The following is a 72,089-nucleotide window of genomic DNA, read 5'->3' on the forward strand; positions in this document are numbered from 1 at the left end:
TAAGTTGTCCAATTTGTTGGCATATAATTTTTCATAATATTCCCTTATTATCCTTTGTATTTCTGTGACATTGGTTGTTATTTCTCCTCTGATTTTGTTTTTTTGAGTCATCTCTTTCTCTTTCCCTTGACAAATTTGGCTAAAGTTTTATAAATTTTGTTGATTTTTTAAAAAAGATTTTATTTATTTATTTGACAGACAGCGATCATAAGTAAGCAGAGAGGCAGGCAGAGAGAGAGGAGGAAGCAGGTTCCCCGCTGAGCAGAGAGCCCGATGTGGTACTCGATCCCAGGACCCTGAGATCATGACCTGAGCTGAAAGCAGAGGCTTTAACCCACTGAGCCACCCAGGTGCCCCAATTTTGTTGATTTTTTAAAGAATCACCTTCTGGTTTTGTTGATATCTTATATTGTTTTTTTAGTTTCTATTTTGTTTATTTCTGCTCTAATCTTTATTATTTCCTTTCTTCTGTTGGTTTTTGTGTTTTGTCTGTTCTTTTTCTAGCTCCTTTAGGCATAAAGTTAGATTGTTTGAGATTTTTCTTGCTTTTTGAGTTAGACCTGTATTGCTATAACATTTCCTCTTAGAACAGCATTTGCTGCTTCCCAAAGTTTTTGGACTGTTGGCTTTTCACTTTCATTCGTCTCCATGTATTTTTTTATTTCTTTGCTAATTTCTTAGTTGACCTATTCATTGTTTAGTAGCATATTATTTAACCTTCATGTATTTGTGTTCTTTCCAGATTTTTTTCTTTTGATTGGCTTCTAATTTCATAACCTTGTGGTTAGAAAAGATGTATGCAATGACTTTGACCCTCATCCCTGAGATCATGACCTGAACTGAAATCAAGACTCAGATGCTCAACTGACTGAGCCCCCAGGTGCCCCGTATTATTGGTTTTTGATTTACAATTGCCATTTGGTTTGTATATCACATCTTCTGTGTATAGCAGTTTATATTAAGTTGATAGTCACTTATGTTTAAACCCATTCTTTACTCCTCTCCTCCCCATGTTTTATATATAGGGTGTTATATTTTATATCCTTTTGTTTTGTGAGTTCCTTGACTGATTTCTACAGATATAGGTTATTTTTATTGATTTTGTGCTGCTTACTTTCCTTACTCTTGCTTATGATATTTCCTTTCCACTCAAAGAGTCCCTTTAACATTTCTTGTAGGGTTGGCTTAGTGGTAATTTTTGGGAATGTTTGGGAAATTATTTCTTCTTCTATTTTGAATGATGGTCTTACTAGATAGAGTATGTATTCTTGCCTGCAAAGGCTATCAGCTGATAGCCTTTTGTGGTTTCCCTTATATGTAACTCCTTTCTTTTCTTGTTGCTTTTAAAATTCTCTATCACTACTTTTTGCCATTTTAATTACTATGTGACATGGTGTGGACCTCCTTGGGTTGATTTTTTGGGGGGGATTTCTGTGCCTCTTGGATCTAGATTTCTGTTTCCATCCACAGAGTTGGGAATTCTTCAGCTATTATTTTTTTCTTTCTCTTTTCTTTTCTTTTTCTTTTTCTTTTTTTTAAAGATTTTATTGATTTATTTGACAGAGAGAAAGAGAGACAGTGAGAGCAGGAAGACAAGCAGGGGGTGTGGGAGAGGGAGAAGCAGGCTTTCCACTGAGCAGGGAGTCTGATGTGGGGCTTGATCCCAGGACCCTGGGATTATGACCTGAGCTGAAGGCAGACACTTAACTGAGTCACCCAGGCATCCCTATTATTTTTTTTTCAAACAAATTTTCTGTGCCCTTTTCTTTCTCTTCTTCTTCTGGGATCCTTGTAATGTGAATGTGATTATGCCTGATGGTCTAACTAAGTTCCTTAAATCTATTCTCATTTTGCATAATTTTTTTTTCTTTCACCTGCTCAGCTTGCTTACTTTCCATTACTCTCTCCTCCAGGCCACTGATTTGTTTTGCTTCATCTACTCTACTATTTATTCCATCTAGTGTATTTTTAATTTCACTTACTGTGTTCTTTGTCTCTGATTGGTTCTTTTTAATTTTACTGTTAAGGGTTTCACTGATGTCCTCCACTTTTTTTTTTTTGTGAGTGCAGTGAGTATCTTTATGATCTCTACTTTAAATTCTTTAATAGGCATATTACTTATCTCCATCGTGTTTAGGTCTTTTCCTGTGATTTTATCCTCTTCTTTCATTTGGGACATAATCCTCTGTCTCCTCATTTTGTCTAACTCTGTGTGTCTGTTTCTCTGTGTTAGGAAAGACAGCTGTGTTCAGGGCAGTGTTCAGTTCCTGTGGTGTAATTGGTCAGTCTGGACTGCCTTGGGCTTGAGGTGAGTCAGACTGGGCATTTGCCAAACATGCGGTAGCTCTATAAACTGTAGGACACTTTTCTTCTGTTGTCCCCTGAGAAGCTTTCATTGGTGGGTGAGGCCTGCAGTCAGACCAGATATCTGCCTCCAGCCCACTGCTGAGGGCTCCATCTGACTGGTGTTGGGTGATTATCTTTCCTTCACCCCAGAGCAGGAGTCACTTGGAGTGGTGCTGGCCACTGTGGGGGCTGCTTGTGCATGGCCAGTCCTGGGGCACTGCCCTCGGCTTTGACCAAGAGTGCATCAGAGAGAGTAGATTTGAGGAAGCACAGCTGGGGAGTTGTGTCAGGGCCCTTGTGCTAGCAAGCTTTGCTTGCCACCATTCCACTGTGGGCAGGGCTGTGCAACGCAGGGTCTGAGGTGGGCCATCTGGACGGGTGGATTAGTGGAAGCACTGGGCAGGGAGAATGGGCAGCAGTGCTAGCCAGTTAGGTAGCAATTTCTGCAAGTGGCTGTGTGTTCACACTGGGGGGGCAGGGGAAGGAAATTGTGCTTGCCAGTTCCTTTGTTCTTTGATGTCCCTCTGGGACACATGTTGACATTAATAAATACTCTCCTTCCTGTATAGCTTTTCAGACTCCTTCTATGCTGTATCTCCACGGGCTGTTTGTGGTGCCATCTATTTAAGGGCAGGGACTCAGTTTCCTCTGCCTACTGGCTCTTCCAGGTTTTTAAAAAAATTCCACATTTTAAGTCCTACTGGTTGTAAGGACTCATAAAATTCTGTCCCTCTGGTTTTCAAAGCCAAATGTTATAGAGATTCATCTTCGCCATGTGGGCTTCCCAGTGTGGGGGTCTGTTTTTCTCCCCTTTCCATGCCCATGGCGTCTCTCCCTCCTGTGGATAGTCCTGTGAGTCCATTTAGTTTCTGATCACTTCTCTGCCTTTCCAACCATCTTCAGTGTATTGTCTTCTCTACATTTATTTGTGGACTTTATTCTGCCAGTCTTCAGATCATTTTTGGGGTTATTTATACGTATGTGAGTGCTATCTAGTTGATGTGTGGGATGAGGTGAGCCTCGGGTCCTCCTACTGTGTCATCTTCCCCAGAAGTCCAGACTCAGATTTCCTACATAGATAATCATGTCACCTGTGAAGAGAGACAGTTTTATTTCTTCATCCCCAATCTGTATACCTTTCCTTTCCTTTTTTTTTTTTTTTATTGCATTAGTTAGGACTTCCCGTATGACATTGAAAAGGAATGATTATAGGGGACATCATTGCTTTGTGCCTGATTTTGTGAGAAAGGTTCTAGTTTCTCACTTTGATGTTAGTTTGTGGCTTTTTATTCCTCAAGTTGAAGGTTTCTCCTCTGTTCCTAGTTTACTGAGAGTTGTGTGTTTGTTTGTTTGTTTGTTTGTTTTTAAATAATGAATGGGCATATATTGAATTATGTCAAAATCTTTTCCTACATCTAATGATACAATCATGTGATTTTGCTTTTTTAGCCTGTTGATGTGATGGATTCCATGAGTCGATATTCATATGTTAAAAACTAACTTTGTATGCCTGAGTTAAATCTCACTGAGGTCATGGTGAATAATTCTTTTTTTAAATACATGTTGTACTCAATTTTCTAGTATTTTGTTGTGGATTTTTTGCAACTAGGTTTATAAGAAATATTGGTCTGTAGTTTTCATGTAAGGTGTGGGTGCTTTTGGTATTAGAGTAATGTTAGTCTCATAGAATGCATTAGGAAGTATTCCCCTTCCTCTGTCATTGGAAGAAATTGTAGAGAACGGTATAATTTCTTTGTTACATGTTTGGTAGAATTTACCAGTGAGCCTATGTGGGCCTAGTCCTCTGTTTTAGAAAGTTAATCATTATTGATTCAATTTCTTTAATAGATATAGGCCTATACAGACTATTTCCGCCTTCATTTTTTAAAAAAAGATTTTATATATTTATTTGTCAGAGTCAGAGAAAGAGCACAAGCAGGGAGAGCAGGCAGAGCAGGCAGAGGAAGAAGCAGGCTCCCTGCCAAGCAAGGATCCCAATGCAGGGCTCATTCCCAGGACCCTGGGATATATTACCTGAGCAGCAGGTAGGCACTTAACTGACTGAGCCACCCAGGCATCCCATATTTCCACCTTCATTTTTTTTTTTTAAGATTTTGTTTATTTATTTGAGAGACAGAGATCACAAGTAGGCAGAGAGGCAGGCAGAGAGAGAGAGAGGGGGAAGCAGGCTCTCTGCTGAGCAGAGAGCCTGATGTGGGGCTCGATCCCAGGACCCTGATGGGCTGAATGCAGAGGCTTTAACCCACTGAGCCACCCAGGCACCCCTCCTCCTTCATTTTTAAGAACAGTTTTGTTGGACTTTTTGAATGGCAGCCTTTTCTTTTTTAGTACTTTGAATATACTCATTGTTTCCTGCCCTCCATGTTGTCTGATGAGAAATGAGCTGTTAATCTTATTGAGGAGTACTGTATATAAGTTATTTTTGTCTTACTGATCTCAAGATTCTCTCTGCTTCTGTCTCCTAACAATTTGACTATGGTCAAATTGGTAATTGTGGATCTCTTGAGTTTATCCCACATGGAATTCATCGAGTCTTTGGATGTAAATATTAACATTTTTCATCAAATTGAGGACATTCTTCGCCCTGGTTTCTTGGAATTTTTTTTTTTTAAGATTTTATTTATTCGTCACAGAGAGAGAGCACAAGCAGGCAGAGTGGCAGGCAGAGGCAGAGGCAGAGGTAGAGAGAAGCAGGCTCCCCTCTGAGCAAGGGGCCCAAAGCCAGACTTGATCCCAGGGCCCTGGCAGCAGCTTAACCAACTGAGCCACCCAGGCGTCCCTCCTCGAATGTTCTTTCGGTGCTTTTCTTTTTCCTCTTCTGGGATTCCCATTATGTGTCTGTTAGTATATTTGTGGTATCCCACATGTGTCTGAGGCTCTGTTCATTTCTCTTCATTCATTTTTCTTTCTGCTCCTCAGAGTGGATTCTTCCAGTTGACTTAACTTCAATTTCATTGACCCTTCTGCCAGCTCACGTCTGTTATTGACTCTGTAGTGAATTTTTCATTTCAGTTATTGAGATTTTCAACACCAGAATTTCTATTTGCCTCTTTTTTAAGTTTTCTAACCTCTTGGTGTCCACTATTTGGTAAAACATCATTCTCATACTTTAGTTCTTTAGACATGGTTTCCTTTAGTTCTTAGAACATACTTATACTAGTTGATTAATGTCCAATAAATTCAAGATTTGGACTTTCTTAAGAATAGTTTCTATCAAGTGCTTTTTTTCTTCTGCATGGGCCATACTTTCCTTTTTTTTTTTTTATGTTGGTTTGTTTGTTTTGTTTTGTTTTTTTTACATTTGGACAATTTAAAGAATGAAAATATGGTAACTCTGGATATCAGATTTGTGTTCTGCCCCTCCAACCTGAATTTTTTTGTTGTTGTTTTTGCTGTTTATTGTTGTTGCTGTTTGTCTCTTTAATGGCCTTCCTGAATAAATTCTCTGAAATCTGGATTCTTTGCTGTGTGCTACCTCTGAAGTCTCTGCTCGGTTAGCTTGGTCTGCTAATGATTAGACAGAGATTTCCTTCAATGCCCTGATCCGGTAAGTCTTTCACCCTTTGCTAAGGGACTTCTATGTAGGTTGAGACATGCCTTCAATAGTTTGGCGGTTTGTAATCCTGACTTAGCTTTTAACTCCTGCTTGTGCAGAGCCTCAAGGTCAGCCAGAGATGAGAAATTAGGGCCTCCTCTTGGCCTTTCCAGGGCATACACACAGCCCTACGAAGCACCCTACATATATATATTCTCAGTAATACATTGAAGCTTTTCAAATCTCTCTATAGTCATCTCATTCCCCAGGTTTCCACTTCAAGTTTGCTGTTTGCTCCAACAGGTACTGCTGCCTCAGGCAGCTGCGATGTTAAACAAGGGCTGATTTTTTTTTTTTTTTAATTACAAATGCCGTGGTGTTAGGACTTTCCTCACTGAGCAAGCTCTGAGTCAGGTCAAATAAAGATAAGCCCTGTTAATGGAATTTTCTAGGGAGCTGCCAGACAGGTCAAACATTGACAATTTTCTGAGGATGTGGCTTTTTGGGGAGCTCTAAGCCCATTTTGTTCCATTTTAACAGCTGATAGGCTGCTGGTTTTCTCAGTTACTGTGGGTCTAAGTCTATTGGTTTTCATGGTTATCAACGAACTGGGAAGAAGGAGATGTGAATTGAAGGGCAAGTTAGAATGCCACAAGGTTTAGTGTTTTTACTGAGATTCAGCCATTTTTCTTGAATAAATGTTCTTCATTGTCTTAAGTTTTTGGTTAATTTCCAGAGTTCTTAAATGTTGATTTTTGACAATTCTTGCCTGTGTTCTCCTTGCCCTTATGAAGGAGCAGATTTCCAGTGGTCTCCACCATTCCAGAAGTGTTTTTCCACAAACAGTAATCTCTGTACTGTGCTATAATATAATGATGTATTCAGGGCATGCTGTGCTTTTTGATCTATCCCTTTTTTCCCTTTTTCTTATAAAAGTTAGCCTATGGGTTTTCCCAGAGCAGTCCCTCTTTCCTTGTTAATATGCTACTTCCAATATGCTGTGGAGTTAATAATCAAATAGCTGAATTGGTTAGCAATATTGTAAAGTAGCTTTGGATGGTCCACAGCAATGTGTGTGGACTTTGTGACATAGTGACTGCATACAGATCATTTTGGCTTTTTTTTCCTCCTATGTTTTATTTTTTTTTTCTCCTATGTTTTAAAAATGAGGTTTCTAGATATCTGAATTTGGAAGTGAGTAGGTGCTGTCCACATCAGGGGAGACGGCAGTCCCAGAGCACTCCCTGCTGAGTCAGATTACAGCTATAGTAGTCTCCCTAATTCTGGGAAATAGGTTGAAGATGACGCTGAACAGATAGAGGAGTTTCAAGGTAACAGTAACTAGGATGGAGGGTGAGGAAACTCTGAAACTATGCCATATGAGGAATAATTGGGAAGAGTAGTGATACTTCATTCCAAGAAGAGAAACTTTGAAGAAAGGAAAAACTTATTGGAATGTAGGAGAATAAAATCATTCTGTTTTCTTGCATCATACTCCTACCAAATGGCATGATTATGACAAAAAAGCATAGACTATAATGGGACATTCTGACTCAGAAGAAGATACATTTCTAAAAATGAGAAATATCCAACAATGTAATTGACTAAGCATTTATTTACTACAGCCTGGGCCTGGGGGGACAAAATTAAGTAAGATAGAATTGGTATTCTAGAGCTTCTCATAAAGTGAAAGCCCCATACTCAGTGATTAAATGAGAACTAAATGATCATCAAACATACTGTATTGGATAGAGGCCTTGGGTATATGACAGCTAAGGTCTGTTCTGAAATTAACATTTTCAGGGTCTGAGATACAGGGTGGAGTCCACTGGCATCCCTACAGAGCTGGCAGATGAGTTTAGGGAAAGATAAAATATTCAGTGTGAGTCTAGAGTCTCCAAGGAATACCATTATTTCTGAACTCTGTCTCCCAAGGTCTCTTCATGGTTATCAAGTGAAGCTGGAGGCAAGTTAACTTTACCTTAGAGTTTTACTGACACCTAGTGGTAAGTGTGGATATCAATATAATCTAAAATGTCTGAAGACAATACATACAGTAGCACAAATAAAAATGCTTCATACTTACAACAATTATAGATGCATATGGTGAGAAAAAGTCATTCATGATTTAGACTCTCTTCCTGAAAAGACTTAAAATTGTTTAAATATTATAGTCAAGATATTTTTATCCTAAAGTTTCAAACTCTAGTATCTTCATAGATTTTATTTATAAGCAAACTTATAGTGTCATTACTGTTTCTTCTAAGTCACATATTTCAGTTATTACTATTTTTATGGTTTATAAAAAACACAAAATATCATCTAAGCTATCAATGTACCAAATTTTAATTACAAATCTATTAAAGTTCATATCACTAAACTACAAAGGTAAATGTCCTCCAATTCAAAGGGAGAATTACAGGTACCATCCAATATTATTAACAGTATTTTTCACTGTAGTGGCACCTGATTTGTAACATTCTTGAAAAGCCAGGAGCAGGTTGGTTCTGGTTAAATCTGGGAATTATTGCTAAGACACAATAGGTGTTAATTGGTCTGTGGGGGGATTAAACCCATCGGTCCTCTCCAGAATGCCTCTATGCTAAATAAATTGAGATATGTGGCTACCTAAAATCAATAACCTACTGACCTATAGAATATATATGAAAATTTTCTGTAATTCACCTATAAACAAACTAGAAATGTGCCAAGTTTTTCATAGTAAGTGAAGCATTAGAATATTAAAATTACAGATTTTAAAATGTAGCTGTTGTGGTTGATACACTTTAACAACATGATAAGAAAATGGAAGTCTTCTAGGATAGAAGTGGGTGTTATTAACATTTTGATGGTTATGGTACCATCGCATTTTGATATGATACAAAAATGCCACTTGTCCCATCCCCGTTATAACTTTCAAAGGAATAGTAGTCTCCAAGTATGTTTTCCTTCTAAAGGTGTCCCACCCTCCTACATTCAAAAATAAAACACAACTGATAAGCCGGTTCTGTTCCCTAATTACAAAGGCAAACCACCTTATGCGTGGAGAAAGCGAGCCCAGGCTTGGCTCCAGTGTCTGAGCTTCCAGTCACCACCCTGAGCTGCTCTGAGTGACTTTCCAGGCTGTGCCAACATCCCTCAGCTCAGCGGAAGTCAGGGTGGCTTGTACGTGATGATGCGTACCTTGGAGAAAATTACTTTGACCTCCCTGGCCTATTTTAGTGATATGGGAATTTATCACTATCAGGGCTGACCATCTCTATAAATTTTTTACATAACATGCATTTTACTACTATTTAGCTTCTGTAAGCTTAGTGTTAATAGGAACAATAGAAAGGAATAGAACTCATAAAAATAGTATTAGCAAGTGTAGGCAAAGCCAATTTAAAGTTTCCATTCAATATTGTTTCTGCAGGTAATATATAACCTGTTTCTCTAAGTTTTCTCACAGAGAAGTGACCTAACCACTATTTCTTTTTTTAAAGATTTATTAACTTACTTTTGAGAGAGAGTAAGAGAGAGAAAAAGGACGAGTGCGAGGGCCAGAGGAAGAGAGAGAGAGAATCTGAAGCAGACTCCCCACTGAGTGCGGAGGTGAACTCGGGGCTCCATCTCAAGACCCTGAGATCGTGACCTCAACCAAAACCAAGACTCGGATGCTTCACTGACTGTGCCAACCAGGTGCCCCAGACCTAACCACTTAATCATTTTTTTTCTCTCTAGCTTTGACTAGGATGGCATTAAGCTTAACCAATTTCAGTATGAAGTCTACAGATTTTCATATATTTAATAAACTGAATTAATTCGTGGAATTATCGAGCACAGGTCTGGATGTTTAGCTGAACATCTGCTGAAAGTTTAATGGGTTTGGCTATTGTAGAAGAGGATTAGAATTGTAGAAGATAATCAACCTCTAATCCATTTTGAAAGCATTTTTAAAATTGGAGGTATTTTAAAATCAATAACAATAATGATTCACAGTGACCCCAATTTAAAAAAATGTTTTGCTCTTTTTTTTTTTTTTAAGATTTTATTTATTTACTTGACAGAGATCACAAGTAGGCAGAGAGGCAGGCAGAGAGAGAGGAGGAAGCAGGCTCCCTGCTGAGAGTCTGATGCGGGACTCAGTCCCAGGACCCTGGGATCATGACCTGAGCCTGAGGCAGAGGCTTAACCCACTGAGCCACCCAGGCGCCCCTGTCTTGCTCTTCTTGCCAAAATTAAAATCTTGTCTGTGTGAGGATGCTCATAAAGACTTCAACAACATGGAATAACCAGTAATGGTAACAGGTGTGATTCCAATTTTTAAAATGCTACTAATGCAATAATTTACTTAAAGTTATTCTTCATACCTCACAAGGGCCCAAGGTTGTTTACAGGATAGTACAGTGGATTAGAAGGACGAAAGATTTGCGTCCCAGCTTTCATCCCATTACTTACTAGGCTTGCGACTTATGGCAAATCACTTAAAATCCCTGAGAGGCTATTTCCTCATTTACACCCTAACTACATTTAGTTCCACCGCTAGGCTGGTCCGCACGGTGCTGGTCTCCCACATGGTGCCCAGCACACGGCAGGCATGCAGTTAACGTTTGCTGGCTGACCTACCAAGACCGGCTGACAATGAAAATAAAAATATTGTCATGCATACCTCAGAAGGGTTACTATGAGGTTAAAATGATAAGGTGGTATAACATATGGGAAAATGGTTTGAGAACTACATAATGCTGTAGATAACATGGTGTGTTTCTTTTTAAAAACAGAGGAAGAAGTTCTTCATTTTTAAAATGTGGATACATTTTTGGTACCTAACTTAAAAAGAAATCAAGATAAATGTGTTAATAACTGCCAGTTATTTCAAATCACTACAGCTTATAAATCTACAACTATTCTGAGAAAAATAGGTTTTATCTATCTACAACTTCAGAGGACTTCAATGATTGCTTAAGATTAATATGACTTTAGAGATAAAATATTAGTGATTGGAGCACCTAGGTGGCTCAGTTGGTTAAGCCACTGCCTTCGGCTTGGGTCAGGATCCCAGGGTCCTAGGATCAAGCCCCCAGTCAGGTTCCCTGCTCAGCAGGGAAGTCTGCTTCTCTCCTCCCCCTGCTCATGCTCTCTCTCGCTCAGTCTCTTTCAAATAAATAAATATAAAATCTTAAAAAAAATCTGTGATTTTCTTTTTTTTTTAAGATTTTATTTATTTATTTGACAGACAGAGATCACAAGTAGGTAGAGAGACAGGCAGAGAGAGGGAGGAAGCAGGCTCCCCGCTGAGCAGAGAGCCTGATGTGGGGCTCCATCCCAGGACCCTGAGATCATGACCTAAGCCGAAAGCAGAGGCCTAACCCACTGAGCCACCCAGGCGCCCCAAATTTTCAATAGCACAGGTAAACTCTTCAGACAAGTTCAGGTTAAAAAGTCACATGTGAATTCTGTATAACACAGTCATAATATATATATAATTTAAAAAGAGATTTATATGTGCTAATGTTTACGGTCTAAGATATAGACTGTTAGCTGAAAAATGGAAACTATACATATATATGTACATAAAGAAAAAGGAACCTGTATATTTTCTAATGTTCAAATATATATGTATATGAATATCTTGATAAAGGCCTAGAAGGTACAGACCTAATTATAACAATGATAACAATGATTATCGTTGAGGAGGGGAGGGGAACCGCCTAAGGAAAAGTAGGGACTTCAGCTTTACTGGTGTTGTTTGAAATGTTTTAATAGCAGGGATGTGAGAAAACAGACAAGAGCCTATTACCAATTCAAAGAATCCCTTGAGCCTTACTTGAACATTGACAACAGAAGGGGTAGCGATCTATTTAGTCTCACACAGATAAGGGTGTATGTTTTGATCCCTGCAAGGAGGGAGCACTAAAGCTTTCGGTGATGTGACATTTAGGTATTTTTTCATGGGGTAGGTAGAATAGTTTTCCTGTAGAGCAGAAAGTCTCAGTGGCTAACAGCACCGATAGCTAACACTAAATATGACACTAAAAAAAAAAAAACAACCCACAAAATCAGAAAAATTCAGGGAAAATATATTTGTTAGTTCCATTCGTGGTAACAGAAAGCTTGTAATTAGACATGATTCTCATTAGAGTTACAACAACACAGCTTCTAGATATCTACCATTAAATAAATGAATTAAATGTCATTTTTAATTAGTTTTATTATTTCAACATATTTGATTTGCCCAGTCCATGAGACAATGTTGAATAAATACAACATAATTTCCATAACCTGAGGGACCTGCGCGTTACCTGATTGCTTGCAACGCTGACTGCCACCGAGCAGTGTCCCGGCTCGAAGGCGCCCCTCGGTGGCAACCGTTCTCTCCCTGAGGTCTTCCTTATTGCTCATCCTCTCCGTCTTCCATAAAGTTCCCTTCTTGGGGCGACACGTTCCCCACGTACCTTCCATTGCTTAGTGTTCTTTGCACGGAGTCTCTGTCTGAAAGGGGCCCCTGTGGCTGTGACATACTCCGTTCAAGGAATTCCTCATCCGCCAGTGGTTCTCCCATCGCTCCAGGACCACCAAGCCCGTCCTCAGGCTTCACACATTGGGGCTGGTCCTCCTTATGCTCGTACATGGACAGTCTCTTTTCCACCACCTCACGAATCAACACTGGAACATTACATGTGCAAAAATCACTGATTGTTCCTGTTTGAGTAGTTATAAGGCTGACTTACAGGTGAGCGGAAAGCGTACACCGGACGTCAGCCCTTCCCTGTGTTCCTTCTATACAAAGGCAGCACACTTAACTTCTATGCCACGTAATGTGCTGGATATGTATTATAGTCAATGCCTGCTGTAACGGGATAGGATTTATACAGTCATGAGAGAAGATACTGATTCCGATCAAATTACACAAGAACCAAAAATACTATTGAGGGTAAAAAATTGGTGCCTTTGTTAATATAATGGAGATAATGAAACTTTAAAAATGAAAACTATAAAATTTAACATCTTTCTTCTATTTATTCTTTCTGTCGAAAAATCTCAGAAATGAATTTTTTTTAAAAAGATTATATTTAAGGGACGCCTGGGTGGTTCAGTGGGTTAAGCCTCTGCCTTCGGCTCAGGTCATGATCTAGGGTCCTGGGAGCGAGCCCCACATCGGGCTCTCTGCACAGCGGGGAGCCTGCTCCCCGCCCCTCGCCTACTTGTGATTCTCTCTGTCGAATAAATAAATAAATAAATAAATAAATAAATAATTTTAAAAGGATTATATTTAAAGAATATTTTATTTTTTTTAAGTAGTCTCTACACCCAATGTGGGGCTTGAACTTATAATCCCAAGATCAAGAGTCACATTCTACCAACTGAGCCGGTCAGGTGCCCCAGAAGTGATTTTTTTTGTTTTTGTTTTTTGTTTTTTTGGGAGAGAGAGAGGAAGCACACATGAGTGCAAGGATGGAGGGGGAGAGGGAGAGAGAATCTTAAGAAGGCTCTACGGCCAGCACACAGCCTGACACACGCTCCATTTCATGACCCTAGGATCCTGACCTGAGCTGATAGCAAGAGTCGGATGCTTAACTGACTGAGCCACCCAAGCGCCCCCAGGAGTAACTTTTAAGTAAAATAAAAGAGCTTACTGTCAAGCACTGTTCTTCCCACCATACTGTATTCCATGGTTTTCTCAACCTCGTTCATTAGCCACGGAAGGAATCCCATCTCAATATCTGTAATAAAAAAAGGTTAATTTTGTTACAATGAAATTCAATCATTATACTGATTTTTATGAATTATTATGGATAGGAAGAATCTGTGCTTTCTCCCTAATTGTTGAAGATTCATCAACACTGTTTCCTTAATACAAAATGTCAAATACACTTACATAGCATTACTTTTGACACATTCTTCAAGCATGTTGTGGTCCATTTCCTTTCTATTGCAGTAAAAAGAGTATTTTCAAAACTATGAGGTCTTCCTTGGTGTCCAGGCCTTTGGAGCTAATTGCAACAGGTGCAATCTGACTTGGTGAAGGAGGTAGGGTAGGGGGGTGGGGAGTAGGGAGGAAGATGTGGGTCTGGGAGCAGAACTCCAATTCAAATGTGATACAAATCTGGGATCGAACCATGCTGATAGAGAGAAGCCTGAAGCCTGGGGCCTAGGACAAGCTCTCCAAGGGTCAGGGCACAAGGGTCAGAGAGTATCTGAGAAGAAGGCCATCTAGAAATGGGTCAGAAACTAGGTGCTTCCATTAGTGATAAAGTTGTTCAAACTGAAATGGAAATCTACTCTACTGTGTGAGCCTTTAAAAAATATGATCCATTATTATATACACTTTAATGTTTCAAAATGGCTTTTTGCGGGGGTGGGGATGGCATCCATTAGTTTTCAATGGGTTGAGAATAGAGAATATAATAGGGTATTACATTCACTATTAGAAGTAATTTTTTAATCTGAGGCATGAAGCTCATTTTTAAGCTTCTAAATGATCTGTAACTGACTTTTCCAGCAATTCCTGAGAGGAAAAAGAAGTTATCAGCCTCTGTGACTACCAGCAGAGGTCTAGCTAGACCCCGGGGGGTTGGTACGGCAGCATGGAAGAAGCAGCGGGTCTGGGGTCAGAGTCTGAAGCTGAATGGCTGCTTGGAAGAAGGCATTTCACTTCCCTGAGCTTCAGTTTCTACTTCCGAAAAATGGGAATTAATCTGCCCTATCTACCCCCTCTCCTCATCAGCATTCCTGGGAGGGTCAAATGGAAAATACTACATAAATGGTAAAGTACGATATAGATGTAAACCAGTGGTCGTGTGTAATCTGACCTCTCTCTATGCATGTGTACTGAATTATGTATTCAGTGAAGATTAACATTACTAACCTCTGCTCCACAATACTATTAGCCTTTTGAAATAGGACCTGTATACAAAAGCGATGTGCATTTAAGGGCTTTTGAGCCTGAGGAAGGAGGGTGAGGTTCCTTTGGTCAGGTTAGCTGAGGGGTGGGTCTTGGTGGGTGCTCACAGAAAGCTGACAGGTGTGAGTTCTCTAAAGGTAGAGACCAGGTCTCCTCATTTTTATCTCCCATACCTAAATCAGTTCCCAGGGTGGTGGAAACACCTAATTAAATGAATACACAACTTTCGTTGCTGCCCCCAAAGGGTTTTGAGTGGAATAGGAAGTCAGCTGAGAAAAAATTAACAACTACTTCTGCACATATTTTATACATATTATGTTCCATACATATTATGATATTTAGCTCCTAAATAATCATTTCACCCATGAGGAAACTGAAGGTCATATAGCTGATTGATGGTGAAACTGGGACCCAAACTCGTTTTTGACATCAAGCCTGTATTTCTGCCTACTACCCAGTGCTGCTTCTTAGTACAGACTGACACCCTAAAATCATGAGCTTTATAGTGTACCTCTCAATAATAGCAGCACTTACTTAAAACAACTATAATTGACTTTAAAAATTTGTTTTATAAAGATAGATTCCAATTCAACATAAACATGGGCAGGGGATTACTTGGAAGCATTAGGAAGATGCGTATTGTAGCAGTGATCCTACACCACCTCCACCAACCGACCTCTTTCAATGGGATCGTAGAAGTAGCCACCGTCCCTGAGACTGTCAAACACCGACGGCAGGAGGTCCGCCAGGTAGCGCTGCGCGAACACTCGGGCAGCCACTTTCTGCGAGGTCTCGTTGTGCTTGTAGACCACTTCCCACTGCTGCTGCTTACGCCGCTCCTGCGCACAGAAAGCACCACCGTGCACAGTTACTGAGCTGTCAGGTGCTCCCCAAACACAGAATCTAGCGAGTGGAAGAATCTGGACACGTATTTGTATCAAAAATGGACAGCAAGGAATCTGAATGGTTCATAATTTTCATTCAAGATTTTAATGAATTTCAACAGCTACTGGGTATTGATTTCAAAAAAGAGATGGAGCTTAAGGGAAGACTCATCTCCTGATCCACTTTTAAATAAAATCACCTGAACATAACTCTATGGATAATATCAAAGAATAATAGTTATATGTAATTGTGATTTGTATTACCATAAACTATTATCAACACAAAAGTTAGAGTGGCTCAGACATCTTCAGTTAAAGAACTTGGATCCGTGAGCTGTCTCATTTGTGAGCTTCTCTGAATTCATAGAGCTCTGAGAATTATAAACCTCCCTTTTGTTGTTGTTGCTTCTTATAGACTATAGGATATCTATAAAGCTAACGAACCATCTCCTCTACTCCCATGTGAAAGTGGGAGCATTAATATAGTTTCTTATGAAGTCTATTTTCAGAGTTTAAGCAAATATAAGTCTAGGTGATTTTATTAATTATTTTCATAGTATATTTCCTAATAGTAAACAAACAAGTACGTTTCCTTTGATAAGGATTTCCCTGATTATTTCAACAAAGCTAATTTTGCCACTGTTCATTTCACATTTGTAAACAAATAGTCTTGCATTTGTATAATCTCTACCATAAGCCCTATGCCCTTTACACAATTAATTATTCATTATGGAGAAAAATGGAAAGTGCATTTGATTAGGCATTGAGTAGAATATCCCAACAACTAAGCTATTCTGTGCAGTAAACTAGACTTTGGGAAATTATTTGAACTCTTTTAGGTATTCAGGCACTCCTGTGTACTTTATCTATTCAGTGTCCAACAAAGGGCAACAATTATTGTCAGACCCAGAAAGACTCTCAAAGATCACTGAGTCTAGTGTTTACTGACTGAAGGTAATTGGTATATTTTATTTATGTTTTATTTTTACTTTTTAAAAAGATTTTATTTATTCATTTGACAGAGAGAAATAGCGAGAGCAGGAACATAAGCAGGGGGAGAGGAAGTGGGAGAAGCAGGCTCCCCACTGAGCAGGGAGCCCAGTGCGGGTTCCACCCCAGGATCCTGGGACCATGACCTGAGCTGAAGGCAGATGCTTAAAGAGCGAGCCACGCAGGCACGCCTATTGGCACATTTTATAAACTAGATTCTAAAACTTTTCTTACTAAAAGTTCTATAAATCTGTAATGTAAAATACTCTATAAAGAAGCTCTGGAGAATCCCTGGGTACAGGAAAGGGTCTGGCCCCTGAGAAAAAGATCCAGAATTCTTTCCAGATCCTCTGCTTCTTGATGCCACCTATCCCCGTTGTACTCTACTTTTCCCTTCCATTTTTGGCCACTGATGTATGGTAAACCAATATATTTCCTTCGCTAGAAATCCTGATATTTAAGACTGCCTTTCAGCTGGGCCATATGTAATTTATTACATTTAGAAACTTTTGGAAACTCTTTTTAGATACATTTATGTAAGCTGGTATTTAAAGACTGTGATTCTGTGCATGAAAGACCTGTGATCTACAAAAGAGGAGATAACTGAGCAACAAACTTTTTCCTGACGTATTTGCAAAGATTTTTAGCTCTATGACATACCACGTGATTCAGGACATAATCTGTTAAATAGCCAAAGACTAAGAAAGAAAACTAGAATTCTATACTTTTTCTTCTCTGTGTCGTCTCTCTTGCTCTTCAAGTCGTTGAACTTCAGCGAGTTCAACGCTGCGCAGCTCCTCGTATGCGTGCTGACTGGCCCGCAGGTTGGCCAACTCCTCTTCTTCCATTACTTCCAGAAGAGACTGCTCAATGGTCTTTCCCACCAGAACTTCTAACATTGGTTTTACTTCAAGATCAAAATCAAAGAGCTTAAACACACAGGACAAAGCAAGTTTAAAAAAAATTTTTTTAAAGCAAGTTTAAAATTTTAATCATGAACCAAATGCTCAAAGAAAAAATATCCAGAAAAGAGGTAATGGCAGGGTTCTATTTATTGAGGATCTTCTGTGTGCCAGACACTGTGATGGTAACTTACTTATGGTTTCCAAAACTCACAATGGCCCTGCAGGGCACACAGAAGAGCAGCCAAAAATTATAAAACGACTTACGTATTCATCAGAATGAACCCTGGTACTCAACAATTTTTAGATCAAACTCTGAAACCCAAAAGAAATATCCTTGTATTTCTTAATTTTTGCCCTTTTTATTAGATTTTCATTAACAGTTTGAACAACCAAGGAACTAAGGAATAAGAATAATGGGCATTTTGGTGATTCTTCTCTAGAATTTAGAGGCAAATATACCCTTCTATGTAGTTTGTGAAGACTTACTTTATTTCCCAATTTCAGGGGCAATTCCTTCAAGTAAGTATTAAATCTCACTTAAGTAATTATGTGCATAAGAACTGCCCTCTCTTCAATTTCCTAAACTGGTCTATTTGTGCATTCTATGTTGATAAGAAAATGTAAATATTTTAGGATTTTTTTTCCCTAACATAGAATATCTTCATGAAAATTATATAGTTTAAAAGCAACTAATAGGGAACCTCTTATACCAGAGATAGTATTTTTCTTTATTTGGTACAAATTTACCGTGTATCCCTATATTAAGTATGCAAACACACAAAAATCAAAGTACAGATATTCTAAAAATATTTCTAATGGTTTTTACTTTTGACCAACAAAGAGGGTAAATCAGAACATTGTAGTTCAGAATAAAACTATTATAGGTACATTTGGAAAGAAATCCAGTAGGTAGCATCTTTCTGATTATGAAGTGGTTTGTAAGCTTTTAACTAAACCTAACTTTACCTATTTGTAAAGGAGATAGCGGGAAGTCCAAATAATGTACTATACCTCTCCTTCCAGTATTTGGGTGGCCACATCTTTGCCAGTTTTGGCAGGAATAAAGAGTGGTGTTGGTGGTCTGTCCAAAAATGCATCTGTTTGGCATTCCACATCAACTTCTATTATGCGGTCAGCAATTTCTTCAAGGTATATTTCTAAGAGAATACCGTATACACTGAGTTTGAAATTCTGTTCTATTTCAAGCATATATGTGTACTGAAACTTTAGCTCCTTCAAAACAGAATTAAATAGATCAGAAAAGAAGTGCTCAAGTGTGGGATTAAATTCACACCTTGTCCTAAGCAGTTTTATGTATTTGGAAGAACACAGAGCCAGTCAGGCTAGGGCATTTATGGAACGTTGAGAAAAGCACTGAGCTTTGTACTTGAAAATGGAACTAAAGAACATGAAGCTTAGGTGAATGTAAGATGCAAAGTATGATTAGAGACGGAGAGTTAATAATCCATCTGTATAACAGAGTCCTAAGACAGTAAATGTATAAAGATTTCAAAATTCCTGGATATTTTAAAACTTACGCACCATGTTTCTTGATGTTCCCTCTAGGCTATAGATCATAAATAGACACACGAAAAAAAATTTCACCTTAGGAATCATTTATCTGAGGCAAGGGCAGTGTGGTATCATGCAAAGAACATGAGAACCGAAGTCAGATGTTGAACACAGGACCTAGTCAAGTTACATCTTCTTAGAGCCTGAGTTTCTTTATCTGTAAAGGGATCATAATGACTCATCACAAGGAGTTTTTAATAATAAAGGAGATGCACAGGTAGAGGACTGGAATGGTCTCAGATATAGGAAAACTCAATACAAAGCGGCTGCTACTGTATCACTTGATATTTTGATGTATAAAGAAACACTAAAATTTAGCTCTTGTAGAATTGCAGCTACATTGGCTAATTACGGACATATATGCTTTCTAGACTTGGCCTCAAGGTAGGGGGAAAAAGACCTGGAATGGTTAGGTTCCTTTTGTCCTAACTACCCAGCAATAACTGGTAAAGCCACTCACCATCTTGGCAAGATGCAAGATGAATCCTGAGTAGTTACATCAGTCTAAGGAAAACACCTCATGTTATCTGATTATCAAGATCCTGACAACACCACCGCTCAATCCTAGAGGTCCAGGTAATCCTCCCTAGCTGAGAACAGCTAAATGAGTAGGAAAGCCTGACACTGGCCCAGCAGAGCCCATGTGGCCTTGGGGAATGTGTGCAGTGAAAGGAGAAGGACAGAACAGAAGAGGCTGTGGGGAGAGAGGGGGAGGAGTCAGATCTGGTTGAGTTCATGCCTCTCAAAAGACAAATAAAATGTCAAAGTAGAACTTCATTGATCTCTTCTCCTGTAGGTCCAGCAGTGATTCATGTTGGGATATAAAAGAAAAAGAGAGAAATAATCCCAAGTAGAGAAAAAGTATGTGAAAAGAGCTAAGAGAGAATTAATTTGGTCATAAATTTTTTTAACCTTATTGCATACTTCCAGCTATACCCAATATAATAATAAAATACAGTCTATGAATTTGTTGAATGAATGCGTTCTTCCTACCATGTGGCTGGGGCAGTACTGCATAGATTAATGGATATTTAAGTAATATAAAAGCCAAAAAAAAAATGAATTGACTTAGAAAATTGAGCAAACCCAGGAGCCATGATGCCAGGGCCATGGTCACATACCTGTTTGCACATCCACGTGCTTTCTGCCTTCCACGGGTTCGGGGGTTCGTGGTCGGAGCTGTTCTTGGGCTCGTTTTCTGGCAAGAGCCCTCCTCTTTGCCTGCTGCTGTCTCTGAATCTCTAGAGGATCAGGCTGCCCAGGCTGAGTGACAGAAAAGGCTTCTAAAATTTAGAAGATATTTCTCAAAGCATATAGAACTGCCATTCCAGAAGTGATTCTTGGATAGCATAAGAGCATCTGTCATACAATTCTTCCTGATTATCAGTGACTTCATGATTAAAATTATGTTTGAACTTTGTCAGGTAATTATAAAGTTATCTGATGAAAGATGTAAGTAACTTCAAAGTGTGACTGTTGACTGGAATAAACCGGCAGAATCCCATCTAATAAATTCTTTTTCCTCATTCAAGCATTTTTACCGTGAATTCCTTGGATGCCTCGTCACCAAGTATACTGTAGAATTACTCAGTTACAATACATTTTAATATGTAGTTAAGGAATTGAAAAGCACTAGGATCTAAAAAAAAAAAATCTGAATTTCACATAGACAAAATTCCTGAAAAAATATGTGAGGTCATAAAGGAAATATTCTCAGTCCAAACAAAGCCTGTCCCAGTGTACAAAACAATAGCTGATTTGGGGTTAAAAATGTAATTATTTACAGTAGAGTTCTGCAATATTTAGAGGTCCTTGATTTCATATCTGTATCTTATTCTGTGGTCATTTCCTATAGCTAACCTGTCTTATCTCAAGGTAAATATGAAAAGAATGGGGAAATTTGAAAGACTTTGTGTGAAAAAAATTTTAATATTTAAAATTAGAGTTGTAAAAACAATCTGGTAACATTAAAATTTATTAAAAATATGCCATATTCCCATTTCCCTAATACAGTGGCCATTGTCATTTAAATGCATACACTTTTTCTGGTTGTGATGATACCATAGATTTATTTTATTTATTGTTTTTTGAGAGAGGGTGAGAGAGAGCACATGGGGTGGGGAGGGGGAGCAGGAGAGAGAGAGAGAATCTCAAGGAGACTCCCTGTTGAGTGTGGAATCCCCGCTGGTTTCTCTTTGCTAGTGTTTTGTTGAGGATTTTTGCGTTGACATTCATGATAGCTATTGGTCTATAGGTGTCTTTGTCTGATTTGGTTATCAGGGTAATACTGATTCCCTGAAGTTTTCCTTTTTCTTTTATTTTCTGGAAGAGATTGTGTAAAATTATGTAAATTGTGTAAAATCAATGAGCATTAAAAAAAAAAAAAACCCTTGGTAGAATTTTCCAGTGCAACTATTTGGGCCTGGATATTTCTTTTTTGAAAGCTTTTAAATTAGAAATTCAATTTCTTTAATAGTTATTAGACAATTCAGAATATCTATTTCATGTTAGGTGAATTTTGGTAGTTTATAGTTTAAAGAATCAGCCCATTTCATTTAGTTTGTTGAATTATATGTATAGATTTATTTGTAGTATTCTATTATGATCCTTTTACTTTTACTAGATACAGAATCTTTACTAGTTACATCCCTGATATTTGCTTATTTTTTTCTCCTCTTCTACTTCCTTTCTTTTCTTTTTAAAAGATTTTAATTTATTTATTTATTTGACAGAGAGAGAGAGAAAGTGAGAGAGAGCAAGCACGAGTGGCGGTGGGGGGGTAGGGGAGGGGTACTGGGAGAAGTTGACTCCAAGCCAAGCAGGGAGCAGACACCGGGCTCCATCCTAGGACCCTAGGATCATAGCCTGAGCTGAAGACAGACGCTTAACCTACTGAGCCACCCAGGAACCCCTCTTTTACCTTTTTTTGTTAGTTTTGCTAGAGGCTTATCAATTTTACTGATCTTTTCAAAGATAAGAAATTTAATCTTTTCATGGTTGCAGGATCTATGGTTATATCCCCTGATAGTAATTCTGGTATCTGCTATCTGTGTCTTCCTTCTCATTTTTAATTTGGTAGTTTTGCTAGAGGTTTATCAATTTTATTGATTTTATTCAGAGAACCAGCTTTTGGGTCCATTGATTTTCTCTGCTGTTTTTGTATGCTTTTAAAAAAGATTCATTTATTTGAGAGAGAGTGTGTGTGCATGCAAGTGCACATGCATGGGGGAGGAGGATGGGTGGGGGAGAATCTTCAAGCCGACCCTCTGCTAAGTGTGGAGCCTGAAGTGGGGCTCAATCTCAGGACCCATGAGATCATGACCTGAGCCAAAACTAAGAGTTCTACACTTAACCGACTGAGCCACCCAGGTGCCTCTACTTTTTTTTTTTTTTTTTTGAGAGAGGGTGAGTGCATGTAAATGGGGGTAGGAGGGGAAAGAGAGAGAAAGAGAATCTTAATCAGGCTTCACACCCAGCACTGAGCCTGATTTGGGGCTCCATCTCACCACCCTGGGATTATGACCTAAGTCAAAATCAAGAGTCCCATGCTTAGCCAATGGAGCCACCCAGGGGCCCCTATTGTTATTGTTTTCAATGCAAGTGATTTCTGCTTTTATCTTTATTATTTTCTCCCTTCCGCTTGCTTTGGGTTAATTTTTCTCATCTTTTCCCCATTTATTGAGGTAGGAGGTTAGATTATTGATTTGAAGTCTTTCTTTTTTAGTTTTTCCATTTCAGCGCTGTTTTGGCATGAAACACAAATTTGGATTTGTTGTATCTTCATTTAGTCCTGAGTAGTCTTTCAAAATTCCCTTTAGTATTTCCTCTATGGATTATTTGGAAACATGCTGCTTAATTTTCAAGTGTTTGAAGATTTTCCTGTTATCATCTATTATTGATTTCTAGTTTGAAATTTTGAAAGAGACATTATTCCATTATGGTATGATATCAAATATCCTAAATATCTTGAGATTTGTTTTGTAACCCAGGATATGTTCTACCTTGGTCAATATTCCATAGGAGCCTCAAAACTGTATGAATTCTGGAGTGCCTGGGTGGTGCAGTCAGTTAACCATCTGACTCTTGGTTTAGTTCGGGTCATGATCTCAGGATCATAAGATCAAGCCTGCCACTGGGCTCTGTGCTTAGTGCAGAATCTGCTTGAGGTTGTCTCTCCCTCTGCACCCCTCTGCCCCCACTTGTGCTCTCTAAAATAAATAAATCTTAAAAAAAAAAGCATATGTACTCTGTTGTTGTCAGGTGAAAGTGTTGTATAAATGTAAATTACAACCTATTGGTTGGTGATGTGTAGTTCTTCTATATTTTTGCTGATTTTCTGATAGATGGATATTGAAGTACCAAACTAAAATTATGGATTTGTCTATTTCTCCTTCCAGTTTTAGCTTCATGTATTTTGAAGCTCTGTTGTTTGGTGCATATACAGTTAAGACTGCTGTATCTTCTTGGAATACTGTGACCTTTTCACCATTTTGTATTGTCCTTCTTTGTCCCCAGTAATATTGTTTTCTTTAGGTCTACTTTATCTGTTATTTAGATAGCCACAACTACTGCTTAAAAATTAATGTTTATCTTTTCCCATCCTTTTACTTTTGACCTACCTACATCACTGTAATTGAAATGAGTTTCTTGTAGACAGAACACAATTGGGTCATGGTTGGGGTTTTTTTGTTTTGTTTTGTTTTTGTTTTTGTTTTTTTTACCTACTCTGCCTATCTATCTCTTAATTGGCTTGTTTAGACCATTTACATTTAAAGCAACTATTACATTAAAGCAAACTATTACATTTAAAGCAACTATTACAACTATTACATTACATTTAAGGCAGCTATTGCCATGTTAGGGTTGTCTTTTTACTTTTTGATTTCTGTTTGTTCTAATTTTTGTTTTCTTTTTCTTTCCTTCCTGTGAATTAGTTGGAACATTTCTGAGAATTCTTTTTTTATCTGTAATAGTTTTTACTATAACTCTTTGCATAGTTTTTTAAAAAATAGTTGCTCCAAGTTTTACAATATACTATGTACCTGACCACAGTCAACATTTAATATCAACATTTTACCACTCTAAGTGGAAGGCAGAAACTTTACTGCCATTTAGATAACATTATTTTCCTTACTTTTAAAATACAATCAAAATCTAATCATCTTAAGTATTTTACCTACATATATTAAGCACCACATCACATGATGTTGTAGTTTTGCTTCAACCATTAAACACAATTTTTAACACCCAGAAGACAGTTTATTGTATTTACCCCTATTTTCACCTATTCCACTGTTCTATCTTCCTTTCTGAAGTCCCAAGCTACCTTCTGTTATAATTTCCTTTCTATTTGGAGAGCTTTCTTTAGCTCTTCTCTAAGGGTAAGTCAGCTGGTGACAAATCCTCTAGGTTTCCTTCATCTGAGAGCAACTTGATTTCCTCTTTATTCCTGAAGAATGTTTTCACTGGATTAGAATTAGAGCTTGATAGCCCTTTTCCTTCAGGACTTGAAAAATACTGTGCCACTTTTTCTGGTCTCCACTGTTTCAAATGAAGAATCACTGTTAGTCAAATAATTGTTCCACTTCTGGCAATGTGTCATGTGTTTATAGCTGCTTTCAAGTTTTTTAATTTTAGTTTTGAAATTTGATTTTGTTGTGTCTTGGTGTGAATTTCTTTAGGTTTTCCCTGCTTGGGGTTCAACTGACTTTTTAGATCTGTAGGTTTTTGCCTTTTGCCAAATTTGTGGAATTTTCAAACACTAGTTCTTCAAATATTTTTTCAGTCCCATGCCTTTTCTCCTCTCCAAGACTCAGAAAACATGAATGTTAGACATTTTGTTATTGCTCCTCAGCTGTGAAGCTTTTTTTACTTTTTATTATTATTATTATTTTGTGGCCTGTTTTCTAATTGTCATTCAAAATGGGTAATTTTCATTGATTTGGCTTTGAATTCACTGATTGCTCCCTACGTCATTTCGGATGAGTCATGTGACTTTTTACATATTTTCCATTTGGTTCATTTTTTTTAAAAGATATTTATTTATTTGAGAGATAGAGAGGAGCCGGGAGAGGGACAGAAGGGGAAGGGAGAAGCAGATTCCCCATTGAACAGTGAGCCCGATGTGGTACTCCATCCCAGAACTCTGGGATCATGCCTGAGCTGAAGGCAGATGGTTAACTGACTGAGCCACCCAGGTGCCCCCATTTGGCTCATTTGTATGACTTCTATTTCTTCGCTAATATTTTGTTTTTTCATTTAAGAATGTTCATAATTATTCACTTTTGATTGAAGCATTTTTTAATGATTACTGCTTTAAAATCCTTGTCAGGTGATTCCTCCATCTGAGTCATGTTGGTGTTGTCGTCTCTTGACTGATTTTCCTCGTTCCAGTTGGGACTGCTCTGGTTCTTGGTATGATGAGTGATTTTTCTTTTTTTTCTTTTTTTTTTTTTTTTTGTATCCTGGAAATTTTGGGTGTTAGGATGTGAAACTCTGGATCTTAATCTTTTTTTTAGCAGGAAGTCATCCCTTTTTGCGGTGGCATGTAGGCATGGGTGGAGATAGCAGTTCAGCCTCCTGCTAGGCCCCATGTGAAAGCTGAGGATCAATTTGTATCAATCACCTTATTGGTGCCTGGTGGGGGTAGTATTTCAGCTCCCTGCTGTGACACCAGTATTGGGGTATAGAGGAGTGGAGCTCTAACACTGCTTTATCTCACTTGTTTCTCTTTGTTGCTGCCAGATAGGATTGAAAATTCAGCTGCCTCCTAGCTCTGTTGCCATCACCCCAGGAAAAGCAGGGTACCAACTTGTACCATCTCTGGCCATCTCACTGCCCCTGGGTGAGAATGGAAGGTAAGCTTCCTGCTCAGCCCTTGTTGATACCACCTCAGTGAGTGAATCAGAGCACCGATTAGTACTGCACTATTGCTGCCAGTGTGGGGATGGAAGTCCAGTTCCCCAGCCACGTCTTGCTGACTCCACTAGGAGGGACAGGACAGTTTTTCCATGGGGGTTTGGCTGGGGGAAGGGTAGTAAAAAGGTTTCTGTTCTGCTAGGTTACCCTTTTGCAGTCTTTTGGATAAAGGGAGCAGGTTTGTGCCTGTTGGTTGTGCTGAGTTGCAAGCTTCTCCAGTGTTCTGAATGGGATTTAAGAAGACTTAGGGAACTCATCACTATGTCGCTCAAATCCTGAGGTCCCTAGCCAGTCCATTTCCTTCTTTCCATTTCCAGAATCTTCTAGTGTTTGCTTGTGCTATTGGCAAATTCCTGCTTGTCTGGACTGGAAGTCTCAGTATAGAATTTTTAGGTAAGTTGTTGAATAATTAACTGAAGAACTAAAAAAAAAAAAATCAAATCATCACAATATTAATTTAAAAAAACTAAAAAAAAGGTGATTCTCTTTTTTAGTTTAGTTCCAGGTGTGCCAGTGTTTATTGCTATTGCCACAAGATGCCAAATCACATCTATATCGCATGTTTGAGCTGTTGTTTTCAAATGTTGGTCCCTGAACTGGCTGTACCGACTGCCTAGAGAAGATAATTAATGATGCACATATCTGTGTCCAACCCTTGAAGGTTCTAAATGCAGCAGATCCAGGGTATGGCCGAAACATACAATATTTTTAGTGAGTTTCCTTGATGGCTTTGATGTACATGCTTCAGAATGTCTAATATTCCATATATCACCATGTGGTGGTGGGCATGTATATATCACACAGTGTTTACAGATTAACTGTATTTCATCATCACTCTTAATCATCAAGCCACATCCTAATCATCTCTGTATCCTAGGTACTCAACACAGGACCTAAAACCCAATAAGTATTATAAATATTTAGAAATTAAAGAAATTTAATTAAATTAGAAATTAAAAGAATTTTGGATTAAATAATGAGGAGAGTATTATAGTATGAAATAATTTAAACAAACCTAAATATGTTATACCAGTGCTACTCAAAGTGTTATCTGTGAACTGTTTGAACTGGTCTGTAAAAATTTAATTATAGAAATTGAGAGTAGAAGTGTGTAAGCTTTTGGAGCAGTTTTACAAAGTGCTGTTAATCTAGCAAAACATTGGAGTTTTTGTATTTTTTTAAATTATTGTTTTTAGTTGTGGTAAAGGCCATTTTGAAGTATAGAATCTAGTGGCATTAAGTACATTTACACTGTTGTACAACCATTACCACTATCCATCTCCAGACTCTTCATTTTGCAAAACTGAACCTCTGTGCCCATTAAACACTAACTCCCTAATCCCCCACTCCCTTAATCCTCGGCACCCACCATCAGCCTTGTATTTCGCATGTCTTTTTTTTAAAAATTAGATTTTTCTAGTAATCTATCAGCATTTTATTTTATAACTGTTCTAGTCTACAGCAAATTAGGAATGAAAACAAACAAACTGGTTGCTCAGCACAAGTACTTTGAAAAGCTGTTAGAATTATTCAAATTTTACTTACCAGCGGTCCCATCTGTAGAGCATAAGTGTTGCCTCGGATCACCCTTCTGTCATACATTATGTTTCCGTAATGCATAGGTTCTTCAGCTCTGTAAAATAGCAAATTCTAAGTAACTATCGTAATAGAGTTAGTCTGTGCAGTTAACTCGTTTTTAATTGGATTTAGACTAAGATATGTTATGAAAACAGATTTTTGTTTGGGCACAGTCCATGACAAATTACTACCATTTATGGAATGCTTATTATATGCCAGACCCTTCACATATTTTATTTATTGCTCACAATAAGCTTCAAGTTGGGAACTCTCATTCCCATCTGACAGAAGAGGAAGGAGATTCAGAAAGGAATGTGCCCAAGGTTACCTAGCTAGTAAGTGGAAGAGCTGGACTTAGGGCTGTACATCTGTTAGACTACTTGACAAATGTGAAAATGGGCGGTTGGAAAGGGGCCTGCTTTAAAGTACTGACAGTAATTGGATTCAAGGATTGAAAAGATTCACAGAATCAGGCTTATGAAATAAATAAATCAAATTTCTTATTGTTTCTTTAAACTCAGAGGTATCTTGTTAAAATGATATTGTTTTAAATTTTAATAGAATTTTGCTTTGGGGGATCAGAATATCAGTAGTGAAAAACCATACTGTTGATGTTTTCTTTCAAAGTTCTTTGGATGGCATCTGATGTATGGCTATGAAGTCAAATATTGACCCATACCAATAACAGTACTCTACTAGAGATGATTTTGAGAGGGGTTGTAAATTGCTTTTTTATCATATATTAAAACCACTTTTGGATAACCTGACCTCATATTACTTAAAAACCGGCATGTAACACTGCTCATCTTACTTGCTCTCTGGGCAGGGTTCAGCTCAGCTGGTCACTCCTTCGCTGAAGCACTCTTTTTTCTAGTTGCTGTGATACCAGGATAGTATTCGGATTGTTTTTCTAGGACTTGTCTTTCCCAGCCTGTGTTTGCTGGCTCCTCCCGATCTCAGGGCTAGGCCTTCTCTTGTCCTTCATTGAATTCATCCATTCTCACGGCTTTCCTCATAATTCATATACCTAAAACTCCCAATTTTATTTTACCTTTAACTCAGAACTCTCCTCTGAGCTCCAGGAATATATATGCAATTGATATGCTCAGTGACCTCTCACTGAGATGCCTCGAAAGCAACCTCAAGATTGAACTAATTATCACTCTCCCACTCCAACTTCTTAGGTCTTTAGTGTTCCCTGTTTCTAACTGGTACCATTAACCACCCAATTGGCTTAATCTAGAAGCCTGGGAGTCATCCATAATTCCTCTCTCCTCCTCACTGTCTGTATCCAGCAAGTCTTATTGATTCTACTCCCCAAATCTTTTTCATATCTTTCCATCGCTTATTGCCACCGCTGTATTTTACTTGGACTACTGCAAGAGTCTCTTAGTCTTAACTGTTGGGAACATTTTTCTCAGAATCTGTCCTATACATGGTACCCAGTGATTTTTTAAAATAGAAAAAAATCTAAAGGACACTTACTTGGTTAAAACCCCCTAGTGCTAATTAACATAATAATGAGGAAAATTTTTGTTTTGATTTCACACTATCAAAAGCCAAAAAGAAAAAAATCCATAAAACCTATTGCTGGTGAGGATGTAAGGAAAAATATGTTTAAACATTACTAAAGAAAAGGCATATTGTTCCATCTGTTCATATTAAAAATATACATGACCTAACAACCCCATTCCAGGAATCTGTTTCATAGAAGTAAAAAGGCCAGCACAAAAAGTTGTTTATTGAGAACTTCCTCTTTGTGGTAAAAACTTGAATCAAACTGAATACTTCAATACCTAATCAAAAATCGAAAATTTTAAGAATGCATAGTACATTTATACCCCAGGGGCTATCATGCTATTAAAAATAATTGGAGGTATTTCTACAAAGAATTAAGTGAGAAAAGGAAGATGTTGAGAATTGTGTATAATGTTAGCATTGCTATGAGGTAGACAAAACCCGTGTGTGCTTGTATGCATATATTTATATATTTGTACATAAAATGGGAGTGTGGAGAAAAGTCCAGAAACATTCACGTAAGGGTATTAACATGGTTTACCTTGGGGGCAGGAGGGAAAGAACAAGTTTACAAGGGAAGGGGGTTGGGCATTAAGAATGTACCCAAGCATGAACCACAGGAGTCTGTTTATATAAAAATAAATATGTATGTATATGTATATGTATATGTAAAGAAATTAGAAAAAAAAGAATTATAAGTTATAAAAAGGTGGGGAAGCTAATTGAAGATTAACGTGTAGTATGATTCAATTTTGGAAATAAACCTCCTATATAACTGTGCATATGCTCAAGTATGGAGGTGTAAAAGAATAATATAAGATTTTTTTTTTTAAAGATTTTATTTATTTATTTGACAGAGAGAGAGATCACAAATAGGCAGAGAGCAGGCAGAGAGAGAGGGGGAAGCAGGCTCCCTGCCGAGCAGAGAGCCTGATGGGGGCCTCGATTTCAGGACCCTGAGATCATGACCTGAGCCAAAGGCGGAGGCTTAACCCACTGATCCACCCAGGAGCCCCGAATAATATAAGATTGTTAAGGTTAGTAGGAATAGAAGTGAGTGGGAGATAACTTGCCCTTTTCATCCTTATTTTGTATTTTTCATTTGCTTCACAAGCATGTATTACTTTTTAAATTGAAAATCACCACTAAGGATAATTTTAAACTGAAAAATCAAATACACACACATACATACTCCTTCCAATGGCTTTATCAACAGATTGCATCAATATAAGCAAGGTCCTGCAACTTGCTTATCAACTAGCTGTTAAAAAAAATCATTCCTAATGAACCATCATTGATTCTTATTTGTTGGTGTAATTTAATAGTAATGATTTGTTCGATACTACTTAAAGCCACAAGAAAATGTTTTTAAATGGAATCCTTTTATAATATAAATAATCCCTCTGTAAATTTAAATTTTGTGGGGCGCCTGGGTACCTCAGTCTGTTAAGCATCTGCCTTGGGCTCAGGTCATGTCCCAGGGTCCTGGGATAGAGCCCCCGCCTCTGGGCTCCCTGCTTAGTGGGGAGCCTGCTTCTCTCTTTCCCCCTGGTTCTTTCTCTATCTCTGTCGCTATCTCTGTCTCTCTCTCTCTCTCTTAAATAAATACATGAAATCTTTAAAAAAAATTTAAAATTTCCATTTTGGTTTCTTTAAAGTAACAGGCATTTCTTATTTTAAAAAGTCTTTATTTGCCATAATAAGATAATCATGAATTTAGACTCAGTGTTTGAAATACGCATCAAGAGTTACTTGGTTCAATCATTAATTCAACAATTTGTGTGAGTGCCTCTTATATGTCAGGCACAATCCCAGGTGGACAAAAGACACAAATGTTCCAGCTTCCGTGGAGTCTGCATTCTTGGGAAGTTCTGCTGGTTCCAAAATTTGAGGCTTATGGAAAGAACTACAAGCTTTTGAAAGGCCCGTAAACATTATTATGGATAATAATGAAGCGGATATTCGAATATTTGTCAATAAATACTTATTGATATAAAAATACAACTTGGGGTTCAGCATGGAAGGATAACCTGACTCCTGACCGAAGACTGGTGTGGAAAGAGCTCGACGTGGCTGTCATTCGGGACATGCTACCGTGCCTGACACCTGTCCCCGTTTCCCCCTCTGCATAATGGAGTTACTAAAGCAAGGTCACAGCACTGTGGACTACGGAGGAGGAAAATGTACGAGAAGGGCGCTCGTGAGGTGCCCACGGCTGGCCAACGGTACTTAGCTGACTCCAATGTTGTGAACCATGAGTTTTCTGTACACGTTAAATCGATCACGCCAGCAACTCATGCTCGTTTAAGGTTCAGGAAGGGAGACCGCCCGTGCCCCTTCTCACTTCATGCCTCCACGCACGGGACAGTTCTTTAGGGAAGCAATTTTATTTCGGCAGGTGTGGAGAGGGGAGAGCAGCACAGGTAAGTCTGCCAGGGCGAAGGGGCCCGCATCCCGCGGCTCCGGGACGGGGCAGGTGGAGATCCCACAGGGGCTGCTTGCTCACTCACGGCTGCATTATGCTGTCCCGGTAACGGCGGCGCTGGCAGGGCAGGGCCCGGGGCCGGCTGGTGTAGGTGTAGGTGCCCATGGCCGGGGAGGAGCGGTCCGTGAGGCTGGAGGCCACGCCTGCGGCCCGGTCGCTTCGCTTCCCGTGGAGACTGGCTTTCAGGCAGGTGGGCGCTAAGTGGTCGTGGGAGCCGGAGACGTGAGCGTGGTGCCACGGGCAGGGATTCCCCGACGCAAGGAGAGGCGGCAAGAAGGAAGGCGGGCGGGATGGGAAGTTGCCAGGACAAGAGGTGGGAGCTACACTCGGCTTGTTCCAGGGAACACTGAGCCACCCGAAGGAGCCCTCTTTGGTTGCCCAGCAACCCGGAGTTCCGCCTGGGGGCGGGACCTCCAGGCACTTCCGGCCGGGGGTTTTCGCGGGAAGGCCGGCCCTCCGGGGCACTTCCGGCCCTCGGCTCCGCCCATCGGCGCGTCCCCGGCGTGGACACCCGCGGTTCGGGAGCGGTCGCCCGAGCGAGTCGGGCTTGGGGACTTCGGGGAACTGGGCGAGCAGCGCGGCGGTCCTCGTTCCCACTTTGAAGTCTGGCTTTGCCGGGCTGGTGTCGGCGCCATTCTTCCAGGACCACGTGCTCCCGTTCCTTAAGGGGCGCCCTCGGCTGTTTCTGTTCCCGCCACTGCCGCCGCGCCGCTACCCGGGGCTGGTCAGCTGTGATCGCGCGCACGGGGCGCCCGGGATCCCCGCTCTGTTACGTGCTAGGGCGCGGCGAGGGCTGCTCGGCGTCTCCCAGCACCGCCGCCCCTCCACCTTGGGCTGCGGGCTGCCGCCGCGCTCCGCCGCAGTGTCTCCTTTTTCCCGCGCTCCTTGTCCTCTTACCCGCCCGTTGCTAGCATTCAGCGGATCCTCGGGCGCAAGAGCGACGGGGCGCCCCCCAGACATCTAATGTTGGCAAAGGGGTGGGTGCTTTGTTGAGTCTGTTAGGCCTCCTGTGTCTTAATCTGTCGGGCCCCAGACTCTGAAGAATGAGGCGTCCTGGGGTGGGTCTGTGCTTGGAAGTGCAGGTGCTTTGGTTTCAGTATTAGCAATGTTAATACCAGTTTGTGTAAGTGAAGTGTATGTATCCCTGAATGGTCAGTTATTTGCACTTGCATTCACTCCTTCAGCTCAGCGAAGTGCTGTCTGGTTTTGAACCCAGGTTCTGCGGGGTACCAAGTCCACAGCCTCTGGCAAGTTAACGCTTTTGTGCTTCATTTCCCTGGTCTGTAAAATGGGGGCGATAGAATTTATCTGTTAGGATTTGTCATGAGGATTAAAAGCATTAATAAGTATACTTAGAACTGTGTCTGGTAAATGATGAACCATTACATTAAGATCTAGATTCCTCCTGCACTTTGAAGATTAAGATCTAAAGCCAGTGTGTAGGTATGGTATAAATAATCCTAAATAAAGGTGTATGGTGAGTGCTAGAGGTAAACACTGCATGGAACTTTTAGGTTTGATCTCTTAATTTTGAGGTAATTTATGGAAGGGCTATAGGAGAAAGTGAGATTTTAATTCTGTTTGATGGGTGGTAGTGTTTTCACTGGTTGAGAGTCTTGGGGATGTACATTTAGAATGGCTTGATCAAAGGCTCAGAAGCCCAGGGTCCTTGGAGAACTCTTAAGTGAGTAAAATATATATGTTAGATAATTATAAGAACTAAGGATAAAACGCAGCCTAGGAGGTGTCAGGGGTGGAGCGGGACCTAGAGATTTTAGATTGGTCAGGAGAGGCTTTACGGAGATGGTGAAATTTGAGTGGAGATGTGAAGGAGATGGAGCAATGAAACTCTAACATTCCAAGAAGCCATCAGTGCAAAGTTCTAAGGCAGGTACAAACCCGGTGTGTTCTAAGTAAGACTAAGGAGGCTAGAGTGGGTGGAGCAGGGGAAAGCATTAGGAGATGAAGTCAGAGGTAATGAATTCAGATTGTTGTGCCTTGTTGGTCAGCGTAAAGATGAACTTTTACTCTGAGGTTAAAAACCCCAAAGGCTTTTGAATAGAAGCTTGACATTTATTTATTTATTTATTTGAGAGAGGAAGAAAGAGAGCGTGCAGGAGCAGGGGGAAGGAGGGCGAGAGGGAGAAGCAGATTACCCGCTGAGCCTGGAGCCTGAAGACCTGGGGTTCCATCCCAGGACCCCGAGATTATGACGTGAGCCGAAGGCAGACACATAACCCATGAATCACCCAGGTGCCGTGACATAATTTAATTTTTTTAAAAAGCATTTCTGTTCTAGTTGCTGGGTTGAGAATAGACTGAAGCAGGGCAAAGCAGAAGCAGGAGACCAAATCGAACCAGTAAGCCTGGCTGAGAAAGTGGTTTGGATCAGGGACCAGGCAATAGAGTGGTCAGAGAGATCCTGAATCTATTTTGAAGGTAGATACAGATGGATTAGAAATGGAACACTAGAGAAGGAAAGGAGTTAAAGATCACGCTGAAGTTTTTCATAAGATGTTGCGTAGAAATTGCGGAGAGGCTCTGGCTGATGTCTCTTTCTGGAGGATTTAATTTTATTCTGGCTGGCAATTAGAGTAGGGGTAGGTGACTTTTAATCAAGGATTCAGGCATTGGGAGGGCTGATTGCTTTCTGGTTTGCTCTGATCCCAGAGCATAAGCCTTTAGGAATCTCAGCAGAAAGCCTGGGATGTTCAACAGGTACCCATCTCTAGGAACCTTGCACTCCAATTTTTGTATTCCCAAGTCCACAAGGTTATTAAAAGGCCTGCTTGCCTTTTTAGCCACTTTGTACTATCTTGGTTTCTTGATTTTTAGTGTCCTTACAGCTTAGAATTCAGCAAACACCTTAAGGATAAAAGCCAAATTGTCAGGCTTATTTCTCTGTGAAACTGCTTTGTCTGGGGTCTTGTCCCTTCAAGTTCTGTCTGTAGTTCTCAACTGTAATTTTTATCTGCCCAGATCTGAAAGACTCCTGACACTTCTCACCACTGCTTTCTACTTGCCCGTAAATGCCCTGCTCTGAAACTCAGCAAATGCCCCAGGAGAAACACAATGGAGAAGTTGTATATCTTCTATGAATTTTATGTATATCTATGTATTTTCTTTCTCCCTGGGATCCCAGTCCCTCATTTCTTCACTGGCTTGCTTATTCTCGTGCCTTCAAAATGTCTCTGTGGTTTTTATTTTTGTTTTTAGTTTTAGTTTCGGCCTTTACGGTTATTCCTGTAAGAGGGTTGTCTGATTCAAGCTACTGCTCGGTCTTAGGTAGAAGCTACCCAAGAATGGCGTTTCTGTTTACTGATAGAGGGAACACTTGAGCAGGTTTTACAGGGAGCATTTTTTGGAGGGAGTTCAGTTCTGGGTGCATTGAGCTTGAAAGACATGTTAGTCATCCAAGTGGAGGTGTTGAGTGGGCAGTTTGATATGGGAGTCTGGGGCCTCAGGGGATCGGTCCAGAGTAGAGATCCAGATTTTTGCGTTAATGGCATAGATGCTATTTAAAGCCATGACACTTGGTGAGAATACTAAGGAGTGGAGAGAGAAGACAGATGAGCCCTTGAGCATTGTTAGAGGCTGGAAAGATGAAAAATAACCAACAAAGGATCCTGGCAAAGATTGGCCAGAGAGACGGAAGAAATTGCAGAAAGTCCGGTCACTGGGAATCAAGTGATGAAAGTGTTCTGAGGAGAAGGGAGTAAGGATGCCTAATGCCATACGTGAATCAAGGAAGTGGTAAATGTTGGATTAGCAACAGTAGAAATTATTGGCGATGGAGCAGAGGGTGCCGATAGTGAGTCAGGGAGGACAAAGTTCAGTTAGAGATTTAGAAGAGATTGGGAGGAGGGAGATTTGTGACTGGGAGGTTTGCTGCAGAGAAAAAGAAAGAAACAGGATGTTAGCCAGAGGGAAACAGCCAAGAGAAAGTTTTATATTTTTTAATGGGAGAGTTGGCTGTACATGGGTATGGTCTAGGAGTGAGTAGCGAGGGCAGAATGGATGTTGTAGGGGAGAGAGCCAACAATTGATGGAGTGATGTAGGCAGGAGGGGATGGGTTCTAATGTACAATTGGAGGGGCTGGCCTTCCCTGGAAGTGTGCACGGTTCATCATAGTAATACGGAAGGTAGATGTGCCTGCTGATGCAGGTAGGTAGGTAATAATTTCTTTCTTTCTTTCTTCCTTCCTTCCTTTCTTTGGCAGAGATCACAAGTAGGCAGAGAGGCGGGCGGAGAGAGAGGGGGAAGCAGGCTTCCTGCTGAGCAGAGAGCCCAATGTGGGGCTCGATCCCAGGACTCTGGGATCATGACCTGAGCCGAAGGCAGAGGCTTTAACCCACTGAGCCACCCAGGCGCCCCTAGATAATCATTTTCAAGTTCCTTACTAATTAGCAGGTGTTTCTGATACAGCAGGCACTATCTTAAGCACTTAACATACATGATTTCACTTAGTTCTTACCATGACCCCATGAGGTAGGTTCTTAGATCATTTCTACTTAACTTATAAGGGGACAGAAGCTTAAAGAAGTTAAAGTCACTTACCGAAGTCATACAGCAAATGAATGACAAAACTGAGATGCAAACCCTGATCTGCCTGAGTCCAGAGCCTGTGCACTGAAGTACCAGCTTATGCTCGTTATCGTCCCGTCCCCAAACCTCTCTTGCTATGCTTCTCTCTCTCTCTCCCTCTTCTTCTCTCATTCTCAATACCCCCAGTGATCACCAAGTCTGGCCTGTATGACCTCCTAAATGTTTCTTGGTTCTGAGGCCTCTTTGCATCCCTACCTACTATTCTTACCAGCTTCTGACCTGCTCCAGACAGCCCGAGTTGGCTCCTCTGTGCAACCACAGGATGGTCGAACTGAAATGCTCTGATCATGCTGGGTCCCTCTTCAAACATTTCTGTAACCGCTTCGCCCTGTGAATCCAAGTTCCTTACATGTGCTGTAAGCTCTTCACTACCTGGTGCTGCCTCTTTTTCCACTCTCAGATCTTGCTTGTTTCTCCTTGTACTTTCTTCCCCCAGAGTAGCTGAACCTGCACAGTAGTGCCACTGGGCAGACTATTTTGTTTTCTGCCTCTGTAATTTATGCTTTCCCTTTATCCCTTCTTTTTCTTTCTCTAAAGATTTATTTATTTATTTTAGATTGAGAGAGAGGGAGAGAGCACAGGAGAACAGGGGGGAGTGGCAAAGGGAGAGAGAACCTAAAGCAGACTGCACGCTGAGCAATGAGCCCGATGCGGGGCTCGATCTTACGACCTAGGTCTCGACTGAGCCAAAACCAGGAGTCAGGTGCTTCAACAGACTGTGCCACACAGGCACCCCCAGACCCTTTATCCCTTCTTGCCGATTTTCTGCTCATCCTTTAAGCCATGGCTCCTGTCGTTTTCTCCAGGAACACATTTCTGACACCTTTAACTGGGGCTCGTTTACTCCTTGATCATATTTCTACCTTTTATTTACCATGTGGCATTTATAGTAACTTGCTAACATGTTTGCCTCCACAACCAGGCCACAAGTTTCTTGAGCGCAGGAATTGGCCTTACCTCATGGCTTAATGTCTGGCTTTAGTAGTTTATTGAATGAATGAATGAATGAATAGCACAGGTTTATCCAAGAAAAGAAGGGGGAGCTTCTTGTCCTTTTAGAGTATGAAAATGAGTGAATGGCTATAGTTTCTGAAATACTTCTTTTTTTTAAAAAAAGGTTTTATTATTTTTTAAATAATCTCTATACCCAGTGTGGGGCTTGAACTCACAACCCTGAGATCAAGAGTCACACGCTCTTCTGACTGAGCCAGCCAGACGCCCCTGCAATATCTCTAAGCACAGGTAAGAGAAAGCAAGAGAGAACTTACCACACTTCTTACCAACAAGCATCAAGCACCTTCCTTGCTCCAGGTCCTTCAGTAAGAACTAGAAATAGACGCGGCTTTCATTCTAGCAGAGGGGGACAGGTAAGAGGCAAATGAATTGAAAAAGAGGGAAAACGATTTCGTGGAATGATAAAAGCTATGATGAAAACACAACAGGGTATTAGGATAGGGAGTGCCTTAGCCGCTACTTTAGACTGACTGTAGAAAAAGGCTGAGAAGGCAATAATTTAACGTGAGACCTGGATGCCATAGGGAGGGGCCGACTGCATTGAGTTGTGAGGGAGAGCAGCGCAGGCAGAAGGCAGTAGCTGGTGCAGTGACCTGAAGGCAGGAGCACAGTTGTCAGGGTTAAGTAATGGAAGGCCAGTGTGTCTAAGGGCATGGAGAGCAAGGGGAAGAGTGGTTGGAAGTGAGTTTTTAGATGTACGTAGGCATCTAGTCAGGGAGGGCCTTGTAGAATGGGGAGGATTGGATTATGGGGAGCCATTCAAGGGTTTTAACGTGGGAAGATAATACGTTCTAAGTCCTCTTTTGCAAAGATCACCGATTGCCTTGTGAGGAATGGATTGTAAGAGGCGAAGAGTAAAACTAGTCGGGAAGGTGCTGCGGCTAAGAGAGGGGGGATGTGGCTTGAGTTAGGGTGATCGCAGGGAAAATGGAGAGAAGGGGCACCTTGGGGACATTTTGGAGGAGGAGTCCAGATAACTGATTGATTAGGTAGGGTGGGAGGAATAGAAGAAGAAAGATGACCCTAAGTTTTTGACTTGAGCAAAATAAATATGATAATCATGTCATTCACTGAGATGTTGATGGAGTGGAAGAAGTAGGAAATTGAGAGTCTCTTGGGGGCATGTTCATTTTGAGAGGCTACTGGACATCAAATGGATGTGTTGAGTTGGTAGGTTGGAGATCTGAGTCTGGAGTTCAGTGGAAAGGTTGGGGCCAGGGTTTTAAGTTTGATACTTGTGAGCACTGGGACAGCTTTGAACGACTTTAGAGGAAGGAGGGAAGGAGGGAAACAACGTAACGTTGCTAAAAGCCAGGGTTTCAAGAGCAGCATGCTCAGCCTGGTCAAATAGTATGAGGGCTTAAGCAAGATCAGAACGAGAGTAACCATTGGGTCTTCCCACGTGGATGGCATCTGTGAATTTGACAATAACAGCAGTTTTGGGACGTGGGTCCTGAGCTCAAGTATAGCACTCTGGAGAGCTCTAGTTATGAGGAGAACCTGTAATCTTAGATGATTCTTTTCAGAATTTTTGCTTTTGTTGTAATGACTTAATAAGGCCTTTGGGCAAGTCAATCAAGTGAACATGGGTGGTAGTAGCACACGAATTCATACGTTTTGCCACAAGGTGTCACTAATTCATTATTAGCTTTTAGTAACTAAAATCATAGCTGCCTAAGTAGACCTCGATGCTGTTTGACAGGATCACGTCAACCAAATAGACCAAGTGGAAAGTAGATCTTTACATTGTGGGTAGGTTTCCCTTCTAGAGCGAGTCTCTGAGGCGTATTTGACCACGTGCTGAGGCATCGAGCCGTGCACGGAGCGGCAGGCTACGAATGAGCACGCCAGGGTGTGGGTGGGATGGGGCTTGGGGGTGCAGAGCCCCGGGTGTCTACACTCCCCCCACCAGAAGACTCCAGCTCAAATCCAGTTTTGCTCCTGCATGCTTTGGGACCATGGACAAAGTTTCCATGAGTCTTTCTCTTAGCGATAAAGACATTTTTTTTTGGTTGTCATTTTAAAATAATACTGTCTCTAGGGTTGATGCTGCTTTACCCATCTCACCCAATGATTTTCACGTATCCAAAGAGAATGTATGTAGCAGTGTTTAGACAATTGTGAAGGATTGTGTAAATATCAGATTAAAAATCATAAAAATTGTTTATGCCCAACGTTATAACAAAGTAAGTATTACATAATGCAGTTGTGTTAGTGAAGGCTGGGTTGCAGATGGTAGACTCTCAGTTGGGCCTTGCCTGCCAAGAAGGGAGTGTTTCGAAGTTGATAAGGGTAGTTCATGTGACTTCAGGAATGGTGGCACCATGGGGTGGGAGCAATGGAGGGGCTTTGAATTGTACACCCCTACTCTGCTCTTTGCTTCCATCTGGTGTCTTTCTTCTCTTTGGCTCCAACTTGCTTCCTCTACCGGATGGGGAATATTTTGATACTATGAAATGGTTGTAGGATATGCACATGACAACTTCCTATAGGTTGAGAAGGTTAGAAGGCAGAGCTGGAGAAGTAGATGCCATAGAATTACCTTGATTTCAGTGAAGAGAATATAAATTTCCATTTTATGAAAGCCAATGTCAGCTAATACTAACCTTCAGATAAAAAAGCTAAAACCCAAATGTTCTGAAACAGTCTAATATCCTAGGGTCTGCACATCTTTAATTTTTAAAATTAGACCCTATTACATCATTATCTTTTTCTTTAATTAACATTATAAAGGGTTAAGATAAAAGAGATAACACCTAATTTAAAGAGAGATTAAAAAAAGAAAATTTACCTAAAATAAAAAGACAGTTATAGGGGCGCCTGGGTGGCTCAGTGGGTTAAAGCTTCTGCCTTTGGCTCAGGTCATGATCCCAGGGTCCTGGGATTGAGCTCCGCATTGGGGCTGTCTGCTCAGCAGGGAGCCTGCTTTCTCCTCTCTCTCTGCCTGCCTCTCTTCCTACTTGTGATCTCTGTCAAGTAAATAAATAAAATCTTTAGAAAAAAAAGACAGTTACAATTTTTCAAAAGAAATCTTCACTTACAAAATTTCACAATGTAATTCTTCTAAAGTTATGAGCTCTGAAATATATGTTAATATAAGAACCTATTTTTACAAAACTCTTCAGGAACATAGACACCAATATCATGAGGTATACCTGCTAGATGTGATATATATATTTAACTTCTTCTCAATCTAAACAAAAACACTAACTGCTATTAACAAAAAAACCATAACTAGAACCATTACTAAATATTTTTTCTACATATGCATTAATGAATCACAAATCACTTCAGTTATCTGTGAGATCTTATCAGAAAATAAATTCTCGTAACCTGAATTCCCTCAGCAGGAAGCAGAAGCCAGTTTTCATACATGCTCTTGTATTGAATGAATGGAGTCTCTCAGCTCTGAGATTTTGAAGTCCAGGCGATGGAGACACTGGTAGGTGAGTCCCCTGCCTGCCAAAAGGGAGACATCTCAAAAGTGGAGACCATTCTCTTTCCTGGGAGCCTGGTGTCACCCTCCTGGCCATATGGCTTACAGGATGTCTGAGAATACTAATAACATTGGTGGAATTGTGCTTTATTGTATTTGTGCCTCAGCTACGTCTGTGCATATTCTGATGTATTTAGGTCTCTTCGATTAGAATCTATAATATAATATACGGACATAACGAAGGCTTGAAACTGTGTTCCAGAATGCTTCTTGAAATGATCTAGTAATGTCCGTGTCCCTGAGGTTTGTTTTAAAAGGCAGGATCAAGGACTCCTGGCTTAAAATGGTATTGAATGAAGGGGGAAGGTCTTCTGACTTTGAACTAAATATCCAGGACAGCAGGGATAGGGTGTGTCCCATTTCTGTCTAGCAGTGGATGTGGGCAAGGGAGGGGCAGGGGAGTTGGGCATAGCAGGCTGGGTTGTAGCTTGAGAAGGAGGTTTCAGACACACCAGGTAGGCAGAGCGAGGCCAGGAGCAATGATGATGCTGTGTCTGCTGGCAAATACCAAGTGTGGATTTAATCCCCTTCTTGGAAGGTGGGAGTGAGGAGGAAGCAGAGAAAGAAGAGAAGAAACACGAAGTGAAGGGGGAAGTGTTCTGGGGAAAAGAGTACCACGTGTGAAGCCCTCAAGGTATGAGAATGCCTAGAATTTCGGGGAGTTGAGAGCTCAAAATGTCTGAATCAGCGCAAGGCAGAGTCTCCAGAAATGCAGGATTCATGGAAAATTAAAGATGTAGTAGCAGAGTTCAGTTCTACATACTAGAGGATGTTGTCAAATGTCAAATCAGTCATTTAAAGAACACACTGAGGATGGTTCTCAGAATCTCAAGGAAAAGATTCCAAATATCGACCCAGCCTGGGAGGTGATATTTAGAGAGGGGATAACAATTCAACCTATGATTCCTATTCTTTCGGGAAGATAGAAGCAACAACTAAAGACTTAATTTAACATGTGTTTCCTAAATGCACAGATCAAGAGGGTTCGCTGCATTCCAGGAAAAAGAATGGCAACATTTTTATATTATAAGGACAAGGGAAAAAGATATTATGAGCATTTAGGCAAAAAGCTGCAAGTTAGCTGTGCAAGAAATAAAAATCCCACTGGCCTTAGGCTTTTCTGCAATATCCAAGTCCCTTCGTTAAAAAATGCTCAAAGACTTGTACTACCCAAGAGAGTGGTCAAACTAAGAAATGAACAACTCAGTAATGAGGAACTATGAGCCACAGGATTTAAAGGACCAGCCTTACTCACTTTGGACCAAAATGCAGATATTCCATTGGGGGGCGTGTGGTCTGGTTGCGTCCAGAGGGCGGAGTGGGGAAGCTGGGTCTGCAGAGCCTTCCTGAGTGCTTCCTCCTCTCCTCCCATTTCCCAAGAAATGTCTTTCTTGTCCCTCCTGCTTTACCCCATGTTTCAGAAGAAATATCATGTGATGACCACTTAAACTGACTTGATTCTCGTATGTGTTAATATTGGCTTAACTGTTTACCTGGTTGAGATACTAACACTCCCTCTTTCTCAAGATGAGGGCCGAATCATGTGGCCCGTGGATCGTTTTCGTTTCTAAGAGGCTCACATGTTTTCTGCATCTGTTAAGACTCCGATGTTTACCTGACTTGTATTTTAATTGGGTCAGATTCATAAGTCACGTGTTAGCAGCCGTTGAGTTAATAGGCTACACTTCGTGTCTTCTTCCCCTGGGACTTGGGAAATTCCCCATGTTCCCTATGGCTGGAATTGTTACATTCATTATATATGACGCTGATGTTTAGAAATGTAGCTTATCTGCTTTTGTATTTCTTAAAGAAAATCTCAGAATCAGATAAACAATTTATCATTTCCTTTTGATCTGACAAGTCAGTGACTCACTTCAGGAAGATACAGTTTTAAAGGCACATTAAAAAAAACTAAGAACGATAACATTTCTAAGTATTATTTCTGTGTAACTAGTTCCCCCAGAAATGAGTGGCTTAGTTTTCTTGTGCTCCCAGGTTCTGTGGGTTGAAAATTAGGACAGGATGTAGTAGGAATGTCTTTACTCAGTGAGGTCTGGAATCTCAGGTGGTAAGACTCAAACTGGGGATGACTTGACAGTTGGAGCCAGAAGCATCTGGAAGCTCTTTCACTCTCTGTCTGGTGCCTGGGCTCTGATGAGTACTAGTACCACTGAGCAGAGCTGTCACCACCTTGCCTAGACTCGAGGAAAGGGGCCATGGATCCCATTTGCAGTGTCAGAATAATCTGTGGCCATACTTTTTAAAAACTACCCAAGAGGGGCACCTGGGTGGCTCAGTGGGTTAAGCCTCTGCCTTCAGCTCAGGTCATGATCTCAGGGTTCTGGGATGGAGCCCCGTATCGGGCTCTGCTCAGCGGGGAGCCTGCTTCCTTCCCCTTCTCTGCCTGCCTCTCTGCCTACTTGTGATCTCTCTCTCTGTGTCAAATAAATAAATAAAATCTTAAAAAAAAAAAAAAACTACCCAAGAATAAATTGCCAACACTGGTTTTCTTTCACTCATACGTTTTGGGATAATGTGATGGGTTGAATTGTTTCCCTTTAAAATTCATGTGTTGACTCCCTAACCCTCAGCCGATGTGATTTTATTTGGAAACAAGATCTTTGTAGATGTAATTAGTTAAATCAGAATGAGGTCATTCTGAAGTGGGGTGGGACCCTAATCAAATACAACGGATGTCCTTTTAAGAAGGACACGGACCTGCACACAGGGAGAGCACTGTGCAGACATAAAACCGGAGATTAGTGTGATGCTTCTAAAGCCACAGGATACCACAGACTGCCAGCGACCCGCCAGCAGCTGGGGGAGAGGAGTGGAATTGATTCCCCCTGACAGCCCTCAGAGGGAAGCAGCTTTCCTAACAGCTTGAAGGTGAATTTCTAGCCTTCATAGCAATGAGACCTTACATTTCTATTGTCTAAGCCACCCATTTTGCTGGATTTTGTGATAGCAGCCCCAGAAAACTAATACAGATGGTTTTTAGTGCCTTTTAAGATTTTTCCCATTTTTGACAAGGAACATATGTTGCTTTAAAAATGAGGAAATACGGATTTATTTAATGTAATAATTTCAATTTCTATGTTCCATAAAACATGGAAATATACCAAAATCTTACTAAGATTATGTCTGGGTAATGGGACTATAGGTAACTTTTTTTTTAAATTCCTTCTTCATCTCTGTACTTACATGTTTTCTATTCTGTCGCAAAAGAGACCGTAGGAAGCAGCCTTTGAATGTAGAAGGACTTGGGGCTTCTGGGAGTTTGCCCTGGGTCCTGCTCTGCTCCTTTGTGACTCTGAGCCTGTTTCCCAGTCTGAATGTGGGGCTGGTGCTCCTCAGTGTCGCTGTGAGACGTAAATGAATGTGTAGACGAAACCACCTAACCTGCTGCCTTATGTCTGTGTGGGTGAGACAGCACTCGGTCTCCACTCTCTACGATGTATTTGACAGCCGCTAGGAGTGGGATTATAGAGAGGAGTTCTTGAAGAGCTCATGCATGTGTTTTTCACTGATTGTTGGTGGCAGTTTGAGGGCTGAAAACGTTAGGGAGCCCAGAGGTGCCTTTCACTGGGAAGCAAAGGCAACTTGAGCTAAGTAAGGGCCTGTTGCATCCCCAGGTCTCTCCTAAGGCTTTGGAAAGGATCAAGGCCAAAAATGAATTCATGTGTTGGTGTGGTTTATAAAATTTACAAAATATATTTTAATTATAATCAGTTAAGACTCCTCTTTCTGACCTCTGACCCCCTCACAAACCCCCTTTGGAGTGAAAATCCCCACGGGGATTTTGGGATTGTGCTCAGGGACTGTTGACTTACGGATACTTTAAATTTGGGTTCTGTGAGATTTACTTATATGGTTGGCAGTCACTTCCCTGAATGGGTAAGCTCTTGCTAGTCCTGGAGTACGAAGGGCTTCCAGAGATATTCCCACTGGCCATGGTGCCTACTCACTCAGTTTTCTGTACAAGAACACACACAAGAATGCTTTTTACAGAGCCTCGTACAGGAAGTATGTGGGTAGTAGAGGAGAAACAAGATTTGAAACCTATAAAGCCAGTAGATAGTCTGTGGGAAAATTTCCCAGATTTTATAGCTCCTATATGAAACTTGAGGGGCACCTGGGTAGCTCAGTCGTTAGGCATCTGTCTTTGACTTGGGTTGTGATCCCGGGTTCCTGGGATGGAGTCCTGCGTTGGGCTCCCTGCTCGGCAGGAAGCCTGCCTCTCCCACTCCCCCGGGTTGTGCTTCCTGTCTCTTACTATCTCTCTCTGTGTCAAATAAATAAATAAAATCTTAAAAAAAAGAGAATCCCAAATTTTAATCAAGCTTAAAAAAATCAGGATTAACTTTTATTCTCTCTACAGAAAATAATACAAAAACTATTTATAGGAAGAAGTGATTAAAAAGGGAACATAGCAAAAATTGTAGGGAAAAAAAGCATTACTGAAATGTGTCAGGAGATTGTTAGTAAAAATATTACATAATTTTGAGGGAGTGGATTTTGCTTGCTATTAGATTAACAATAGCTTCATTAAATTTATAATTTATTAAATGTCACTTCCTTTAAATTGATAATTTATCATGACCTGAGCCAAAGGCAGACACTTAACCAACTGAGCCACCCAGGCACCCGCAATTTACATTTTTTTAACTCATCTACTCTTCATGGTAATTTTGAGATCGGCAATGATTAACCCAGCCAGAGATGAGGTCACAAAGCTAGTATGGATGGAGCTAGGATGCAGACCAGAAGCATGATTCCAGATGCTTAACCAGTATGTTCCTGCTTACTTACTGCTAATAATGCATTTTCCAGGTTGCATTTCTAATTTTTAATTAAATTTAAGAATTTTTGTTACAGTATCATTTTATATAGGATTTTAAAGTTTCTGCATGGAGAAACTACATGTTGTTTATTAATGTAACACGTGGAACACAATAGATTCTCAAATATTTGTTGAAAAGATGAGAATAAACCCATTAATAATCTGTTGATCGTGGTGACCTTCTATTTTCTGTATTATAGTTTCTCTTTGAAAGGGATTCCCAAGAGCTTCATAAATAACTTACTCTTTGGTTTTGATGAAATGCATTAAGCTTATCTGTATTAGTTTTTCTGGAAAGTCTATGGGAGTAACTCTTTCTTTAAAAAGGACCATGTGTACTTAAGCAAGTGCGAATTGTGAAGAATGTGTATTATTGACAGTGATTTGAATTACAGATTCAAGTGAACTAAAATATGTGTTTTGGTACTAGGAAAAAAATTATAATTTATGATTTTGTTTCTCATTCTTTGCAAATATTTGTGTTCATTCTTAAATTTGTATTTGTGAGTTTGCATTCTTTTTCTTACAGGGAGTCTCCAAAATTGCATGAGGGGCAGGCCTCTCAGAATCCGGGCCGGGCTTGACAGCCTGTTTCCAGATCAGGTCTTTTTCCTCTGCAGAGCTGTTCTTGGAGCCTGACGGTAACATTTAGGATTGCCCCTTCTCTGTTTTTCCATTTGCTACAGAAAAACTCAGAATCAAAGCGTTTACTGATCATTTCCTTTTCAGCTGAAAGGTTTCAGTGGCTCTCTCTAGTAAGAGTTTCGGGATGCATGCTGTTTACCTCATTAGAGCAAAACTGTGACTCAGAGTGTGAGAAATGGCTCTCCGCTTCCTAGGAAGTTTTCAATACAAAAACATGCTGTGCTTTTGAATGAAAAGTAAAATTAAAAGCCAGTGGATGGAAATTTCTTGTAAGAAGATATAAAAAACCCCCTAACTCTTCCTATTCATAAAAATAAGAGTTGTTTTTGTCAAAGGGTCTGAGATCTGAATGTCACTTTTTGAAGTGTCTTTGGCAGATTGTGAAAAGGTCCATGAATCTCTGGTCCTTCCTTGGGGAAACCCCTCCATTGCCCTCTTTCTGTACCCACTGGGCTAAAGACCGAGGAAAAGGGGTCTTGAGTAATACAATTACCTTTGCATACATGTGGTTTTAACTCAAAGCCAGGAGCTTCTTTGCTTTTATCTTTTGTCAAAGATAAGCTTTACCCATTTTGATGGGAACTGCTCTGTGACTTTAAAAATATTTTAAGTCTGTGAAACATAGTAGATGTTTATAGGAAGGATGTAAAACCAGTATCCGGTCTAGAATATTTGTCCCTCATCTCCTATGCTGGGATGGAGAATAGGGATGTGTCTTCAGAATATGGTCAGTCCATGTTCAAGGGCTGCCTTCATCTCTCATTACTGATGTGACCTTGGGAAAGTTACTTAATTTTCTCATCTGTAAAAACATGGATATTAGTATTCACCTCACAAAGTTGTTGTGAGAATTAATTGAGATAACCTCTCCCCGTCCCCGTACCTCCATCTAGTTGTAACACCTGGTACAAAGAAGGAGCACAGTAAATGTTTGAAGTAGAAAGACAATGCCTTCAATATCCTCCCAAGGGGTTTGGGAACCTAGAATATAGTAGGAGAGAAGGATCAAAGTGAAAGTGTTGACTCACAGAGCCTTTGAAGTTGATGAGTATCGAAGGAAGTGGCAGAAAGATAAGTTGTTGTAGTTGGAGAAATTCTACTTCAGAGGAAGTTTTGTGTAAAGTTGAGATGTAAGCAGGTGAATTCTGTGCAGGGAACCACTGTCCTATTTTCCTGGTTGTGTTAAAGAGTACATGTTGATGTATCTGTTCTTTCATTAACTACATTTAACATTGGTAACAACATGTAACTTGTAATGAACATGTAACATATGTAAGGATGATTTTTAGGACTGGGGAATACAAAGAGAAATGTGATCCATGTTTGTCCTCAAACAAGTTATACTCTATTAGGGGGAGAGAACCATGAAAAAATAAGGGCATTAAAAGGTGGGGTTCAGAAGAGGAAGGGTCAGTTTTACTTTGGAGAGGAGGTGGGCTCTGTGAAGGGCTTGGTGGACGAGATAAGGTGTCTGCACAGCAGTGGAGGCAAGAGAGTGTGGACTGTGAAGATAGTCCAGGTAGAGGAATTGGCATGAACAAAGGCACAGGTGTGGTGTTGGACGCTCTGTTTGCATGTGGGAGCTGCAGGCAGGGCAAGGGCTGGTGGTGCAGGGAGCTCCTGGAGCAATGGGCCGGGGAAACAGCCAGAGTCAGGTGATGGAGGGCCTAGCCTGCCATGCTTCTGTGGCAAGGCTCTGAGGGGCCCCATCCAGGAGTAATGACAGTGACTATGGAAGGGACTCCATGAGCAAATAGACATCCTCTAGCAAGCTAGGCAAGAGGGTGGGATTTGAAAGTTTTGGTAAACATGGTGAAGTGGGATTTGGAAGGTGAGGTTTCCAATCATTGCATGATGAATAAATTGGATGGGGAAGACAGCTGAGGCAAGGATATTAAGGAAGAAGACATTTTTTAAGCCTTAGAATTCGGTATGAGCTGGGGCCAGTAGATTGGAATTTAGATTTTGCCTTTCTGTATTCTGACTCTTTAATCCCTAGGAATGGCGGGAAATGTAGAACAATTACTATCTCTGCTATGGGAATGGTTAGTCAGACACCAATGTTTACAAATTAGACTTGAAACCTGACTCAACTTGTTTAAAAGCTTACGTAGCACAAGGAATCTTACACATGCAAATGAACACCTGTGAAAATTCTTAGGCAAGAACTGCTAGGTTTAGCCACTCCAGTTTAGCGCTTTGAGAGGGGACGTATTTTACGGATTACTTTGATGCTTGGATCTGCCATAATGTTTGTTGAATGGACCATTCCTGTCTTTAAAGTTGTTACTGAACTTTCTTTGTAAATTGAATATCCTGAAAGGAACGGATTTAGATAGCACGCATCTCCGTGTCCTCTGAGGCTTGTGGATGTTTGTTGTCTTTTCACACTTTAGATTTAGACGTCTGTGTCTTGTCATATACAATTTTTCTTAGGAACTAAGTGTATACAGCTCAAGTGTTACACCACCTACAAATTTGCCAGAAACTAAGCCACATGTTTTCTCATTTCCAACCACAGTGAAAACCTTATCACTTTTTGCTATGGATTCATGGATAAAAATAATTAAGGTCATGAATGAAATGACCAGAGGGCCTCCCTGTCACCCTATAGTGAGCATCTCCCCCATCCATGTTTCTGGTTCCTTAAGGCTTCAGTATATTTTTCTTAACATTTGTTTGGGCCATATTTACATCTTTGAAAATGGTCAGTTTCTACATATGTCTAAATGCCTCTTTTTACTTGACAAGTAATGTGCCAAAAGATTTTTCCAAGATCTGATTACATTTTATCCTTTTAATAAGTCTAATGGGGACCAGGGACACCAGTCCATGTCATACTAGCTAATGCATATGCAGTGTTGAAGAAGAAACGCACCCAGTGTCCCAGTGGAGCAGGCTCCTAATAGGCCGACGCTTTCAGAAACTGCAACCATAAACTCTAGACAGATACAAACAACTCCCCAAGGGCTCTGGAGAGTGAACAAAAGCAGATGGGGGGGGAGTTGAAACTTGGGGGAGGAGAGTTTCCTGGTATTCAGCTTTGGCCAGCGAACAGGTCATGGTTGCAAAGATTGTGTAGGTGGCTAAAATTCCAATAGAAAGCTTGTCATGTTTCTGGCCTGACAAATCAGAGGATGGAGCACAACCAGGAGAGAGTGGGGGATCACCCAGAGAAGGAGTGACCTGGAATCTGTATTGGGACTTTATCCAAGTCTCTAGCTGACTCACACACCACACATGTACAAGGCAGACTCACAGCTGCTTGCAGCTGAGGTTTAGAGTAGTGAACTGAGATTTAATGGCTACCCACCACAGGAGAGACAATCTTTGAGTCTAAGCAAGCCAATTGCCTGTTAGAAAGAAATTTTAATAATGGGATCAATACACAGAAGTCAGTTTTGATGCTGTAACATTCATAATGTCCAAGATATAATCCCAAACTATTCAGAATATGAAGACGCAGGAAAATGTGACCTATTTTCAAGAAAGAAGACAATCAAGAATTTTAAAGCAGCTATTATAATTATGTTCAGTGGGGTAAAAAAAATGCTCCTAATAAATGAGAAGACAGGAAATTGCATAAGAGAAATTGAAAATGTATAAAGTAGAAATTTTAGAACTGAAAAATATAACCTTTTAAATAAGAAACACATAAAGACAGGGGCTCTCGGGTAGCTCAGTTGGTGAAGCATCCAACTCCTGATCCCAGCTCAGGTCTTGATCTCAGGATTGTGAGTTCAGCCTGCATTGGGCTCCATGCTGGGCATGGAGCCTACTTAAAAAGCAAACAAACAAACACACATATAGACACAAAAAAGATTGAACATAAAATGGATAGAAAAAACCACATTATGCAAAAAAAGTAAGAAGATGAGGTGGCTATATTAATAACAGATAAAATAGACTTCCAAACATAGTATTACAGAAATGAGTAGGCACATTACACAATGAATGACCCTACAAGTCAGGATGATATAACAATCATAAATGTGTATGCATCTAAAACAGACTCTAAATAAAAGAAACAAAAATTGATGAAATGTTATCATAATCATAGTGGGAAACTTTAACATCTCTTACAGAGTGATTGATATAATAACTAGACAAAGTATCAGTAAAGACATAGATGATCTGTAGATCAATCATCTTGATGTAACTGATTTTTAAAATTAATTATTTTTACTTAGATGTTATTTTTTTTAAGAGAAATTTAAGGTTCAGGGCAAAATTGAGAGAGAGGGCCAGAAATGTCCACATATCCTTGGCCCCCCCAACACACAGCCTTCCCATTATCAATATCCCCAACCAGAGTAGTACATTTCTTACAACTGATCAACCTACATTGTCACCTCACCCAAAGTCCATAGTTTACATTATGATTCACTCTTGCTGTTGTACATTCTATGAATTTGGACAAATGTATAATGGCATGTATCCATCATTAGGTGTCAGGGTATTTTCACTGCCCTAGAAATTCTCTGTGCTTTGTGTACTTATCCTCCCCCAGCTCCAACCTCCACCATCTGGCAATCACTGATCCCTTCACTCTTTCCATACCTTTGTCTTTCAGAAGGTCATATAGTTGGAATCATACAGTATGTAGTCTTTTCAGATTGGCTTCTTTCAATTAGCAATATACATGTAAAGTTCCTCCATGTCATTTCAGGTTTTCATAGCTCAGTTCTTTTTAGTCTTAATAATATTACACAATTTATTCTATCAAGGACATCTTGGTTTTTCCAAGTTTTAGCTTCAAGATTCTCTCCCCTGCCCCCACCCTATCTAAAATAAATAATCAAATCTTTAAAAAAAAAAAAAGAAGCTCAGGAAAGAAGAGCAAAGCAAATCAAACAAATTAGAAGGAAAAAAAGATTAGAGAAGAAGTCGATTAAATGGAACAGATAAACCGATAAAGGAAATTAACAGCTGGAAGCTTGTTTATTGAAAAGTTCAACATAACTGATAAACCCTGAGTTAGGTTGATGAAAAAAAAAAAAAAAGAGAGATACAGAACAAAAGTTACCAATATCATGATTAAAAGAAGGGTTATCACTACAAATCCTACATATATTAAAAGGATGATAAGAACAACTTCATTATGAACAACTTGATTCCAACAAACAATAATTTTGATGAATTGAAAAATTTGAAAAATACAACTTACCAAATTGACCCAAGATGGAGCAGAAAATCTGAATAGCTCTATAACCATTAAACTACAGTAACTCTGTAACTATCAAAAACCTTCCTATAAAGAAAACTTCAGGCCTGATAATGTCACTTTTTTTTTTTTTTAAGAAGATAGAAGACAAGTCAACACTTTGTAACACTTTTTTGTTTTTTTCCAAACTGGGCAGCTGCGTCTTGGGGGAATGGTGACAGGAGTAATGTGAAGCTGTCTTTCCTGCCTACTTCAGTGTATCTTCTCTTTTTTTTTTTTTTTTTAAGATTTTGTTTATTTATTTGACAGACAGAGATCACAAGAAGGCAGAGAGGCAGGCAAAGAGAGAGAGAGGAGGAAGCAGGCTCCCCGCTGAGCAGAGAGCCTGATTCGGGGCTCGATTCCAGGACCCTGGGATCATGACCTGAGCTGAAGGCAGAGCTTTAACCCACTGAGCCATCCAGGCACCCCTTCATTGTATCTTTGCTTATTCCTGTGTTCCATCCAAGTGCTGTAATCTCTTACCTGGAGTCCTTAGTCTTTGTAAAGGTATTTTTGTGCATGGAGAGTTGTTCTAAGTAATATTTCTGTGAGGGTATGAGTGCTGAAAACTCCTGTTCCACCATCTTGCTGATGTCATTCCTCTCTCAAAGTTGTCTTAACATTAGAAAATCAATGTTTTGCTCTATTGATAAAATAAAATAAAGGAGAAAACCATATGATCATTTTAATACAGAGAAGAAAAAATATGACAAAATTCAACATCCATTCACAAGAACAATTCACACCAAAGAATATAAGGTACTTATTCAACTTATTAAGATCATCTATGAAAAACCTCTGGCTAACATCACATATTTATGTTGAAATATTAAATTATTTTCTGTTAGAATCAAGAAAAAGGCAATGTGCTCAGTTTTGTCACTTTTATTCAACATTGAATTGGAGGTCCTAGCCATTGCAATAGAGGAAGAAAAAGAAATAAGACGATAAAGATTGAAAAGGAGGAAGCAAAGTTGTCATCATTTTCAGTGTGAAATGATAGGAAAAAAATATATATTGGTTTCTGTCCCCAGTTCTTGGCACCCATGCAATTTCCTAAGTGGTATTAGAACTAGGAGCATCTTTTGTTCTAATATTTGATCTTTGAACCTGGTTCCTGACACAGGGCTCTTGAAACCCTTGTAATTTCCTGCGTGATAAGAATGTTTTTTTATTCTAATGAGGTGACTCCAGCTGGGCTCCTTGATAAGGACTAATCACAGGAAAGACCAAGCTATGATTAGAAGCTTGAAATTTTCAGCCATATTTAACCCCACTCCATTCTCTTGTGAAGGGAAGAGGGCTAGAAATAGAGTTAATGATTGATCAAATCTGTGTGAAGAAACCTCCATCCAAATTCCCAAAGTATAGGATTCAGAGAGCTTCTAGATTGGTGAACATGTCTACATACTGGGATGGTAACCCAGCCCAACTCCATGGGCCCAAAAGTTTCTGTACTTCGCATCCTCCCAGCCTCACCTTCTGTGCCTTTTCGTCTGGCTGTTCATCTGTGTCCCTTATCTTATCCTTCAGTAAACTGGTTAACATAAAAGTTGCTGTTTCCCTGAGTTCTGTGAGCCACACCAGCCAATCAGTAGAATCCAAAGGAGAAGAGGCCATGGACACCATGATTTGTAGCTAAGTCAGGCAGAATTGTGGTCAACCTGGGGACCTACTAGTACTTGCAGTTGACATCTTGAAGTGGGGAGCAGTTTTGTGGGACTGAGCCCTTAACCTGCAAGATCTGATGCTGTCTCTAGTGTCAGAATTGAGTTAAAATGTTGGAAATCCCGCTGCTCTCACAGGGAATTGCTTGTTGTGGTGAAAACCTTCATGCGGTATTGAAAATGTGTGGTCGGTAGAGGTGTAAGAGTAAAGGAGACACACAAGAGGACTGGCTTTTTTCTTAAACAGCAACTAACATGATTGCATAGAAAACCCTAGAGATCTGCAAAACAACTAGAAGTAATATGTGAATATGCAAAGTCATAGTGTAAAAGGTAAAATTTATAAAATCAATTCTATTATTATTTTCTAAAAGGAAGCAATTGTGAAATGAAATGAAAAAGGAATTTTGTTTATAATAGGTCCCCAAATCAGATTATTTAGAAATAAATGTAAACAGATAATACACTGAAAACCACAAGACATGACTGGGAGAAATTTTAAAAGACTTAAGTGAGTAGAAGGATATATTATCTTCATGGATTGGAAGACTCAATTTTAAGATGTCCATTCTTCCTAAATTGACCTATACATTTAATTCAATCCCGATAAAAATCTCTAGAAGTTTACAAAATGATTTTAAAATTTATATGGATGCAAAGGGCTTTGAATTGCCCAAATTATTTTTTTAAAAGATTTTATTTATTTGACAGAGGGAGAGATGCAGTGAGAGAGGGAATACAAGCAGGGGGAGTGGGAGAGGGAGAAGCAGGCTTCCCGCCCAGCAAAGAGCCCAATGTGGGGGCTCTATCCCAGGAATCTGGGATCATGACCTGAGCGGAAGGCAGACGCTTAAGGACTGAGCCACCTAGGTGCCTGGCCCAAATAATTTTTTAAAAGCAGAATAAAGTTGCAGGACTTACTATAAAGTTCCAATAATTAAGACTGTACTATAAATAAAAGGACAGGTATATTGATAAATCAACAAAATCAGAGTCCAAAAGTGTCTTTACACATGTTCAATCAATTGATTTTTTAATAAAGACACACAGCAATTCAATGGGGGGAAAGGAAGTCTTTATTTGAAAGTGCATTAGAGTGTAGATCTTAAAAGTTCTCATAACAAAAATTTTTGTGACTATGTGTGGTGACAGGTGTTAGTAGAATTGTGAAGATCATTTCACAATATATAGAGATAATGAATCATTATGTTATGTATCTATTAAATAATAAACTAATATAATGTTATGTGCCAATAAAAAAAGCGGTCTTTCCATATGGAAAAAAATGAGTTGGCTCTTACCTCATATCACACACAGTAATTAACTTGTAATGGGTCATAAACTGAAATATGAAATCTCAAACTATAAAACTTCTAGCAGGAAACAGGAAAAAAATTTTGTGACACTATTAAGGAAAAGATTTATTAAGCAGAAGATGAAAAGCACAAAGGAAAGACATATTAGAATGGACCTCATTAAAATGAAAAGCATTTAGTCCCCCAAAGACATAGGTAAGAAAACAAACCCAAAAGACAGCCTGGCAATTGGAAGAAAATATTTGCAAAACATGTATCTGTCAAAAGATTTACGTGGGAGAAAATATTTGTAAAACGTGTCTGTCAAAGGGTTCATATCTAGAATATGTACTCTTAGCATGCAATTCTTAAAATAAAGACAACCCATTAAAAAAAAAATGGGCATAGGATTGGCTATTTCACAAATGACCAGTAGACGCATGAAAAGATGCTCATTGTCACCAGCCAAAGGAAGGTGCAAATTAAAAGCACAGTGAGGTATCAGTACATACCCACCGGGATGCATTAGACCAAAATGTGTTCCGTATTTTGACAGTGGTGATGTTTTCATGAATTTATATATAAGGCAAAATTAATTATATTGTAAATTTTATTGGATATTGCTTATTGTATGTAAATTGTACCTATGGAAGAAAAACAATTTTTATCCCAGTGGACCAAGATATAAAGATGCTTGGTACCCACTAAAGTAGTATGTGTAGCTGGCATCAGACTTTAGTTCTCAACCCAGAATATTTTCCCTTCCCATTAGATCGTGCGGCTGAGCACAGAATGCAGGATTGTAAGAAGGAAGAAGCAAGAAGGGAAACAAGTGTCCTAAGGATGGATCTGCTGTAATCCAGACCCTTGGTCTTGTCCCAACCAGTGATGTCAAAACACTTCCCCACAGGACTGGAGACACGCCTTGATTTTGAAGCAAATTGAAAGTTTTTCATCTCTTAAAATAGCTTCCTCATTTTTCTTTCTCTTCCCTAGTCATAACACAGTCAACTTGAATTATATAGACATATATGGAAACAAAGTCCAAGTGATTTATAGTATGTACCGTTAAGGGACGTGAATAAAGAACTTTGGACACCTCTCCTGCCAGTTTACAAATGAGTGCTCCTTGCAACCTATTTCAGTTATGTAAATGGATTAAAAGTATGTGAAGAATTTAGGGAGAATCAGAAAATATAGAGAATGTGTTGAGTTAATGCTTTTTAGAATTCACATGTAAATTTGTCAACTTCTTCCCAGCTTCTTATTTGTAACATTTTAATATCCTATATATTTTACCTTTTATTTTCTCTGTGCTTTTCTTGGGCTTAAAAAAATAGGTTCATTGAAATACGATTTTTTTTTCTCTCAGAAGACATCATCTTGAAATTACTGAGGTGCTAACCTGTTGTCACATTATATCTGATGTTAGTGTGCAGGCTTCACTGTAAGAAAAAACATGAAAGATAATTCAGGGGAGGAGCACTTACTTAAATATGCGGTCACTGGCCTTTGTTACCTAATGGAAGTGAAATCAGGTCATTTTACAGGATTTGCAATATGGAACTGTGTCCATGAAGGGCTTGAGCTGCATAGGTTACATTTCTGAAAAGCTTCTGTATTCAAATAGCAAAAAATTACTTTGAGAAATTGGAAAATGTCCTCTGTGAGTCTGAATTTTTCAACTTTTTTTTTTTTAAAGATTTTATTTATTTGACAGACAGAGATCACAAGTAGGTAGAGAGACAGGCAGAGAGAGTGAGAAAGGGAAGCAGGCTCCCCGCTGAGCAGAGAGCCTGATGTGGGGCTCCATCCCAGGGCCCTGAGATCATGACCTGAGCCGAAGGCAGAGGCTTTAACCCACTGAGCCACCCAGGCACCCCCAAACTTTTATAGCATACTTAACTTGAATTTATGGGAAACAAATAATGTAACAAATGAATTCATGGGAAATAATCTGAATTTGATGTTCCAGAGAAAACTAGCATTTATTGAACACCAGCTGTGCCTTGGGTACTGTAAAGTACTTTATGCATATGATCTTATTTAGTCCTGTTGGCCCTATGGGGTAGGTAGTACTCTTATCCCCATTTTGCAGATGGGAAAATGCAGGCACAAACAGATGATGTAGTTTTGAGATTTTAGCCCTGGCCTCCTTTCTGTGGAGCCTGCACCCCTCACCCCGGGCAAACTTGCAGGACCAGGTCTTCGATCATCCCTGAACCTTCCCTGTTCCTTTCCGCCCACATTCATCCTGTTTGTCCTCCTGGAGAGCCCAGCCTGCCCCCTCTGCTGGTCATGTCCTGTCCACCCTTCACTGTCTGGGCACTTAGACCTTCTGCATTCCCACAGTGGCTACTCTGCCTGATTGCCTATAGACCAAATATTATTGCTCCCTAATGTTTGGGTAATAACTTCAGAACCAGCTGTCCTGTCTCACATTGTTCTTACTCCAAACCATCCTATGTAATCTCCTTAAATACACACTCTTAAAAGCCTTGGGTGGCTCCCACTGTTCTGCTTTGAATCCTAGTTTGGAGAACACTCAAGGCCTCCTAAAATCTTTGACCTGCTTTCCAGTTCTATTCACAGTGGAAACTCCAACCCCAGACAGGTATTTCTCAGGTCATTTCAATGTGCTTGGCGTACAATAAACACTTAATGTTAGTTATTTGTTTTGTATTTAATGTTTAAAGATAATACACATAGTTATGTAGTTCAAACACTAAAAATATAGAAATGGATTGTTGAAATGTCTTCTATGTATTCTTGGCCCCATGATTCCACTTTCCATTCCCCATCCCCACACATTAAACTATTATAATTAATTTCTTTTTTTTTTAAAGATAAATGATAGCATATAATACACCTTGACCCACATGTTGCCTTTTTCTACTTAACATATCTTGGACATATTTTGTATCAATAGCTGAAGAGCTTGCTCATTTCTTTTTTGCAGCTGCATAGAAATTTTTATAGCTGCATGAATGTGTCATAATTTAATTAGTTATAATTTAATTACTCTCCATGATACACATTTATGTCATATCCAGTGTTTTACTGTTACAAACAAAGCAAAATCCTCATTCATGCTGCATGCATGAAAACTTATTTGTAAAGTACATTCCTAGAAAAATGATTCATGCTTTTGTAATTTTAATAGATACTGCCTAACTGTCCTACATAGGCAACATACCAATTTCTACTTCCAACAGAAACAAAGGAATCAACAGTTTCCCCACAGCTTGCCAACACACTCTGGTATTAAACTTTTCATTTTTGCCTATAGATGGGAGAAATGGTGTTTTAGTGCAGTTTTAGTTTGTCTTTAAAAAAAAAAACGAGTGAGTGTGAGAATTTTTCACATGTGGAAAGGCCATTTGTTTTTCTGTTTTGGCTCTTCATACCCTTTGCACATTTTAAAATTGTTCTGCACTTTCCGTTATCAATTTACAGGTAGTGTATATTTTGTGGAAATTAGCCCATTTTCTGTTATATGAGATGCAGACATTTCCCCAAGTTTGTCATTTTTCTCTTGTTTATGGTGTTTTATTCATGCAGATATTTTTATTTTGACATGGTTAACTTGTCATTTTCTTTCATGCCATCAGGACTTTCAAGTCATGTTATAAATACCTTTCCCACTCTGAGACGATATGAATTTTCCCTTATTTCTCCTAGAAGTTTGGTTCTTTCACTTCCCACATTTAAATCTTCGAGCCGTGTAGAGTTTATCCTGGCACATACTATGAGATAATGTTCTCCCTTTTTCCCAGATGGCTGCTGATTTATACTGACACCATTTATTAAATTATCCTTATATTCCCCACTTCTTTGAAATACCACCTTTACGTGCTAACGTCTTGCACGTACCTGCCTCTATCCTTGGGCTTTCTCTTCTGTCTGGCTGCTTTGCTGACTGTTCATGTGCCAGGAACCATCTGTTCACATACTGAGCATAGCTGAGAATCAAGCAGGACTGTCTTTCCCTCGCAGATCCTTCTTTCCAGAGATCTCTTTCCTATCAGCATTTACTGATTCTTTAAATGTGGTTTTCAGTAAGTAACAACAGCAATAATAAATGGCAAACAACAAAAATCCTTCCTGTTGGATATTATTTCATCATCATGTTAAGTTTATAAGTTAACTTAGGAAAAGATGATTCTGAATCTTACTCTCTAAGAATATAGTCAGTTCTTCTATTTTTATTCTGTTCTACGTCTTTGTCCTGCAAGAACATTTAAAGATTGTTGTCAAATTGGTTTTGTTACGTTTCTTCCTAGATATTTTTATCCATTTGTTGCCAATATGCATGAAGCCTTTTCTTTCATTATATTTTCCGTTAGTTTGTATGGAGACTTTTGGTTTCTGTATATTAATTTCACAGCTTGCTAGCTTAATGTGTTTTCTTATTTCTAGTGGTTTTGTTTTTAATTGATTGTCTTGATCTTCCAAATAATCATATAATCTACAAGTAGGAAAGCCTTGCCTCCTCATTTACAATATTTATTCCTCTGGTTTCTTTTTCATCTGGTTGTTTATTTATTTATTTATTTTTAAAGATTTTATTTATTTATTTGACAGAGAAAGAGAGATCACAGATAGGCAGAGAGGCAGGCAGAGAGAGATGGGGAAGCAGGCTCCCTACTGAGCAGAGAGCCTGATGTGGGGCTCGATCCCAGGACCCTGAGATCATGACCTGAGCTAAAGGCAGAGGCTTAATTCACTGAGCCACCCAGTCTCCCCTGTTTATTTTATTTTTAAAGATTTATTTATTTTTGAGAGAGAGCGAGCAAGCACAGGGGTAAGGGGCAGAGGGAGAAGGAGAGAGAATCTTCACTCTGACTCTGTGCTGAGCCCAGGGCTTGACATGGGGCTCAAACTCAGCAAGCTGAGATCATGTCCTAAGCTGAAACCAAGAGTCGGGTGCCCCACCAGCTGTGCCACCCAGGTGCGCCATGTTTGGTTGCTTTAGATAGTTCCTCCAGAGCAGTGATAGTTAATGGAAATAGTACCAGCCTGAGTTTTTTCTGGCTTCAGTCAGAATTTCTAGGGTTTCCTCATTAAGCCCATGCAGCTTTTTGGTCTAAGACTGACATCTTAAAAAAAAAAAAATCATGTTCATCAGTTTCTATTCCATTAAGGTTTCTTTTAAAAATTCAATACTGCAGATTAAATAATGGTAGTTGATTTTTCAGTATCTATGGAGCTGGTTATATTTTCCCTATAACTTACCAAAATCATGAATCATGTTAATAAATTTCACATTGAATTAAACTTGCACTCCCGTACTAACTCCAGTTGGTCTTCATACGTTCCATCTACTATATTTTATTTAGGATTTTTGCATCAATATTCATAAGATCTGTAATTTTCTCTGTCTCTTATATAAGTTCCTCTTTTAAGATTTTCTTTCTCTTCTGGAATTAGATTAGTAAATTATCTTTTTTTTATATAGATTTATTTATTTTAGAGAGAGAACATGAGTGGAAGGGGCAGAGGGAGAGGGAGAGAGAATCTCATGCAGACTCTGTACTGAACGTGGAGCCTCACGCAGAGCTGGATCTCTCAACCCTGATCATGACCTGAGCCGAAATCAAGAGTCAGCCCTTAACTGAATGCACTACCCAGACACCCTGGTAAATTATGTTTTTCTAGACTTGGATTATCTCATTCACATTTTCAAATGCATTGGCATGGATTTCAGCAAAGGAGTCCTTTGATTCTTTTAATTTTCAGTCTCTGTTGATATTTCCCATCATCATTCCTCCTGTTGTGTGCTTTTGATGTTTCTTTCTCTTGCCTTTAGGCAGAAGTGTGTTTTCAGAGAGCCAGCTTTGATTTTATTTATTAGTCCTACTCTTTTTTTGTTTTTGAAATTCCAATTTCAACTTTATTTTTATTATTCTCTTTCTACCTTCATGAACAGTACGTTGAATGCATTCTCTTTTATTTTTGTTTAATACAATTATATAAGGACATGAATTTTCATCTAAACACAGCTTTGGTTGCATCTCCAGTTCTGAAAGGTGGTATTCACATGCATCTTTCACATTAGCTAATGTTATTACTTATTGTGGAAAGTCCCTGGACGATTAAGGAAAGAAGTAAGTTTGGGTTCCCAGGATGGGGCTTGGTAAGACAGGCCTTCAGTGGTAGGTGATAGGTGATGGGCTTTAGACTTGATGAAAATGATATTAAGAAGACACCTCGGTGGCTCAGTTCGTTAGGCATCTGACTCTTGGTTTTGGCTCAGGTCATGATCTCATGGGTTGTGGGATTGAGCCCTAAAGTCAAGCTCTGCCATCAGCTGTGAGTCTGCTTGAGAATCTCTCCCTCTGCCCCTCCCCCCACTCACATGCTCTCTCTCCGTCTCTAAAATAAATAAACAAACAAATAAATCTTTAAAAAAAAAAGCCATTGGAGATTTCTGGTTTGGAAAGTAACAAGATGTAAGTGTTGTTTGAAAAGATGGACATCCACACATTAGCAGTTATATTATACAGCACTTCATCTTTTCCAAAACCATTTTGGACAGGAAATGCCTTTTCAACAGGAATGGAAAAAAGAAGTCACCTACTTCCTTCTAAATAGTGATGTGCTCAGATCACATAAATGAACGCCTTCCTGGAATCTCTTGTGATTACTTATTTATTCATTTAAAAAGATTTTATTTATTTAAGACAGAAAGAGAGAGCATGAGTGGGAGGCAGGGGCAGAGGGAGAAGCAGACTCCCTGCTGAGCAAAGAGCCCAATTTGGGGGCTCGATTCTAGGACCCCAAAACCATGGCTTGAGCCCAAGTCAGATGCTTAACTGACTGAGCCACCCAGGTGCCCCTCATGATAATTTTAAGTGTCCTGCACTTCTGTTACTGATTCTGGAGTTTCGCATAGGAATCACCTTTCCTAAAATAAATTGGACCATGAAGCAATTATTCATTTCTACTATAGCACTTGGTGTGATTTCTCATTTGGAATGTAGCTTTGCCTTCAGTGGCATCTTATTTCTCTACTAGATTGTGAATTCTTTACAGAAGTACAGTATGTTTTAAGCTTTAGGAGGTCAATTCATATTTGTTAGTAATTTATTTTACCTCAAACTACTCATATAATTATAGAATTCTCACAATGTGCATATGAATGATTGAAATACTTCAAAATTATTGTCTGCCTTGTCTTTATATTATCCTTAATCATAGTCAACATTTTCAGATGTCTAGTTATACTGAATAATCTCTGCTTTATCCTGCTTTCCGTTATTAGAGCAACTAAATTAGCATGTGTTGTATCATATCCATGATCTATTTTATTTGATTTTTGTGTCAAGGGCTAATAGTTTCTGCTCCTACTGGTTTTTGTTGGGGAAGGCAACATGCCTAGGAGAAGCTATTTCCTAGACTCCCTCTGTGGGTAAGAGTAGCTGTGGGAATAATTTCTGGCTGCTGGGATGTGGGTAGAAGTTACTGAGCAGAACGTTCCTGCCTGGAATTTGGAGGTCAAAGCTGGAGGAGGACGTTCTTGCATACGGAAATGATGGAAGGCCACGAAGCGTGAATAAGACGGGCTACCTCATTTGCAGGGGGCAATACAAAGGGAAAGTGAGGGGCCCTTGTTCAATAGTTACTAATAATGAAAAAATGCCTGCAGCCGAGCATTAACCCCAGTGCCAAGCCCTTCTTGGCGTGGGGCTCTGTGAGACAGCATAGGTTCCATAACCATGAAGCTGGCCTTGGTGTGAAGGAGCCCGGGACCCTGGGATGTCCTGGAGCTGCCATGTCAGCCCTGGACTGCCTGTCTGCTCTTCTTTTAATGGAGAGCACAACCTACTTCTTGTTTAAGCCTCTGTTGTCTCAATTTTCTATTATGTGGCTCCCACAACCGATGTGTTGCAATTACCCATGTTGTACAGATGAGGAAACTGAGGCTCAGACAAGTTTAGTACTTGGTCCTGGTAGACTATCTGGGGTGTGGACTCAGGCCCTGTGAATTGGGTTATGTATGCTTGTGCTAACACAATGTCTTTCCATTCCTACAGAGATGGTATCATTCTGCATTTCCTTTTTCTGGCAAGACTTAGCACTCTGTAGCCTTGCTTATCTCTCAGGGGGCCCTCTTTGTAGTCTATTAATAGGAGGAAGGCAGTACTTCATCCCACTGATTTTTCCTCCTTCACATTTAATTTGTACTCTGGAGTAGACAAGATGTAGCATCTCAGTCCAGATTTAAAATATGGCCCCCCAAAAGTGATTCACTTCCATCCCTAGCAAAATGTGTACAGTTTATTTCTCTCCCTTTGCAGATAAAGAGTTAAGATCTTATATAATTCAATTAAAAAAAGAAACTCAAAATATGTGAGATCCCATCTGATGTGGGTTTCTGTCTACTTGACCCTTCAAGAGGAAGGCATGTACTGGCAGTCCTTCTAGTGAGATCCCAATCAGGAAAATGCAGCTAGAATTTATTCCTGTAATAGTGCATTAGGATAAATCGTGTTTATTGCCCTTGGACTTTTGCATCTGTGATCATGGGAAGCACTGTGGCCATTATTATCTCTTTGATTAGCACATAAGTCGTGGCTGTCACTTCACCTGCTTGGGGACCCCATATGACACAGGTGTCATATTTTCTAGACTGTGAGATGATTGCAGTTTGGCTGAACTCCAGCATAAGCACCCAGCCTTGGTTAACATGAACAAGTCAAAATTCTGGACCACGTCGTGGGAGGTTTTGGGGTCAGGGTGGACATAGCATGTCTTCATAGGTAATCACAGAGCATCATGTGGGAGGCTGACAATGGCATGTGGCAACCTACTTCTCTCCCTCTTTATAGGAGGAGAGAAAATTCCTTATCTTCCCTAAGAGGATGAAATTCTAGTCTTTTTAGTCAGATTCCAGGGCAGTGAATGCTGTGTATTTCCCTGAGGGCACAGTAACTGTACATGCTCCGTCATCTTTCACTTGGTAAGAGGGCCAGAGTCCTTCTTAAACTAGGCCCAGGAAGTAATGCATGGATGCTGGGGAGGCCCAGTGGCTCAGAAGCTAGAAATCAGACCTGGATTTAGTTTGAAGCCCCTACTTAGCCCTTGACTTCCAAACTGATGTTACCATATGCCTTGCATTGGGGTGTCAGGCACAATTGTGATTGTCCCATTTGTGACTTTATGGCCCTTAGAAGGTCCATGGAGGAAAGGACTTTGGTGTTTCTGGGCCCTTCATAAGAACATATATATTTTTTTAAATTAAAATTCAATTAACCAACATATAGTACATTATTAGTTTTAGATGTAGTGTTCAATGATTTATCAGTTGTGTATAACACCCAGTGCTCATCACACAATATGCCCTACTTAGCTTGGACCCTCTGGTTATGGTGAAGCATTAAAAACTGTTGGCATAAGGAAGGCCTCATGAAGTACTACTCGGTGAAACTTGGTGTAAGGGCTCAGTTGTGTCCTTCCCCACTCTGCATTCATTTGTTTCCATCCTAACTCATAGTATCTCAGAATGTGACTATAAAGAGGTAAAAGGGATCACTAGAACCCTAATCCAATGACTGACTGGGGGTGTCCCTCCAGAAAGGGAAGTTTGGGGATGATTACACACAGAGGGAAGACAATGTAGAGACCCAGAGTGATGGCTGTGTTTGAGCAAGGAGAGAAGCCTGGAATAAATCCTTCCCTTGAAGCGTCATAAGGAACCAACCTGCTGATACCTTGATCTCCGCTCTATCCTCCAGCACTGTGAGACAATACATTTCTATAGTTTAAATTACTTGTTTGTGATATTTTGTTATGGTAGCCGTAGCCAACTAATGGGCTTGGCCAGCAGACTGGGCAATCCTAAAGCCAGTGGACTCCATGGATAGATGTGGGAAGGCCACTCTGTGATATTTGAAGTGGTCACCACACCACAAAGACAGCGACATTAATGACATCTTCTTGACTGCTTGACTGCAAGAAGTTCTTCAGTGTTTGCCAGCAACTGCACTACTTACATGTGATAGGTAGAAGACCTCAGTCTCACACGAGCTGTTTTAAAATAAGGAAACTTAGGACAGGTTTTTCGTGATCTGAGTTAGGTTACACAGAGGTCAGGTCAGTGGTAAAGTGGAATAGATTGGAGACTTCCAAGTCTTAGTTGTTTATTGATGAGAATTCTGATTCTCAGTAGGAAGTTGCTAGGCTTGTTTTAGTCCTGAAATACTTAAGCAGTGCTTGGCACACAGTAGATGCTAAAAATTCTAACTATTACTATTCGTGTCTGACCCTGGAAGAGGATTGCTTTTGTGAAGTTAGCAGAGGGGGAGTGTCTGCTCCTTGAAGTTTGTACACTTTTGGTGTGCTTAATAAAGTATTTTTTAAAAAGATTTTATTTATTCATTTGACAGAGAGAGAGATAGCCAGAGAGGGAACACAAGCAGAGGGAGTGGGAGAGGCAGAAGCAGGCCTCTCGCCGAGCAGGGAGCCCGATGTGGGCTCGATCCCAGGACCCCAGGATCATGACCTGAGCCAAAGGCACACGCTTAACAACTGAGCCACCCAGGAGCCCTTTAATAAAGTATTTATAATGACATTTTGAGGTCTGAGCATATTGCCTTGAGCTATCTGGGTTACATTTTTAACTTTTTACCACATTATCAGTAAATCTCTTTTGAAAAGAGTAATAGGTCTTCACCATCGGGTGGTTGACCAATGCAAAAATACTTCTTGAACAAATAAAAAACACACAGTGTTTTATGAAAGAGGTTGATAAAATAAGGAAAATAGAAGTCTAATATCTCCAAGGTACTAGATAAATATCTTAATTGTTGAGCATTAAAGTTCTAATATATGACAAATATTTTACCATTATGTTTGTGAATAAACAACCTGAGTATAGTAAAAATAAGGTTTGTAAAGGTACTGAAGAGTTTATTCCACTCAACAGGAAATATTATTTTCACTATATTACCCTGTATTTGCATACTAAATTATTTTTACCATCTTTTTTTTTTTTTAAAGATTTCATTTATTTATTTGAAAGAAGGGGGGAAATAGAGCATGAAATGTGGGGGGAGAGACAGAGGGAAGGGAGAAGCAGACTCCCCGCTGTGCAGGGAGCCTGATTCGGGACTCAGTCTCAGGACCCTGGGATCATGACCTGAGCTGAAGGCACACTTCACTGACTGAGATGCCCGAGCACCCCCTGCATTCTAAATTTTCTGGCCTCTGAGTTACTGTTGAAAAAATGGCTTCAAGTAGGTACATTTTTATGGATTTGCAAACCATTGGAGAACTGGATTCGTCTTTTCTTTCTAAAGACAAGATCCCAGATGGCCTATTACCCTAGAGTAATGAATATATATTCAATAAATGTTGAATGAACCAAAGTCTGAGTGCTTTTCTTGGGTTTCTATAGAATCAAGGGAGCGAAGGCAGCATATCAGTCAAGAATGAACATTTTTGCTTTGAAACAAGGAATACAATTTATTGTAGTGAGATTACACTGAAATTCTATATATGGTCCCCAATGCATATAAAGTAATTTCCTGCACACTATTGGAGAAGACATTACTAAGCCACAAAGAAACTCAAAGTGCTATAAATCAGTTAATATTGAGGTATTGCATTTTTACTCATCTATCCAAATTGAAAAAGATGGTTGAAAGGACAATTTAAGTATTTTTCATAAATTTTAACAAATGGATTTTTCATTTACTGGAGTTTGTAATGCCTTTGATAACTCCAAACACCAAAGTCTATTCCTTGTAGTCTGCTCCTTTTTCTTACCTTGTGAATAACATCCCAAAGCTGCTTACCAGAGTAAACTTCTAACAGAGATTTAAACATTTTCCCCTAAATGGGGTTTGTGGAAAATACGAAAAATGGCATGACATTTAAGGCAACATGAAAATAGAAGAAAAATTATTTTTGAACACTAATAGAAAAATGCCCCAGGAGGCAGAGAACAGCAATGCCATTGACTACAAGTTCACAAACAAATATACACACACTCATGTAGACATCTTTGCACCTAACACCTTGTCTTCACTGAAGAATTTTATATACTTTCTATACACTTTTATACACATTTTATACACTTGCTACATTTTGCACAAATTCAGGCACACACAGACACTACCTGAGTGCCCTTGCATAGCTAGCCCCGCTGAGGAGGGCTTACACAACTTCTCTAAAGGAGCTTATTCTCGACTTTCTTGGAAACAGAGTCTAAAGCAGTTCTTCATACAGTCATGCATTTACAAAGATACCACAAGCCGTGGTGTCTGCTTGGCCTTCCTAAATGTAAGATTCTTTAGCATACTGGAGCTGGTCAGCCTGAAAGGCCGGCTGACTACATCGCCATACTAGGTGGTCCAGCTCAGTCTTCTGTTTTGACTCAGACATAGGTCTCCCTGTGATAGTCACTTGTCCTGTCATTTTGATAGAAGCGTGGACAGTCCTGCTGTGCTTCCAACTCTCAGTCCTGGGAGATAGTCTGTGCCTGTCAAGTGGCTCTTGACTGCATATATCTCTTGAGTTCCCTTTGTGATACAAAGGTAGGAGAGGTGGTAGTTGAGTGTCCTGGCTGAGCATTCTAGCCCTCATGCTGCCAACTGTTTGGCCCCCGTAGTCCAAGAGGTCCAATGCCTGGCACCGAATGGCTTCTTCATAAGATGGCGGACTCCCAGGGCTTCTCTGGTCCATTTGCTGGGACACATCTACTGAGAGGGCATAGGATCTGGAGCTAAAGTCTAGAGCTGTTTGGCCCTGAATTTCAGAAAAGTTCTCCTGGATGATTCGCCCAGCAAGCTGGCTTTCTTTTTTAGAGCATTTCTTTACTTGGTCTCTTGTAAAGCCTTTGGATTTCACAGACACACAGCTGGGAGTTTTGGTCAGCACTCGTTTGTGAGAGGCAAAGGAGAATGACATGGAATGTTTTTTAATCTCTCTGTTGGGCTTAATTTTCTCTGTCTTTGTGAAAGACTGATGTCTGGTGAAGAAATTTCTTTTGGGACTGGAAGGAGAAGCCACGGGGGAGCTGTCGGAGGAAGCATCCAGAGAGCCACTGGAGGCAGCTTTGGGTGCCAGTCCCCACAGTAACCCCAAACTCTGAGTCGAGTTCTTCACCTTCAGGTCCTGTGGCCTCTGGGTTTTGCCTTCAGCTGCAGGAAACACCTCCTCTGGAAATGGGTCTTCAGTTTCCTCACCTTCCAAACAAGCCCCTGCCTGGGCCATAGTGAAGTCGTCCTCACTTCGTGTTAGTTTTTGGTGAGTTTTCTGGCTCTTGAGGCTCTCCTGGGAGGATGACATGTTGGGCTCTGAGTAGCTTCTGTCTGGTTCCCTGAGGGAGTTTTTCAGCCTGGCTACAGTGCTGACAGTGGGCTCCGGGCTCAACTCCCAAGTGAGCTGTGGGCTTCTGGGCTCCCAGTCGGCAGCTGTGTCCAAGAGCACCTGGGGCTGCCTGTTTGGGGAGCTGATGGCACCGCTGGATTCCACGTCAGGATCATTGCTGTCATAGGCTGAGTCATTCTGCAGAGTTGACGCCTCTGGAGGAAGTTAAGGGACAGTTGAGTTTCTGGGTCAGTTTCTTTGAGAAATAAACTTTAGTACCATCATTCACCCTACTTGTATCAAGGATGGCACTAGGTAATCTGGTGAAGCTACTCTGGGGCTTGATACAAAAGAAATCTGTCACATCAAGATTTTGTTTCTTTCCTTTTGAGGTGCAGAGAGTAGTAGGAAAAGGAAATATGAGTGAGAGAATGAGCATGAGAAAAGGGACAAAACAACGTTTTCATTGAACATTTGTTGATCTTAAATTAAAAAAAAATTAGTCCTTTGGATAGCTCTTTGATTGGATCCATTCCATTTTAATGGACCCATGTCCCATTATGTGGAAACAACCCTCTGGCGAAAGGTAACTTAGTAAACTCAGCAGTTCTTTATGATTGAGAAAGAAGCTGAAGGAGTGTCAGTTGGGTGAGGGGACTGCAGGAAAATTTGAGAGCAAGTTTCCATGTTAATGGCATCCTATGAATTTGATTTGGTGACTTGGGCAGGTAACTTCTGCTTCATATACCAGAGACACTCTACGTGATTGGCAGACTGGAATGGACGCCCCCTAACAACCACAAGCAATCGAGAACACATTCGGTACCTGAACTGTCAGTGTGTTCCAGGGAGTCATCAGAAGCAATACTGGAATGTGCTGGAATGTTCTCCCCAAATATTTCCAAGCAATTATCGATGAGGAATTCCACCAATGTCTTAATCTGTGAGGAAAAAGAAGCAAAGTTTTCAGCCTAAAGACATCTTCCATATTTTTTAAAGGAAGAGGGGGAAGGAATGGGGATATAATGAGGGTTCACTGTTAGGGAGGTGCCAAAATGTACATATGAGATCTCTATGTGTTTGAAAAGAACATACAGGAAATTGGTAAAAATCATATATATTAAAGTTATTTTTCAGACATACATTTGAGAATTAAAAAAAAAACCCTCTAACTAAAATTTTCATTTAAATAAGGAATTTACCAAACTGATAGTGGACTGACAGAGTACAATGCACAAATGAAAAAAACCCAACCAAACAAAAGGGCTTTTCTATCCTAGGAGACGTGAGACTTAACTTTAACAAAGGACACCTTTGTTATCCTATGAGACAGGATTGCTCCGTTTCATTAAACGCATAAACCCAAGCGAGCAGAACTGTGACAAAAGCATTTTGCATTTCATATTTCACTGCGAGCTTGAGTCAGCCGGAGAGACTCAGAGGCATCTTATCCGTTGCCTTTTTCAAACAGATGGTGAGATCATACATTGGGAGTTTCTCAGACAGAGACCGGAACAAACCTTATTGTTCAAGTCTCTCTGGGCTTCGAAAGACAGGTGTTGGTCGTTCTCTCGGGTCAGCATGTTGGGTCCGACGCAGATGGCCAGATTGCTGGCGTCCATCTTACTGACCTCGGAGTTCTTGCTGATCAGGTAGAGCACGGAGATCAGGTGCTTGAGCAGCAGGAAGTTGGGCCTGGGGAGCTTATCTGCAACCCTGGAATGAGGTTCAGGGAAGCTGGTTTTAGAGGAGGTTAATGATCTATCTCAGTTTTAGTGTAGCAAGTTGAAAGTTTCTGCTTAACCCAGACTTCCTTCAAAATGAGGAAGGTGCATTGTCATGAGTAAGATTGTGAAATGTTCATTCAGACACTTCCAGTGGCAAGTGATGTGGAATGAAACTCGTTAACCATGAGATCTTAAAGACCTAAGACACTGATCTTTATAGTTAGGACACCAATAACACAGTCCTTTATTTGTATAGATCTTACATTGGGAATCCTTAACTTCTACAACAGACTCCATAGTTGAATCCATTTTGGAAACTGTTTTGTAGAATAATCATGCAGCCATGCAGAATGTCTTTCTACCACTGCAAGACTGGTATTTTGAGAGCACGATCATTTGCCTTTCTTGATCTGTGATCATCACACAAAGATTACCCATTTTTATGCCATTCCAAGAAATCTTTATGGAGAAGAAAGCAGTATCTAAGGGCTTGTTCGTAAATATGGTCAAGTCACCACTTAAATGGGAACATTGGTACTAATGATAATAAATGAGATGGGTAAAGCCTCTCTTTTTCAAAATACGCAATGGTGACTCTAACATAGGGACCATTTTCACTTCTCTTAAGTTACTATTATGGAAGAGCTTTATGTCTTTAGGAGAAACTTGTAGTAATCTTAGGATTTTCAATATGGGACAGATACTCTAATGCCTTCAATTCAATAACTATTTCACTGGAAATATTTAGCCACTTGGGATAGTCATAACAAGGAGACTTTCATGGCATTTGACAAAAGTGCTGATATTTTGAAGTTAGTGTTTGAGATTGTCTAGTAGCTAAAAGCTTACCATTGCATTTACAAATGTAATTGTTTTTGTTGTCTTTGGAATTTGTTTTTATAGTTTTCATTTTGGTTAATTAGGAGACTATGAAATATGCTGTGGAATTTTATGATCAAAACAATTCCTTCCAGATTGTTCTCCTATGCTTTAATGGATGTTTTATGGGGGAATTGTTGCCTTGCTTGACACAAATCTATTAGGCTAAGGGTAACCCCACATTCTTACATTTGGCTACTTAGCCTGTTTTGAGGTTTTCCTGTGATTTTGTCTCAAACCTTCTGGAACTACTAATGTTTTTAGATTCCTTCATCTCTTGGGACTTGCGAATATTGAAGTTCACTTTCTCCTCTTTGAAAAAGTGCTTCCTTTTCTTTGGCTAAAACTACTTTAAAAGGAATGTCTATTGTACCTCATGACTTTTATTCTGGGTGTAGATAAATAATTCCACTCTGATTCCCTAAACATGTCAATATTCCTGAACTAATCAGAGAACTGTGTGAAGAATCAGAAGATGGAGACCATGAGGACCTGGTCTCTGGCAAAGACTCTGGCCACTTACTGTTTGAGGGCCTCAATTTTGTCCTCCTCATTCTGTCTCTCCAGTGTGTCCATCCACTCTTCAAACAGGTCACATGAAAGTAGCTTCTGTGGGATACTTCTGAGGAAGTCCTGGAGGATGAAAGGGGGATGGTTGGGCCTGGTTAGGCTACACATGGCCTGGTATCTTCATCTTCCTCTTGCCTGGTCCAGCTCAGGGACCCTCTGATCATTGTACCACAGGCTGTGCCCCCTTTCTTCTGCATTGTTCACTCTAGGGAAATCTCTCAGCAACTTCCTGACAATGGACAGAGTGAGGCCATCATCTGAGGGACTCCCAGCTTCAGGGACATGGACTTGGCCTTCTCTCATCAGAATTTGGGGAGAATGTACTGTATCATTCTCTGTTGGAATCTGAGATTGTAGACACAGAGATGTTCATATAAGAAAATAAAAGGCTTCTAAAAAACTAAAACCAAAACTAAAAAACTTGAACTCCCAGATCAGTTTACTTTGATTTGTAGGGAGAAGGGCCCGTTTCTTATTTTTGGAGACTTAATGTGTCAGAGCCCACTGGCATATTATTAGCAGCAATGTCGTGAACTCACCTTAAAGACCACTGCCAGGAGATGCACAGGGAGACTTTTCAGATCCACCATGCCTCCCGAGTTGAGCTCCTCCTTTAGCTCTTTTCGGGCTTTCTCATTGGCTGCTTTCCTGAAGATCCCTTCCGTGAAAGGTCCTTTAAGGCACAGAATAGTGAGAATATCCTGTAGGGAAGAGATGTAGGAATAGGAAAGGGTTACTCTTTCTTTGAATACACAAAACCATGTGCTGCTACTACTCCATGAAAAATCTATGTGCATGTATTGAAACGGTGCATGTGAACAGTAGCAAACTTCACCCGTCATAGAGAATCCTCTCTCCCTAAAAGGTTCTCTGTGATACCAACGCAGTCTTTACAAGAGACCATGAATGCCAGGTTTTCACAGCCCCATTGTTATCAACTTTCTCCCTCCACCGTGCTATTTTTTCTAAGAAGAGAATGCTCTAATTTTGTGCACTCTGAAATTATTTCCATTCTCTCTACTTTCAAGTCGTTCTGTATAAACACTGGATTTCTGATCATATACTTTATACCTGATACTATATCTCTATCCATTGACTTCACAGAAGTTACACATCTTTTAGCATTCCTAACTCCACGAAATCAGGAAGATGGAAGGATAGATCTCTAGAATGTAAGTAGTTAGGTAG

General features: G+C 40.0%; 2 protein-coding genes and 1 long non-coding RNA gene across 4 annotated transcripts in view; 1 reads left to right on the forward strand and 2 right to left on the reverse strand.

Annotated features, from left to right (window-relative positions):
• Positions 1-12,205: 12,205 nt before the first annotated feature.
• On the reverse strand, positions 12,206-32,599 carry RSPH3 (radial spoke head 3). Its single transcript, XM_032836407.1, has 9 exons — positions 32,355-32,599; positions 31,665-32,300; positions 27,604-27,691; positions 20,262-20,403; positions 18,580-18,725; positions 17,389-17,592; positions 15,466-15,628; positions 13,522-13,608; positions 12,206-12,550 (listed from the first exon to the last, which is right to left on the reverse strand). Exons 1-9 carry the CDS (start codon positions 32,597-32,599, stop codon positions 12,276-12,278), a joined length of 1,986 nt encoding a protein of 661 aa, XP_032692298.1. The 3' UTR covers positions 12,206-12,275.
• LOC116854522 lies at positions 25,605-26,494 on the forward strand. The gene is made up of 2 exons (XR_004380174.1): positions 25,605-25,997; positions 26,376-26,494. It is a non-coding gene; the product is annotated as an uncharacterized LOC116854522 (long non-coding RNA).
• Positions 32,600-65,856: 33,257 nt separating the features above from the next.
• TAGAP (T cell activation RhoGTPase activating protein) overlaps positions 65,857-72,089 on the reverse strand; it is a 9,597-nt gene continuing 3,364 nt past the window's right edge. For both annotated transcript variants that reach the window (XM_032836478.1, XM_032836477.1), the window contains 5 exons: positions 71,441-71,602; positions 70,855-70,964; positions 69,246-69,441; positions 68,552-68,666; positions 65,857-67,940 (listed from right to left, as the gene is read on the reverse strand). In XM_032836478.1, the coding sequence (XP_032692369.1) occupies positions 66,691-67,940; positions 68,552-68,666; positions 69,246-69,441; positions 70,855-70,964; positions 71,441-71,602 (1,833 nt within the window). In that variant the 3' untranslated portion in view covers positions 65,857-66,690. The remainder of the gene's footprint in view (positions 67,941-68,551; positions 68,667-69,245; positions 69,442-70,854; positions 70,965-71,440; positions 71,603-72,089) is intronic.

Source organism: Lontra canadensis, unplaced genomic scaffold (genome assembly GCF_010015895.1).
Source record: "Lontra canadensis isolate GAN:19392208 unplaced genomic scaffold, GSC_riverotter_1.0 scaffold92, whole genome shotgun sequence".
In the NCBI taxonomy this organism is placed as follows: Eukaryota; Metazoa; Chordata; class Mammalia; order Carnivora; family Mustelidae; genus Lontra; species Lontra canadensis.

Excerpts from the sequence above, each read along its gene's own strand:
- RSPH3 (XM_032836407.1), bottom strand. The coding sequence starts at position 32,599 with ATGTCTGGGGGGCGCCCCGTCGCTCTTGCGCCCGAGGATCCGCTGAAT. Across the intron at positions 32,301-32,354 it reads TCACAGCTGACCAGCCCCGG|GAACGGGAGCACGTGGTCCT; the intron begins GTAGCGGCGCGG and ends GCGCCCCTTAAG. Across the intron at positions 13,609-15,465 it reads CTACGATCCCATTGAAAGAG|ATATTGAGATGGGATTCCTT; the intron begins GTCGGTTGGTGG and ends TTTTTATTACAG.